Raw genomic sequence first — 64,878 nt, 5'->3', positions numbered from 1 at the left:
CTAAGGAAGATTTTCTTTATGGAATCAAGTGTAATTAATTAACAAAGGAATTTGTTTTTAAGTGTTTTCACAGTGTGGCAGGACTTAATTAGAAAACAATTGAACGGGTGAGTGTGTGGAAAGTGGGAGAATGGATGCCCTGACGGTACCATTCTAAGGATGGGTGGACCCGATCAGTCGGGTAGCTTTCTACTAGTCGTAACTTACGATACTTAGGGAATAGTAGAGTCACGAACAAGACTTGTTTTAGGGGACCGAGCCAGTGGCCGTGCCTCATGAAATACGGGGGAAAAAGGCGTTGGCTTCCTTGAACCAAGTGTGGGTCTTGTTCCATCTCCACGCACATTTCGTACTGGGGATTAGAATTTCCTTTAGGATGACTACGCTTCCCCTGCGAGATAGAGTTAGGTCCGTCCGTTTGCTCGTAACCTCGTATTTCTACGAGATCGAGGTGTCGTCAATCGAAAAATAACACGAGACTTGACCGCCTATCAAAAGGATTCCCTCGCCTTACGGGTCGGGGGTCTTACACGTGGTATCAGAGCAGGTTTAGACTTGGGAGATTTTATATTGTATTCTCTTGTTGCTCTAGGAATTCTTGTTAAACTAATCTAGTTACGGCTGGATGCAGGAGGACGAGATGGATCCCTATTCTCGCTTCCTAGTATTCCAATGCATGTTCATGACTGCCTGTCACTCTTCTGAATTTGAGTTCCGTGACACTATGATGCACATTGTAGACAAGCTAACCCTTCCTCTTTACACTCGCATCGAAAGGGAATGGAACAGAGCTGAGTATTGGCATCGTCGATCTACCTATTTTATCCTTTCGGTCTTGATCTTTTGGTAGACTAAGCACTGATGAACATGTCATAGTACATCTTTCTTAAGTCCGGCCAAAATAAACTCTCCTTTACAGCCATGAGATTTTTCACATAGCCGAGGTGTCCTGCTATATAGGTTATCATGAGCTTTATTTAGAATCCTTCTCTTAAGATCTCCTTTTTACTAACACCACATCCAACTATTGGATTACATGCATCCATCCTCTAACATGAATCCTTCAACGTTCTTCACTTCTTGGAATATCTTGCTTTTTGCTTAAGAAGGGCAATAACATGGGCGAAGAATTTATGTGATCCAATCTTCTCCTTAATCTCAACGAGGCGGGCATCTTAATGCTGGGCAAGATATTTGAAATTACAGTTGTATCGCAAATAACTCTTTATTTTGCAAATTGACCGAGGTTTGAATTATTGAGAACTGTTCTAGCCCTGATGTTCAATGGCCATGTGAGATCTGCCTCTTGGCTAGCTACTGTAATGGCATTAGATGTTGCTTATTGAGTTGAAACTTGTCTCCTTTGATTTATTTAGTCCTGAGGTGGGGGTCCATGATTGCACTGGACTGAAACCACATGTCTCTCGTAATGGGATCCTCGAGCAAAAGGATTTGGAACAGTAACATGTTAATCCAAACGTACAACCTTGCACACAAGAGAGGGAAAGAAGAAGAGAAGCAACCATGCAAGGGTTGAGTCGGAGATGTGCACTTAGCCAACCTTAATGAGGGTTAACTCCCCTTTGTGAGGCCGCTAGGGGCTCACTCCACCACCACTTGTGTCACGCAAGTGGAGATTCAAGAACTAGGTGAAGAGCAAGAAGGAGGGAGCTATGGAAAACTTAACCTTCACTCCATGCCCCACATGCATGCAAGAGGGACCTTGGTAGAGAGATAAGAGACGGGAGAGGAGAGGAGAAGCTAGATCATCACCATCCCTACAAGCATACAACCACAATCAAACATGCAAGCATAAAAAATACAAGCATGTATCCACAATCAAACATGCAAGCATAAAAAATACAAGCATGTATCCACAAGCTCGAGAGTGAGAGAGAGAGAGAGGCAAAACTCAAATGAGACTAATGGGATTGTCCCTTTTTATGTTCTATAAAATGTCTTATATACAAGAGTTCTCATTTTACAATGGCCAGCTGCCCATTTCTAATCGGGAGCCCAACACTAGCTTCCTAGCTCTATGTACATCTCTTTTCTATGACTCTCATTACACAAGTTGTAAGCTCGGTCATCCCATATCTCTTTTATCATTAAACGCTTTGTGTGGTTACAACAAGATAAGTTACAAGAAGTGTAGCCATGCTTGAAAAATAATGTTAACCGGAGTGATTAACATACCCCCTCCGTGATTCGGGTCCATCCTCGGAGCTGGCCGGATCTAGCGGTAGTAGATCGAATAGGTTCTGACAAAATCGCAGCGTGAGGTAGGAGTCGGGGGGGCTCGATGGAAGACTCGAGCTAGACCAGAAGGTAGTCTACATCTTGTCTTCAAAAGTTTGGAGGCGCCAGGCTGGCATCCACATGACACACTTATAGTAGCCAAAGATTTGCTTTAGTGTTGGCCCTTTGTTGATGTTGAAGGCCAATTCTTGCATGCCTTCATGGTAGTGGTTCCAGTCGGGGAATGCCTCCAGCAGTGTGATGATGAGGTTGAAAAAGCAAATAGTGGAAACCATCGCAGGATCGGGGACCTAATCATATCTTCAGATGCACTTGTGGAAGAGGTTCCAGGCTATTAAGAGACTAAGATTATGGTAAAAGGGGAGGAGAAGGGTGTGTGTGTGAAGGACTTAAGATCCACTAGCTCATTTATTTAAAGGTGAAGCTAGGAGGCATTTAGTATTGAGCAAGAAGCCTAGTTGTATTTTGAGCAACTTAATAAGCAAGATATTTTCTTGTATTTTGTGGCTCTCTCTCCTCCACATAATGATCTAGCATGAGCACCACAAAATTCTAACATGGTATCTAGAGCTTTAGTTGATTAGGCCTTTTTGTGGTGTAGAATATGTCAAATATATCACTTTTTCTTATGTGGAGCTCAACCTCCTACCAGTGGAGGAGCTCTAGCAGCTCGTGGAGGCAAAATCTTAGGGAGCTCTCAACTAAGAAAGTGAAGAGGACATCTGGGCGGACATTTTCGTACAGCTCATCAGCCGAATCGCCCTCTCCCCATCGCGACATTGCCGCCTGTGCATGCCGACGCAGTTTCTGGGCTGCCGTCGATGTTGTACATGAATTCGACGTCTGCAGCGCATAATAGGCTACGTGGGCTTAGGGCTTTTGAAGCCCATAGCCTCAGGACTATAGCTTCATTTTTAGCCCTAATGGCTGCTCCATGCTCTCACAATAAGAGAAAAACCAAGCGCCTACTATTTCACTTCTCCATGAAAGCTTGTTCAAGCTTGTTAATAGTGATCCTCTTTCACTAATCTCCTCTTCTTTGCTCTAATCACCTAAGTGCTCTTGTGAGGGCTTGTTGCTGATCCTATTTTTGAGTTTGAAGCAGTGGCCATACACCATGAGGTATTCATGAGCCTCATTCTCATCAAGCTCCATCATCAACATCATCTTCAAGTGCACAAAGCTTTTCAAAGTATGCTTATAAGCACTAATAGTGTTGATTAACGCTAATGAGGCTTCTAATCCAACAAAAGGGAGTCATTCCAAAGTGTTTTTAAACACTAAGAGTGTTCTTAAACACTAATGGTGAATCTAATCACCAATGCAAGTGTCATTATAGACGCTAGAAATGTGCTCTTAAGCACTAATCGTGTTTTTTAAACACTAATGGTGATCTTAATCACCAAACAAAGTGTTCATTAACACTAATGAAGCTCTCCCCATCAGAATTAGTAGTTGGGCACAAACCCTAAGTGCTAAACCATAAGCTTAACCATCTTAATCTCCTTTTTATGCAACATCCTTGGCTTGATTAAGGGTTGTTGCACTCTCATAAGCCTTTCTCTTTCTACTTAAGCCAAAATATCAAAAAAATTTGGTTTTTTTCCTCTTCATAAATCAGCCCATTACTCTCTAGTAATCTCCTTCAATACCCAATGTCAAAGAACAACACCCAAATTAAGAAGTTCTCAGGAGAGGGCTTCCACACTTGGCAAGTCCTTGTCAAGTACAAGATGATGTCCAAAGGCTTTTGGCCATTCATCTCCGGCACTAAGGTTATTGATCGAACTAAGGCTGAAGATATTGAAGATGATGAGAGGGCACAAGCCATCATCATGCTTCATCTTGATGAGGCTCTCATTCACCATGTGGACCAGCTTCCGACTGCAAAGGAGAAATGGGATGAGCTTGATAAGCTCTATGGAGCTCGTGGTAAGAATTCTAAGATCTCACTTAAAATTGAATTTTTCAGCTTGGAACTCAAAGAGGGAGACAGCATTGGAGCCTTCATCTCTCACTTGAAGGGCCTTATGGCTCAACTTGCATCAGTGAATGCGAGAATGGAAGAAGATGATGCAGTTGCTGTTTTGCTAAAAGCAGTCAAGAAGGTGTACCCTACCTTAGTCACCACCCTGAAGAACATACCTAATCCCACCCTTAAAGGAGTCATTCAATCTTGTCTTGATGAAGAAAAGAGGCCAAAGGAGGAGCTGAATCTTTAAGTGCAACAACTTCATCGAATATCGAACAAGCTTTGTCACATCAAGTGATCAAAGTAAGATGTGTCCATTGCAAAAAGGTGGGTCATTTGGCAAATAATTGTTGGATCAAATATCCCAACAAAATGAAATGTAACACGTGTAAACAAACGGGACATATCACTTCTAAATGTCCTAACAAAGAGTCAGAGGCTAACTTTGTATCAGCCTCTAACTCCACTGAGAAATTGTTTTAAATCTTAATGTAACCACACCTGTATTCCTAGCCTTGTACGCCTAATGTTATAAAGGCATCCTATGTCCAATACCACCTATTCTAATTTTTTTCATAGGTTGTATTGAGGGGGGGTATTAAGAGACTAAGGTTATGTAAAAGGGGAGGAGAAGGGTGTGTGTGTGTGAAGGGACTTTAGGTCCACTAGCTCATCTATTTAAAGGTGAAGCTAGGAGGCATTTAGTATAGAGCAAGAAGCCTAGTTATATTTTGAGCAACTTAATAAGCAAGATATTTTCTTGTATTTTGTGGCTCTCTCTCCTCCACATAATGATCTAGCATGAGCACCACGAAATTCTAACACAGGCCCACCTTTGTCTTATTGGCACCTAGGTACTCAGGGTTGATGTAAAGGGGGCGTGGCGCCTTGTAGTAGTTCTCCCAAATGTAGGGCTTCAGTAAGAATGGGCACCTCTAGGTTGGCTGCTCACCCATGAGATCAAACATAAAGTGGCGAGCAGAGCGGGCAGGTGGCCGATGGTAGCCTCTTGGCTGTCGGGGGGTGCTTGTAGGACATGAATGTCCATGCGATCTGTGACTCATGTGAGTGGTGATGCCTAGAGTTGTTGATTTATATTGCTTGCTTGAACTCCGTTCTGTGTCGAGGGGGTCATGCCAGTTGAGTAGAGGGTCGACTTCCTCATGCTCGAGTGGTGGCGGTGGTGGGATCTCGTCTTCTTCCAAGGGTGGGTGAGGGGATTTATGACGAGGTAACAGTGCAAGGTTGACATGAAGTAGGGGGGAGGCTTTGTCGATGTTGAAAGTAAATCAATAAGGGCGGTGTGCACACCTAAATTCAAGGTCAATGTGGGAGGTGTGGGGGGGGGGGTTGGTGAGGGAGGTGTAGTGGGAAAACGGATGGGAGTAGATGATTGGGAGGGGAAGAGGGGGAGTGTTGTGGTGCTAGGAGGAGGGGTGGGTGTGGTTGGGTGCTGGTGCTTGGGTGAGAGGGGCTGGGGGGTGGAGGTTGATGGGGGAGGCTGAGGGGGTTGTGCTCCTGGGGCTGCATCTTCATCGTCATGGCGGCGTGGTCGTGTCATTGTCTTCATTGTGAGAGTACTCTGGGCCATGTGTGCGGAAGAAAACCTTGGCCTCCGCAGCTTCCTCTGGGGTATGCTCCATCGGGAAACGCCACATGTGAGTCATCAAATTGCATGATGCTCGTGGCTTCCATACTTCCATTTGGATCTGGCATTGGCGGTAGTAAAGTATTAGCAGGCTAGCTACAGAAAAAGGTGGAAGCTCGTCGCCTTGGGGCGGAGGGAGCGGTAGGCAGCATTCACGATCTGCCAACCTGCAGAGATAGCGAAGGGCTTCTGCTGTCTTTGAGGAGGGGTATGGGTATGGACATAAGCCGTTCGGATGAAGAGATCAATGATGTCATTCGGGTCCTAGGGCATCCGGAAGTGGAGCAGATGCAACCAAATCATTAAGTTCTCATAGAGGGCGTGGGTAGGTCGAAGATGTGGGGGTGGGTGAAGGAGATGCCTTGGAAAAAGAAATTGGGGGAGGAGGGTGATGCTGTGGTGGGGGAGCTTGGTGAGGATGTATGTGTAAGTGGTACGAGAGATGGGTTCGTCAATGAAGATGTTATGTTGCAGTAGGTTGAGGCGTACCATCCAGTAGTGGAGGTCGATGTTGCATGGAGTTGGTTCTGGAGCATTGAAATGGTCAAGAGAGCATAAAACAAATGCTGCTCCTTCTCATCGAGATGACCATCTGGAGATGGAGGTTGTTCAGGTTAGAGCAGTTTGCCGCTCTTAAGCTTTTGCAAGCAATATTTTTTGTTGAGCCATTGCTGCAACCTCCTGCTGGCGGTAAATAAAATCTATCATCTATATGATGAGCTTACAGGCCATGTGAGAGGGGCAAAGTTTGGGACTTCTCCATGTGTTGCGCAGACACTCTTTGCGTATGCTTCATTAGATCTGAAGCTGCCTATCCTTGCCCAGCGGAGGGTCTTTAGAATGTTGAAATGGGAGGAGTGAGGAGAGGATGGGCTTGTATCTGAGTAATGAGGGCGGAGCTCACAAGATCCTTCAGGGGGCAGGGTTTCAAACAACTTCTACTCTAAAAAGCCTGTCGCACTATGCCTCATCCTCAACTGCCTTTCGTTTTGATTCTTTACCTTCCTACTACTCTTCTGGGGGGTAGGGCTATGGGGGAATGGGCTCATTGCCTTTGGGGTCGGGGTGGTGGTGCTTTGCTGGTGGTGATTGGGGAGAGGATTGGGGTGGAGGCAGAGAGATAGGGACTGCGACGGCCCACTGAGTAGTATAGCCCTCAGAAGCTCCTCCCACCCTGCAGCGTGGTAGAGGACTTTTGTGTGAGGAGGGTTGCGGCTGCGAGCTTCCCCTGAGGGTTTGAGAAGACGGCATGCAGCTCTTTGTGTAAAATACTTCACCCAATTCATAGGCGCCGTGCCCCCTTGGTGAACTCTGGCCAATGTGGACAGGTTGGCGGCTAAACTTGTCAATCCACCTGGTGGTCAATAAAAATCAAAGGGCTTGTGCCGGCATCACCAGCTCCTCCTGGGTGATGTTACTCCATTCCACGCCGTCTTTAGTGGTTGTGCCTTTGAAAGTGCCTTTCATCACCGTGGGGCATTGGTGAGCCTCACATATGGTTGGTCTAGTTGGGGGGAGATGGAGGGCATCTGTGATGGGGTCTACACTGAGGTGAACTATTTGCAGCTGCCCCTCATTGTCCAGCACGTGACCTGTGTGCTAGTTGGCATCATAAGTCTATGTAAAATATAAGAAGTTATGGAGGTCCGGTCCCCGGCTCCGTGGGCAGGCCTTTGAGTCCCAGCTACTCAAGGCGGGCTGCGATGGCAGGTTCAATTGCAAAGGCCCTGTAGCATGGTCCTATATATAGTACAACAGCTTATGTTCCACTTTATGGTTGTTCTTCATGAACGAGTGGACTCTATGTTCTCTGACCTACTTCATCAGCTGCTCCCCTAAGTGTGATAGTTAGGTTGGGTGGCGGCTGTACTCATCCACGCATCCCCCTACCATGCGCTTCTTCTTGAGGGGGGTGGGGTGTTTGAGGGTTTCGAGTGAGGAGTCCGAGGTGTTTGCCATGGTGAGGGAGGGTGGTTAGAAAGGGTAAGCTTGAGAAATTTTTTTGCAAGAGTTCGAGTAGGTTGAAGGTTGAAAGTGAGGAAATGAGAGGGTCGGGGACCCCATATATATAGGTTCCAGAAGGACATGGCCATGGCAAGAGGTTGCTCTACAGGTGTGGCATTCCCAAGAAATGGGGTACCATTTTAGTTGGATCATCGTTTGGTATGGGCGTGGCATGTGTTTGGAATGGCCATAGCATTTGGTTGGAACGGCCATGTCCTTTGAGTGGTGAGGTTGGAATGTGCATGGCATCTGGAGCAAAAGTTGGAGCGGGAGGGCTGAGATTGGAATGACCATGGCAGTTGAACTGGATGTTGGTACAACTGTGGCACTTGGATTTCTGAATGATATGACTGTGGCAAATTTGGTACGACCGTGGCAAATTTGAAGAGCTGAATGGTCCGGTTGTGGCAAAGGTAGAGGTGAATGGTATGGTCGTGGCACTTTTGATATGATTGTGGAAAATAGAGTTTCTTTTTTGAGGGCACCCTGAATCAGGTTTTGTGCCCTTGGGCTATGCTGCTAGCACCCCATTGCGGGTTCTTTACTAACTGCATGCCCAATTTGCCAAATGGAGTAGTCGGTTCCAATTAGGTGATGGCGAGGGTGGGACTTCCTTTGGGAGTTCGGAGGATGGTGACAAGGTAGTACCTGAGATAGAAGTGGTTAAGGGTTGATTGGGGGTACTCTGATGTAGCCTGATAATGACAGGTGGAGGAGCAGCCGATGTTGAGGGTATATCTTTAATATGGTCTGGTGGCTGCGGTTGGGGGGTCACAGTGTCGTCATGAAGCTTTTGCCTTCCTTTCTCTTGTGCAGTCGTTGTGGTGGAGGCCACTTTGGGTCTCCATTGAAGGGTGGGGGGTGACTACAGAGTGACAAGAGTTGGGAGTTGGTGCCTTGGTGATTTGGGGACCCAAATGTGGCGATTGCCCTTATAGAAATGTTGCTCCTATAGTAGAGGTTTTGGGATCCACCGGGAGGTTGTTTTTGGGCATGGTTGTGGGTGTGATTGAGGATAGTTGGGCCTTGGAGAGCATTTGGGCCGGTGTTTGTCCTAGCAATTGGTTTCCTGTGAGGGGGATGAGGAGCTCGAGGTGCCGGTGTATGGGAATCCACAAAGTAGAATTGCCCTCATAATATACCCTTGCACGTTTAGGAGCCTTTTAGGTACCCATTGTCGAGAAGGCGTGCCCTATGTGTGTTTGTTAGTGTCATTAGAAGTGTTAGTTTGGTTAGTTTTTTGTGGTGGGTCAACAGCTTGGGTGGATTTTGAGATGTGGGAGTGAGCTACTGCTGTGTGGGGTGGTGGAGAGGACATGAGAGGCAGTGGTGTGTTCGAAGTGATGAGTGCCCTCTTTTTGAGTGGTATGGATTTGTGTGTACCGGGGGGGGGGTTGGGATGATGTCAGTGAGTGGAGGGGTGATGTATTGGCATGGGGGAGTAGCGGGTATGGGTTCTTCGTCCGTCTCATGAGGAGAGTAACTTGGCCGGAGGACGCCTGTAGGGTAGCCGTCCTTGTATCCTAATCGATGTTGCACCTGTTGTGGCCCATCCAACCCTTTCCGGGGAGCATCTCTTCACGTATTGTTCTTGCAAGCATCACATAAAACTTCCCTTCCAAGGGATTATTTCCAATGTGGAACAAAAGTGTGACTGTGCCTAAGCAGTGAACTTCTTGAGATGCCACTGTTGTGACTGTGGTAGGAGTGTCTTTCAGTGGGGGTTCCCCGAGGGAAAGCCTTGTGTTGTGAGATATTAAATTGTAATTAGCCCTTGTATCTACAAGAGCTAATTTTTGGGCGAAGCTTGTCGAGGTGGTTATTCCTAACCATAACCAAGAAGGCTTCACCTCCCAATCTTCTTCTTCAAGGTCGACCACTTGTGCCATGTTGACCATGATATTTTTATTCCGAGCTTTGCTTGGCTCGCTTTAGCCTCTTGTTTGGTGGCTTGTTTCATTTCTACATGGTCTTTTTTTCTTTGTTTTTTGTTGTGAATGATCCTTAGGGTAGTTTCGATTAGTGGGCCATAGTAGCGTTTTAACTTGCTATTTCGTTGACATATCCCACCATTTCGACACCACCAAGTGTCTCTATGCGCACCGCGCCTTGCGGGGTTATCTCAGTGACTAGGAAAGGTCTTGAGCATCTGAGCTTAAGTTTCTTTTTGTGTGTTTTTGTCCTAAGTAGGAGGACCATGTCGTCCTCATTCATTTGCTTGTCTTTGAAGCCTTAGCTTTTCTACAATCTTGCTATATGTAGCTAGAAGGCATGTTTCGTCAAGCTTTCCAAGCTCAAAAAGGCAACAGCCTAAGACATTCTCGAGTTTCTCTTATACAGGAATGCGTAAGCTTGGGGCCAAGAACTCCATTGGCATAACCACTTCAGTACCATATGTCAAACTGAAGGGTGTGGCATTAGTAGCTGATTGCCTTGTAGGAGGTTCTATAGGCCTAGAGTGCTGCCCGAAACTTTTGTTCCCAATCGCCGGGCTGGCCTCAACAGTTTTGGTGAGAATGGTACACACAACTTTGTTAGTGCTTTTGGCTTAGCCATTAGCTTAAGGGTAATATGGGGAGGACTTTCTATGAGTGATAAGGAATTCTTGTAAGAGGAATTGAATCACCTCATTAATGAAGTGCGTTCCATTGTCGCTCACAAGCCCAAAGGGGCAACCGAAGCGTGTGATGATTGACTCATATAGGAATTTTGTAATTAATTGCGTATAAGCTTTACGGGTAGCCTGAGCTTTGACCCATTTGGTGCAATAGTCCATTGTTGCTGGCAGCGATTATATATCGGGCTTGAGTGTATCTGATTGTGGGACTAATGGGCCCAATGAAATCAATGTCCCACTTTTCAAATGGTTTGCAAGGACACGATAACGTTTAGGGGCATGCTTTCCTTAAAACGGGGGATTGCTGCTCGTTGGCATTCATTGCACCGCTTGACGTATTCTGCTGCATTAGCCATTAAGGTGGGCCACCATGACCCGGTTGTTGTAAGGACTTTGCGTGCAGTGATATCTACTGCAAAGTGCCCCCCCAACACACAGGCATAGTGAGCCGGTTCTAGAAGGAAGACATATTCATCTTCACGGACACATCGTCTAAGTATCTTGTCTTTCCCCTGCCTGTAGAGTTGGCCTGCAATGAGTTGGTAAGGGCCCGCTTGTTTAATGAGGCGACGAGCACGGTCCTTGTTTAGGAGGGGATCCATTGGTAAGCCATTGGCTAAAAAGTGTGCTACCTCCTCGCCCCACTCAAGAATTAAACATAATTAGAATAGGGCAGCATCAGGTAATCATCATCGACTCCCACTAGTGGCTCACCGTTGGGTATTCTTGACATGTAGCCTACCAAGACATGCTGTGAGCCATTCCGCACTATGACAGTGAAGTCGAACTCAAGCAAGATCAGCAACCACCTGGTGATCCTTCCTGTTGTACTACAGGGCTTATTTACCAGGTATAGAAGAGCTTGATGGTCTACAAAGAAGATAAATTTGATCGCCTGGTGAAACTTCTTAATGGTATAAACCATGCATGGCCAACTCTTCTCTTTCAGTGTCATGGTGTAATTTGTCTGGGCCTCGTTTAGTTGCAGTTGGCAAAGATGATGGAAAAATCCATCTTGTGTTCTCATTGGGTTGGGTCAGCACACATCCAACAACAAAAGCAGAGATGCCAATGTGGACATGAAAGATAATGTCTGAGTTGGGGGACCTTAGAATTGGAGCAAGAGTCCATAATGAGATCAAGCTATATTAGCATACATAAAAATGAAACACCGATAATAGCCAACATGTCCCATGAAATGCTGGAATCCCTAAAAATTGGTGGGGTGGGGGTAGCTCAAGGATGAGCCGCACCTTGCTATCATCCGTGGAGATTCCTTGTCGAGAGACAATGTGTCCCATGATGACTCCATGCCTAACCCAAAATTGGCATTTAAGTGGGCTCAATGAAATGCGATATAGCATACATCTTTCCAACACCTTACATAAGCAGTCAAGTTGTGCCTTCCATGAGGAATCAACAGAGAGGTCATCCATAAAGACCTCAAGGAATTTCCGAAGATATGCCTTATAGGCCGTGCACATTAGCCGTTGATTAGTCGTTTTGGAAGGTGCCGGGGGCACCGATCAGCCCAAAGGGCATGACGTGGTCTACATAAATTCCCCATTTTGTTGCAAAGGCTATTTTGTGGTGCCGATCCTTAGGGTCAATCAACACCTTATTATAGCCGGAGAATCCATCAAGGAAACTGTAGGCTTCCTTTTCTTTGCAACCCGTTTGAGCACATGTTCGTCGATGGAGGGTAAGGGAAGGATAATGATCTTGTATGGTGGCGGCATTGACCTTTTTGAGGTCTATACCAACTCTTACCTTCCCATTCTTTTTGGGCACTATCAAGATGGGTGATACCCATTCTGTGTGCTCTATTTCGTAGATGGATCCGGTGTCAATAACTCTATTGATTTCTTCCTAGAACATCTTGGAATACTTCGGGTTCATAGGATAAGCCCTTTGTTTTCATGGTCTTGCTCTATCGACCATTGGAATAGCGTGCTTGACTACTTTGTGAGGTACACTCTTTATATCCGTCTACTTCCATGCGAAGAAATCCTTGAATTCTATGAGTAGAGCGATGAGCTCGGTCTCTTCCTCTGTAGAGAGGTCATCTCCAATGTATACTGGCCTCGGGTCTTCGCCTGGGTCTACCAGGTTAAATTCTTTTACCTTGGCCAGACCATCATATGAGGTCCCTGGTTGTCTGTTGTGGGACCTTTGGGCCGAGTCATATTTGGGCACCTGTTTGGTCTCTTTTGTCGTAGCGCTTTCTTCTTTTATCAGCTTTTTGGCTTCTTTTTCTACCAGCACTAACTTCTTATTACGTGCTTTTGCACGCAGAGCGGCAAGCTTTTTCGGTTTGGGTTTGGGATCAATGGGCTCCATTGGCTTTGGGGTGGCCGTGTGGACTAAGAGTGACAAGGGCCCTCATGTGTGCCAACATCTGGCAATCCATCCACCAGTTGCTCTCGAAAAGCCTTCTGCAAGGCCTCCAAATGAAGAAGTCTAAATCTAGCATGCCAAATATCACTTGTGCACGCAAGTGTGTGAGAATAAAGGGCCATGAGTTTGTAGAGGCCATGGTCCTCAATGCCTTACCATGCTAATGGTTGGCTCCGATAAGAGAGCCGTAGTGTGTCGAATAGACTCTGTAGCATGATGGAACTGGTGACCAATCTGCAAACCTAGCTCATGTATCGTGGTAAATGGTAGCATCTCCAATCCACGAGGTGTCCGAAGTGCAGGTGGGAGATGCCTAGCCTGGTCACCGGGCCTCCTGTCCTAGTCTTGAAGCTGGCCCACATTATGGACAGCACCGGATCGACGATCATGATAGTCTACCTTGAGCCCCAACACGAACTCTACATATAACAATTGTGCCAGTAGATTAGAATCTCATGATGATGGGGCAAGGCACCATAATATGCCACATATCGCGGTAGAATATGGGTTGCCATAGCTGCATGGGTGCACCAAGCCACCTTAAGCGGCCCTGCAATCGCGACTCGCTCATTCTCACGGAGCAAATAGCTATAATGTCCTCTCTCTGAAAGAGGGTAGTTGGGCCTCGATGACCCAATCCACATCGTATTCGTCCACCCTATTATGTCTCTAGCCATGTTGTCAAAGACTCTATGTCATGGAGGGAACATAGAGTCTCCAACATGGCCTCCAATGATGCAACAAGATGCATGGTGGAGGGATGTGGATCTCTTTGTCTGCAAAGCTGACTGCATGAAGCCTCTAAGAGTGTGACCATCTCGTGGATGGTCTTTGGACGTGCCTCTCACGAGCCATGATAAAAATCGAAAGTCATCTCTCTCTCTCTCTCTCTCATTCTCAATAGTTTTGTGATGCAGCTACACTGATTTACCATAATTTTCATTCAAACGGAGAGGAGGGAATTTTTGTAATGAGCCTTTTCCTAATATGCCTTACATGTGCATCAAATGGATTAGAATTTGGACATACTAGCCAACATGTTAACTTGGGACAACCTAAGAGTAGCATTCAACAAGGTTACAACAATTATAAATATTTTAGGGCTAGCCAATTCTCCAACAACATGAATTGGAGAAAAGAGTAAGATTACATTATCAAGGTCCACAACCTCATTCAAAACTATTGGGATGGAGAGAGGCTAAGGTTTGTATAAATGAAGCTTATTAAGGCAATAATGATAGGATTCGACGAGTCAACAACGTGAATTGGAGCAAAGAAAGATAGGGTAAGAGAATACATTACCAAGGTCCACAACCTCAATCAAAACTATTGGGATGAAGAGAGGCTAAGGGTAAATGAAGCTTACTAAGGCAATAATGATAAGATTGAACCAATCAAGTGATGGGTCACGGACCAATCCTCACATAGAATGGAGTGCACTTACGAAATCTAAGCAAGATTAGAGCTACTTAAGAAAGTATAAGACACTTAAATTGAGCTAATGAGAAGCATACTTGTTGGTCCCATCATATTTCGTTTGTTGGCATGGTTTCACACATATAAAGTGGGAATGTCCTTTATAGATGGAGGAGCTTCACAAAGGTTTTCTCACTCACATAAAGGAAAGCCACACAAATGTTTTCTTACTCACACATAGGAAATAGAGGTCCTTTATTAATAGGGCATTACAAATGAGTTATCGTAAAGGTTTGAAACTTAGGTTCAAAGGTAGAAGGGTTCTCTCACTTTTTATGGAGAAGAAAAAGGGAGGAATTCCACCTTGAAATCATCATAAAAAAGGGATCTTTTCACCACCTTTGGACTTGCACCTTTTGGAGAAAAAAGGGAAATCGTGTTGCTGCCCTATGTTTGTACAAATGCGTAGGAAAAATTTACCCTTTAAACTAGAAAATAGAGCTCAATAGAAGGGCGTGCTAGCTCAACTTAGAGTTGTTACCTTAGCTCTATCTCTGTTGTGCTACAAGGAGAGCACAAAGTCTACTATATTTGCAGAGCTTGTGGCTATAGAACCTGAATTGTATCACCTTATTGATGTGCTCACAAAGAGCTGGTCATCATTGGCTCTTGCTCACAATGGTAGTTCATTGAGAGGAATAAGCTTACAGGAGCTTCTAGAATCACACCAAAATTAGTAGGCGTGGAGATTTTCATTGAGGATTGAGAGAGCTTAGAGTAGCAAGGCCTTAAGCATTGCCCAACTCAAGATAAGAGAAGTGGTTTCACTTCAGTGAAGTATCTCACAAAGGGTAGTATGAGCAACTGTGTATAGAGAGCAGCAAAGGAGCAAAATTCAGGTCAAATAGAAGTTAGTGTAGGTACAAATCACTTTTACTCCCTCTCTTTCTCTTTTAATTACAAATGCCCCTCTTTAATTGAATTGAATTGAAGCTTACATGCACTCTCTTCTCACTTTCTCTCTCACACTTAGAGTTTACAAAATAGAATACCATAGAATGCAAAACGTATCTCAATCTCTAATGTTGCCATTGAAGAGAATGCTTTTGATAAACAGGCTTACAAAGAATGGTAAATGCTCAGCCTCACTTGTGCCTCTCAAATGAGTTTATAGAACCATAAATTTCATATACCCCACAATGATTTCTTGTAACCCCACAAAGCTACCCACACTCACAAAGATAATGATTCACCCACACACAAAGATGCTCCTACTCAACCAATAAACAAGATGCACTTGCATGGAAGATACCACGATAAAAATGAAGCTTACTAAGCAATAATTAATCGCCAAGAGGTTACACATAAGCTAGGTGTACACACACATAAAGTGAGTGCATGGACCTCAGAATATAGGCCTTATAAAGATGGGTGCCTAGATCCACCATACTCTCCACCTCTCCTACATCTACTCCACCTCCCTTACATCAATGTGAGGCACATAGGATCAAGGGATTCCACCTAGAGTTTGATTGAACTCTCTCTAGTAAACCAAGGTTCTAATAACCTTAGACATACTATGAATCACACTTAAGGATACATGGATGCTAGATAACCCATATTTCTCAACAAAGGGGAAATAATCTTAAGAAATGTTCTATAGCAAATCTTAATAAGAAGATTTGGAGGGAATTGTAGATAATGGAAGAAGTGAAGCTTCCATCACATTTAATGTTTTTTTTGAAGAGCAATCACAATGGAAGATAGGCTTCACTATGATGATAGGGACATTGATGATGAACCCTCTTTATTGACATCAAATTAAGAAGCCTAATGGAAGGGAAACAATCTTGAAGATGTAAGGCAAAAAATGATAAAGGAGTTGGTGATGACAATGCAAGAAAAATTCAAGGTAAGTGGTCAAACTTCTTCCAAGCTTCAATCTCAACGTGAATACGTTTCTTGCTGAATACGTAATTGTAAGTAATCACACACCCAAACACATCAAATAAGTTTTCATGCTGAAGGGGAAGGAGAAATTATTGCTAAATCTACAACAAAGTGGGAAACCACAACACACAAATTGTTAACACACAAATTGTCTATATGGAGCTAGGAGGCAATCCATAGCTCTTTGCGCACGGTTGTATTGACCCAAGGTGCAATTTTAAGAACCCTTTATAAGGGCTATCCCTTTATAAAGGACTCACTAGCCCTTCATAAGGACTAGTGAGTCCTACCTAAGGTAATGTATGCTAACCCTCCTAGGGCACCCTTCATCTTGGTTTGAACAACTACACATCATATGATTTTTTGGAATATTCCCTACGTCAAATTTTAAAATTTATAATATTTAAGAAGGTGGTGATCAACAATTGGTGGTTGTGGAAAACCCCAAAGAGCCTTCCCGTAATCCTTATTGGTGGTTGCCTACACCTTTCATCTCTTTGTGGCCAGTGTATTGGTAGTAGTGTAGCTGTACTTGGGAATATAGCGCTACCACTTGTGAATATAGTATACACATATATACACACTTTTTTTTAGTAAAAAAAAAACCCACTGCTTCAGAAATGGCACATACGTTCACATACACAGAATATACATACACATACGTTCACATACACAGAATATACATACACATGGAGTGTGTATATGTGACCATGCATATCGAGTGTGTACAATACAACGCTTGCCGACTAACCTAACAAGGAGAAACACACGAGAGACCTGCTGCAGAGCAAGGTGCGGCCGTCTTGTTTGTGATTCTTAAGTAGTGCGATATGGATGCTGGTTTTTGAAGGTTGTGATCTCTGTGCTCCCTGTTAAAATTCCCATTCATATCCAGATGGTTTGCATCCGGCAAGCAACTGTGGATGACCTGCTCGCGATGCAGACATGCAATCTCATGTGCCTGCCGGAGAACTATCAGATGAAGTACTACTTCTACCACATCTTGTCGTGGCCGCAGCTGCTGTATGTGGCTGAGGATTACAACAAGAAGATCGTGGGATACGTGCTGGCGAAGATGGAAGAGGAGTCCACGGAGTGCCATGGCCACATTACATCCCTGGCTGTCCTGCGCACCCACCGCAAGCTGGGCCTGGCCACTAAGCTCATGAATGCTGCCCAGCAAGCTATGCAGGAGGTTTTCGGGGCAGAGTACGTCTCACTCCATGTCCGCAAGAGCAACAGAGCAGCCTTTCACCTTTACACCGAGACCCTAGGGTACAAGATCCACGATGTGGAGGCCAAGTACTATGCAGACGGGGAGGATGCATACGACATGCGGAAACTGCTCAAGCAGAAGCCAGAAAAGGGCAGCACTGGACATGAAGGGAAGGGTCATGCGTCCAAAGTCCCCCTTGAGCATACAGAGGGCTCTGGAGGCGTGGAAAAGAAGGCTAAGGATGACGACAAGAAGTCCAAGGATGTGGCGGGATGACACTAGCACACTGTAGATAAGTTGGATTCTCTATTTGTGTTTACTACGGTAAAGCAGCAATTGTGTTGGCTTTTGGAAGCCTTATGCAGATGTGTAGCTCTTTTCTAATCCTCAGTGATGTGTTGGGTTTTCATGGCAATGTAAGGGATATATGCTGTTGGTTTTATCTTTGTTTCTCCTTAGCAAGGTGTTGTCACCATTTTTCCGCCAAGGTGGTCTTCCCTTATTTTGTGCCAAGGTACAGGAGGCCAGGGAGCTTTGCGTTGCCCGTACTAAGGCCAGGACTCGTGTCACTTACAGGAAGCCAGGCCTCATGTCACCGGTAGTGTGGCCAGAAGGTGGAACCCACTACCAGGGATCCATGTTTAGGCTTCCATTGAGCTAGTTCGGGTTCGAGGAATGGGAGATGTATCCATTGCATAATGCATGTATCTCTGCTTGCTTGAAACTGATTTCGTGTGACTGCCTGCAATGTCCACATGCTACAAACCATGTCAAAATACAGGGCAGGTGGGTGTCCCCTGCCTGTGAACTGAATTGGTGGTAAGTATTCACTTAAACATTTGTTTATTCTTGTAAAGGTCTTATAACCTTCATTGTTCACACTTCATTAAAGCCGAGTACCGCCCATTGGCGAGGGCCCAAGGGCTAAGCTGTGGCCAGTTCACCAAGCTGTGGGCACCTCCCTAGGCCATTTAATAAGCCCTATGTGGCCCACTTTAATGAGGGGGGCATTTTATAAAGGTGAAGGTGGGCACTGCCATGTGCCCAAGGGGGGTTGGACCCCTTCCACCAACCTCTCCCACGACTGCATCTCTCTCTCTCTCTCTCTCATGTTTTTGTGAAGCACATCACTCCCAACTTCTCCATCTGCAAATGAACACACACAGAGGTGCTCCCCTTGCTGCAGTACAGCTACTACACTGCCGTACATCTGTCGTACAGCTCCCCACTGACAACCTGTATCATCTGTATTTGTCTGTACTGCTTTCTGTTGCCTAGCTGCACTCAGCCGTTCAACTGTATTATCTGTACCTGCACATCTGATGTTCCGTATCTAACTGTACAGACTACTGTACCTATAGTTGCACATCTTTACGAGGCCATACAGTATCTTTGTTGCTTCTTGTACTTTCTACACCAATCACACTTACTGTACTGTTGCTGTCCTGGTTGTACCAGTTGTACTTGCTGGAAACTCTACTACACCTGCAGTACCTGTTGAAACCCTATTGTACCTGCAATATTTGCTAGAAACCCTATTGTATCTCCAATATCTGTTAGAAACCCTATTGTACCTGCAGTACTTGCTGGAAACCCTATTGTACCTGCAGTACTTGCTGGAAACCCTATTATACTTGCAACATCTGTTGGAAACTCTACTGTACAGCCTTCTGTCCCTATTGTACTTGCTGGAAATCCTATTGTACCTGCTATAGCCTACAGTATTGGCTGCTCTTGCTGAAAACCCTTCTGTACCTATTGTGCTTACAATAGTACCTGCTGCACCAGATGTACTTGTTGTGGATTGGCTCGTGTACTTGTTTGAGTATCTGCTGTTGGAAACCGCATACTGTTACTTGTTTGTGTACTTTTACTTGTTCGTGTGCATGAACCTGTTCGTGTACTTGCACCAGGGAGGCTTGTGTCTCGGTCTCTGCGAGGATGTGAGCCGGGCTCTAGTACGAGAGCGCCTGTTTATGCGTAGTCTCGGAACGATAGTTTCGCATTCATTCCCCTCCAAGTGTATGAGGCTCGGTCTTTGCGAGAATGTGAGCCAGGCTCTAGTACGAGAGCGCCTGTTTGTGCGTGGTCTCGTAACGATAGTTTCGCGTGCACTCCCCTCCAAGTGTACGAGACTCATGGCTAGGCTACTTTGACTCGTTCGACGAGTCTGGCATCGACAAGTGACTCCGACACACACATATTTGCATTACATTGGATGATATGGCTGGCAAGCCCTTGGAACTTTGTACATATTAAAGTACTTTAGTACATATTAAAATACTCCAATAATATACTTTAGTTTTTTTTTTTTTGGGGGGGGGGGGGGGGGGAGGACCATTCGTGGCCCTAGTGGTGGTGTACGGTGCAGTGCTTATCTTTTGCAGATTTTCTTGTGCATTGAGGTATCTTTTGGTTGTTTTGTGCATTGTGGCTATTTTTTTACAGTATTGATGCGCATATTATTCACGAGATTGTGTCCAAGGACGTTCACCCTAAAACAGATTCACTAGTTGAGAGTTTGTGCGCTCTCTCTCATCTCCCCCCATCCAGCTTGTTTCTTGCGCCCCACCCCCTTGCGTTAATTTGCGCACCGCCCCTAACCTATCTCCCGCCCCCCTACGCCCGCCCTCCCTTACGCCCGCCCTCCCCCCTCGCCTGCCTAGCCCCATTGCACCTGCTCCCGTGCCTTGTCTGCCTCCCCCCCTCGCCTGCCCAGCTCATCTGCACCCCCCCTGCCCCCCCCCCCTCTTGCTGCTGCGCCACGGTCTTGCCTCCCCCCCTCTTCTGCCCCTGCCCTGCCCTCCTTCCCTTTCCCGTTTGCTACCCATGCCCCCTCTCTTCTCTGCGCCGCCCCCCCCCCCAGTTTCCTCTTTTCCGCCTCCTGCCCCCCTTTCTCCCCCCTTTTTTCTCTCTTCTTTCTTGCTTGCAGCCCCCCCCCCCCGGTCCCCCTTTTTCTTTCCGGTTCCCCGTCTCCCTCCTCCGTGCGTGCTTCGCGTTTCTCCTTCCTCTCCCTCTTCCCGCAAGAAGTTTTTTCAGGTTCTTCGGGAAGTTTTCATTTTGGCAAGCCTCGGCATTTTCTAGTCTTTTCCCTTAGGAGGACCCCATGGAAGCCACTCTGACAACCCCGACCAAGGCTGCCGTTGTGTGCGTATTTTTTTCCGAAGCGGACCTTTAGATCCTCGCCCCCATGACTGTTGCAGCATTAGAGGCCTCCATCCTGGTTTGCAAAATTGTTGGTAGCCTCCCTACGCGCAGACAACTCAGAGATCTCGTACAGGCGAGCCTCATTGGTGAGCCTGCGAAGATCACAGACATTCACCCTTTGGTCCATGGCTACTACCAGGTGGAGTTCGACTCGCCAGCGGCGTTAGACCGAGTCATGCAGCTGAGCCTCCTTGCATTGTGTATAGCGCATGCCTTCTTTGCATGGCGGCGGCACGGTTTTGACCCTGCGTCTGGCCCTCTGGCTGGTGTATCGGGCTTCCCAGTGACTCAACTGATTACGATTATAAGAAGACAATTGTTCTTGAACTTCGCACTCTTCAGTTTCAGCCTTGTAGCATCTTACCTGACACCTCAAGGTCTCTACATCCAAGTGCATGATGTCTCCCGACAATGTTGCATCTCCTCTATTGCGATGCTCATGCTTAGGAGTGTGTGGTTGGTCATGTTGCTCAAATCAAGCTATAGGTTAGGATAGCTGCTCATGCTCAAGAGTGTTCTCTACAGTGCATGAACCACGTGGGTGGTCGTGTTGCTCAAATCAAGCTACATGTTAGGATTGTAAGCCCCAAAGCATATTGCTCTGATACCAATGTAAGTGGGGAGACGTTTCTCGGAATCAAATAAACAAGTTTGTAGGCACTTAAACATGACATAAGCACAACCACAAAGATAATATGCACAATATATTACACTAGGGGCCGAAGATGGCCTCCCCCCCTTCTGTGCCCCCTCTTTTTCTTTAAAAGTCTTCACAGGCCCCCCGCCCTGGTTTTCAGCCTGTGATTACACCTGCCAGGAGTGTTCACTTCTAGTTGACTCCTCCGTGACTTCTCTGGCAACACCAGATGTACCATGGACACTTAAAATGCTCCTAAAAGGTCACAAACCAGTGCTGTCCAATCTATAAACAACTTGACCAGTGCAACTTAGCATACTTTCGGCGACAGATTTCCACACGTGGATTCTAGGTTTTCAGCCTGTGATTACACCCGCCAGGTGTATTCATGCCTAGTTGACTCCTCAGTGAGTTCTCTGGCAATACCAGATGTCCTGCGGACACTTAAAATGCTCTCAAAAGGTCATGAACCATTGCTGTCCAATCTGTAAACAACTTGACCGGTCCAACTGAGCATACTTCTTGTTACGACCCTGTGTTTTTCTCTGGACAGTATGCAGGTGTGCACGGGGACATGGTGGACAGTGTGAATGGCATCAGGTTGGAGTGAAAAAGGAAGCCCATGTGTGGACAACCCCAAGTGTGAAGGGGGCCAAGTGATTAAAGTCTTCTCTCATATCTCATGGGGACAAAGGGGTTTGGAGGGGACAAAGGTTTAAAAGCCCTTAAAAATAAAAGAACCCCTTTTAGGGGATAATCGTGGCCTTATGCTTTTCTTAGAGGGAGTCGAGCTGCAGTTTTCCAGTTGTATGTGCTTTTTGGGAGAAAATAGGGCTGGTCGCTTGAAGATACATGGGCTGGTTTTTTGGTTGGAAAGCAGGCTGCTTGGCTGGGCGCACAGAACTGCACGCTGAACTCTCTCTCATGCTCGTGTGAAGGGCGGGGCAGGAGATACAGAGGCTACAGGTGACTGGCTGGTTCTCTTCTTGGATACACAGTTAGGCTGCAGCATCTGTGAGCAGGTACAGCTGCAGGAGAAGGAGGCGGACTGGTCAGCAGGGACTTTCCCTTGCAGGCGGCTGCAGGACAGCAGGCGCACAGAGCTGGGCGTGCTCTCTCTCTTTCCCTTGCCAACAGGTGGGCTGGACTGCAGGCTTTTCCCATGCTTCTCTCTCTGTTTCTCTTTCTCGTGGAAGACAGTGGACAGCAGGCGGAGCAAGTGGTAGGCGGTGGACTGTTACTGTGTAGAGACAGCCGGCTACTGTTTATTTTCTCTTCTCTTTGTCTCTCTTTTCACTGGCTTGTGACTGTCTCGGAGTTGTTTCTCTGGCCCTTTGTGAGAGGAAGGGTTTGGCAGTTTGGAGGGTGGAAACAAGGCAAGGTTTTGGACTGTTTTGAAACTGTTTATGGGCTGTTTTTGTTTGGCTGCAAATTCAGCTATGTACTTGGGTTTTCGGCTGCAAGTACAAGGTCACTTGAAAGTGTTTCTTGGCATGGGAGTGATGCTGTGCTCATGGAGCAGATTGTTTTCTTCCTGCTAGAAAGGAACAGAGGGACCTACAGTTATGGGCATCTCTGTGTTTCGAGATGTTTCATGAGGGAACAGGTAACTAGATGTTGTTGGCACTGTTGTTGAATGGTGCCATGAATGGTTCTGTATGGAAACAGGACAGAAGTTTCAAAGGGAAACAGGCCTAAGGGTTTCATGTGGAAACAGGTCGTAGGTTTCTCGAGGAAACATGTTTTTGGGTTTCTCCAGGAGATGGGTCACATATAGGCAGAAGGTACAGGAATGGACACATGTTTGGTACAGCCTTGCTACTGATTGGGCAGGGGACAAGGAATCCATGACAGAGATGGATAGTACCCTTGGAAGGTAGAGAGGGTTGGTACAAGTATGTCGACTGTATGGTATGCTGTGCTGTGATACGAGTTCTCTTTTGAGAGACAGTTTGGGAGTCTGTGTTGTGATGCAGAAGCACTGGATGTGTCAGGGTGTGATGCTGTTCATAGTGCGAGAGGCTATGGATGGTTGTGGCAGCCCTGATCATGGGAGAAAGCTTCTGTATGCAGACTCAATGTGAGAGAGTCTTTCGATGTGAACAATGGCTGAACTTGTTTGTGGATGCCGAGTGGACAAGAAGCTATGATGCAGGTTCTTTGCAGGCTTCAGGAGTTCTACTGTGACGGCTGAGTTCCCAGCCTTATATTGTAATCAAAGCTCTTATAATCAATTAAAGAAATACCGCAAGGGGCGCCACTGCGATTTGGGGCCAATCGGTGTCCGAGTACTGTTTGTAGGAGCACTCTAGCTCCCCCTGTTTGTTTTCTTTTTCTAGGTCTTCAATGGCGTTCAAGTGTTTTATGTGCGAGTGTTTGTTTCACTGCCCGTCAGGCGAGTTTCACTTCTAGCGATAGATTTCCACACGTGGATTCCAGTTGTCCTATAGGAGACCTTGGAGCTGTATGGCCAGGTCAAAACAGCCAACATGCACCTATTTCTAGCCCAAGACATGTACGTGTAAACCAATATTTCCAGCCTTGCAAGGAAGTAGATCAGACCTATAAAAGAGCTTGGATGTAGTCCACCTGTGCCCGCTTCATTCAACCCTTTCTATTGCTGATGTTGCTAATGCTAATGCTAATGCTACTTCTACTGTCATGTGCACACCTTAATCCAATGCCACGTAGACATGATTATTCCTTACAGCTGCCTTAAGGGCAAAGTTAGAGGTCATATATGGGCAGTTTGGAGGCATTTTGGTGGCCCTATAGGTGCCTAGAGGTGCCTGAGACGTACACCAATGGTTGGGACATTATGGGCACAATATGAACACATTTTATGACATTTTTGATGACTTTTATGGCCTGAAAAGTTACAACTGACCCGATTACAACTTGCTATCACTTCCCTATATAAATGCAAGTCATGGGTCATTCTTAGCATTCAAAGATAGAGATTGCAGAGCCAAGACGAAGAACATGCCGTCTAACAGCTTGGATCAGCCTGGTATATCTCCAAATTAGTGTTTTCCATTAAGGCACATAGAAGGATAGTAAGCATTAGTTCAACATAGCATTCATAGTCTAGATCTACATTGTATGACAATCATTGTAATTACTCATTCATTCAATAATATATTGTAGGATTAGGTTAGGTAAAGAGTGTCTCTCTTCTCCTCTTCTCTACTACTCTATGTCATGAGCATGTCATCAGTGGTAATCTTTGTTGATTTGCATTAATCATCATTAAGCAGGCTTCCGCACAGTAGTCATGTTACATTGGTATCAGAGCATGTCTAGGTTGCTCCTAGGAAAAGATTTGCATTAGTGCTAAGGTTTGCATGTAAATAAATAAATTAGGGTTTGCAACTAGGTTGACGTACCGACCAATCTCTACCTCGTGACGTCCCATACCGCCACGAAGCTACCCTCGCGGGCCTCGAGATTGCTGCCGGCCTCGGTTGCGTAAAGCAGGTGCATGTCTGCACTAGATCCAGGCTCCAGACCATAGAGCTCTCACAAATCACGCGAGACTCTATATGACTAATGACTAACCTTGGCCACCCTTTTATAGGCTCTTGGCCGGTCATCGGGCATCCACACTTGGGTGTCCGCCCGTCCATACTTGGGTGCCTGCCCGTTAGTCTATCCCTAATTCAGCGCTCCAATCAGCCTGCCTAGCTCCAAGCTTCCCCAAACCTCAAAGCTAGTCTTGTGTGCGTGTAGCACACGGTAGATACACACTGTGTACATGACATACTCCCCTTCCTCTAAGAGCTCACTCCTGAGCTCACTAAAAAGCGAGGGTAATCTCTCTAAAGAGTAGTCAATGTCTCCCATGTAGCGTCCTCCTCAACACGATCCTTCCACTTGATCTTGTTTTCCGTGATAAGCGTATTACGCGATCTTCTTTCACGAAATCCAAGAATCTTTTCAGGTTCGTGTGGAACAAATGTCATGTCCTCGATATCTATGATTTCGTGAGGAGTAACTAACTGGTCTGTTCCACCCAGTACTTCCTTAAGTCTACTGACATGAAATACGGGATGAACTTTCACATGAGAAGGCAAATCCAATTCATATGCAACTGAACCAATCCTTCGTGTAATACGAAATGATCCATAGTATCTAGGGGATAATTTCGGAGATCGACCTGTCCGTAAAGTCTCGAAATCTTTCGGAACTCGCAAATACACCATCGTTCCTTCAGAGAACTCTCTGGGTGAACGATGTCTATTAGAATAAAATCTATCTCGGTGTTGAGCACTTCTAATAGATTCCTTCGCAACTTGTAACATTTCTTGCATATCTTGCAAAAAATTACGTGCTGCATCATGCTGAAGTCCTGAGAATCCTACTGTAACAAGTGATCTAGGTTGAAAACCATACATAAGCATGAAAGGACTAAAACTTGTACTCGTATGCTTAGTACTGCTATATGCAAATTCTAACATAGGAAGATAATCCTCCCATGAACTCTGTCTTTTGGATACATATGCATGAAGCGTATCCTCCAAAATCTGATTCACTCTTTCTATCTGGCCATGAGATTGAGGATGATTTGAGGAACTCAAATTCAAAGTTGTTTCCAACTTCTCAAAAACAAGTTTCCAAAAATCACTCGTAAACTTAGAGTCCCTATCATTGACTATGTCCTGCGGTAACCCGTACAGTCTAAACAATTGCTCGATAAAATGCCGTGCTAATTGCGTAGCTGTAATGGTCTTCCGGATTGGTAAAAATCTAGCCATTTTTGTCAAGCGATCTACCACAACCCAAATAGAATCGTGGCCTTGATGGGTTCTTGGCAATCCGATAATAAAATCCGTGGAAATACTTTCCCATTTATTACGTGGGATTTGCAAAGGATGTAACAACCCAGCCTGTCTAAAGCGTTCAGCTTTATTTGCTTGACAAACTTCCATACCTAGTCCGAAAGGCAGTTCTTTCGACATGCCTTTCATGAATACGTATCTGATGATAGCCAGTACGTAAATCTATCTTCGTGAAATATTTCGCTCCTGCTAACCGGTCAATCAGGTCATCTGATCTAGGGAGAGGATAACGGTTCTTAATTGTTAGCTTGTTCAATCTCTTGTAATCTATACACATTCTCCAGGTGTTGTCCTTCTTTCTCCTAAGCAACACAGGTGCACCCCAAGGTGAGTTTCTTGGACGGATCTGGCCCATCCTCAAATAATCTTCGAGTTGTTTAGCCAATTCATCTTCCTCAGCTTGGCTCATCCTGTAAGGTGGAATACTGACAGGATGAGCACCAGGGATCAAGTCAATACGACGATCTACTGCCCTTTCAGGTGGTAAACCCGATGGCAGTTCCTTAGAAAATACATCTTGAAACGAACAAGTATCTTCTGTAATTCTTTGCTTTCAAATACACTTAATTCGTTGACATCCATGGAAGGTATGAGAAATGAAGAAATGGAATCAATACACAATGGAAAGCGGTATACAAAGAAGAATCCATTATATTTTCAAAATCAACCGTATTTACAAGAGGTCCCTGAGAGGGATGTATACAATCACCTAAGATACTATACTGGGTGTTCTTATGTTCAAAAGAAAAAATATGATTAGACCAATCTATCTGGACTTGAAGAGTCTTAAACCACTCAATCCCTAATTAACAAGTCTACATGTTCTAGGTGCATAATATAGCATTCCAGAGTATCTTTGTAGTCTTGAATCTGGATTGGTAGCATCTCCACCTTTCGATTCCATACTTGCCGACCCGCAGGTAGGCGTACCTCATAGGTATGATCGCTGGGTGTCGTATCAAGACCCAATTTCTGCACAAGTTTATAGTTAACAAAGTTGTGTGAACTGCCAGGGTCTAGAAGAATGTGGATTCTATGGCCATTCACTTCTTCATAAACTCAGAGAAGATCATGCAAGCCAAAAACTTTAGAGTTGAACGAACAATCAGAACATGTACTAGGGCGAGAAAGTACAGTAACTGACGTACCTGTCAAAGACAACTGCCTTTGGCTTGGGTCCTGCGTTGGTCTTTGCACCCTTTTGGTTCGGGCACTCGTTACGCATGTGTCCTTTTTCTTCACAGATAAAACAACGTCTCTCCTTCTTGACCCTCAAAGCCTTAAGGAGTCGTTTCTTCTTAGCTGGAGTCGAACTTGGATTCTTCGAAGGTTGGTCCGAAGACTTTCCTTCAGTTGTGCTAGCCATAGGTGCGGAGAACTTTCTTTTATGCTTGTTCCCCTGCTCGGTAACAGGTTTAGACTTGGAAGAGACCATTGTATCGTCATAGATACGAGCTGAATGAATGGTCTCGTCCAATGTTTTGCATTTGTTATTTTTAACCTGTAAACGGTATGAGTCTGATAAACCAGCTACGAAGAACCCCTAAAGAGTAGTGGGATCCATCTTTGTAGCTTTCATCCGCAAGTCCCTAAACTTTTGGAGGTAGACCTCATAAGTGAGGTGCTGCGAGGTCATGGTCAAAGCGGTAAACCGGGTAACAACATCATAATCATCCTCTTTCTTGAGGAATTCCTTCTTGAAGACGTCTTCAAATTGTGCCCAAGTTGTTGGCTTAGGGTTGAGTTCCTTCCACCAAAGCAAAGCTTTGTCTGAGAGGAAACCTGCTGCTAACTGGATCTTTTTTCCATCATCATATGGATGAAATTGAAAATAGACCTGCCACTTATGTAGCCAAGTATCCACGATCTCCTTGGTATGTTGCTTTTGCTCACCCCCGAACTGTTCCGGAGTAATATTGGGGCCTAAAGCAGAGGCCAAGGTATCCATACCCGAAAGAGTAGATAGGGTAGTGGTCAAGAGAGAGATGGAGTTCTGCAAAGCTTGCATCTGGGCGGCGATTTGTGCCTGACGTTACGAAGAAGAAGCTTCGAGAGCTACTTTGAACTCTTGGAAATCAGATTTTGACACAATCGTCAAAAAGATCGGCATCGGTATCTTCTGTAGCCGGCAAGCCTTCCCGTTCAACAAGGGGCTCCAACTCCGATTCTTGGGTCGACATCGTGAAGAGGGCAAGTGGAGAGAAAATTCGATCTTGCACAAGAAAAGTGCTAGAGAACTTGAGAGCTTGAGAGCTTGAAAACTTGAGAGATGTGTGGTAAGAAGCCCACTTAAGGGGGTTATATAACCTTCCCCAAAAGCAACTTGAGCTTTTGCTTTTGTGTTTAAAATATACACACACACACACACACACACACACACACACACACACACACACACACACACACACACACACACACACACACACACACACACACACACACACACACACACATATCTATATATATATATACACATATATCTATATATGTATATATCTATATATATATATATATATATATATATATATATATATATATATATATATATATATATATATTTGGTAGAAACAAGCCACTTGCTGGGAAGTAGTCATAGCTGGGGTATACTTTCAAAGAGTGATAAATTTTGAATAGTAGTCCTCAAGAGTTAAGCTGCACTGCCTAAGACTAAAAAACTCATTCATCTTTATGGATTCATGGGATGGGGGAAGATATCTTTCCTTCACGGCCTGCTTGATGTCTTTCCACGTTTGTCCACTAGAGTTTAGCATCTCCGATGAGGCGAAACCGTGCAAATGAACCAAAATGGATTTTTTGGCCTATTTCGTCATTGTTAATGGTCTGGTCATGAGAGGAATTGATAGTCTTTGCAAAATAAAATCATTTCATCTCAAAAATATGAACAAAAAGGGCTTTTTTGCATGTTTCCTCATGACCCGTGGTCTATTTGTAGTCTCGAGCAAAGTGTCACTTGACTTATGAGTCATGGTTGTAAGTTATACTACGTTTATATATATATATATATATATATATTTGTATATATATATATATATATATATATATATATATATATATATATATATATATATATATATATATTCTGTTTTCTTAAAAAAAACACCTTTAAACCTTAGGTGTCTCTAAACTCTTTTATAAAAAAAAGTTTAATCTAGAAAAAAAAAGCACCCAAATCGGCGAATGCTTTTTCTGTTCCCCACCCCCCTTTGGATTTAGTGTCGCCGCTGGTATGCTGCCGTTGCCTGCGCTGCTGCCGGGTGTGTTTCTGTCGGCGCTTGCATTCGCTCAGGTGGCCTGCGCTGGTTTGTGCCAGCTTACGCCTGGGCTTGGCCGCTTGCGCAAGCGTGGCCGCGTGGCTGCCTAGGCCTAGGCGCGTGGCTACGTAGGCCTAGGCGCCTGCCAGCAGGGCCGCCTAGGTAGGCCTGGCCGGCTGCCAGTCTGGTCGCCTGCATAGGCTTGGCTGCTTACACGCCTGCCTGCCTACAGCTTCCGGTAGCGCACGTCCAGTACGCCAACGCCCGCCAGCGTTCACACCTCTCGCTCGCTCTCTCTCGCGTTCAACAAAAAGCAAACATGCTTTTTTTTCTATTTTCTCACTCGACTTGTTCATGCAACTGCACAAGCATCTTCAGCCTTCTTCTTGCAAAGCAAAACAACCGTACAATTTGACTACACCCTCATCACGGGTTTCTTTGTGAAAAAGCACATACTATCTAAAAAACAGTAGCATGCGTAAATAAAACAGCAAGCTTCTTGAACACATACCTTTCTTCGACCTCATCTTCTCTACCTACCGACTTGCTTGTTCTCACGAGGCACGCTCTGATACCACTGTCAAAACCCCACCGGATCTCCTCGTAGAACGCTCTTGGTTCGAGACTCGAAACCTGCAAACAAACAAATAAACAAGAAGGGGGTGCATGCCTGACTCACCTCCCAACCATGACAGCCGTGGGCAAGCCCACAGACTTGGCTGTCCCCACCGAGCCACAAGCTGAGCTAACTAGGTTGACGTACCGGACCAATCTCTACCTCGCGACGTCCCATAGCGCCACGAAGCTACCCTCGCGGGCCTGGAGATTGCTGCCGGCCTCGGCTGCGTAAAGCAGGTGCACGTCTGCACTAGATCCTGGCTCCTGACCATAGAGCTTTCACAAATCATGCGAGACTCTATATGACTAATGACTAACCTTGGCCACCCTTTTATAGGCTCTTGGCCGGTCATCGGGCATCCACACTTGGGCGCCCGCCCGTCCATACTTGGGTGCCTGCTTGTTAGTCTATCCCTAACTCAGCTCGCCAATCAGCCTGCCTAGCTCCAAGCTTCCCCAATCCTCAAAGCTAGTCTTGTGTGCGACACGGTAGATACACACTGTGCACATGACACTCAAGATCATCATAGCCATTGAGGAGGTGAGTTTGCTAGGTTCTCACAATTATTGCTTGTTGTTCATGAGGAGATAGTGGCAGAGACACCATATGGGAGATCTAGTCTGCAGTTGAATTGACACCATGGAGCAAAGATGCATCATGTGCACCCCAGCTCCAAGTTTAGAAAGAGGGGATGTCACTTGCAAACCTTAATCTAGTGCCACATAGACATGATTATTCCTTACAGCCGCCGTAAGGGAAAACTTAGAGGTCATATATGGGCAGGTTGGAGTCATTTGGTGGCCCTATAGGTGCTGAGAGGCGTCCGATACATACACCAATGGTTGGGACATATTATGGGTACAATATAAACACATTTTAAGACATTTTTGATGACTTTTTATGGCGTGAAAAGTGACAACCGACCTGATTACGACTTGATATCACTTTCCTTTATAAAGGCAAGTCATGGGTCATTCTTAGCATTCAAAGACAGAGATTGCAGAGCCAAGACCAAGGACATGCAGTCTAGCACTTTGGATGAGCCAAGTATGTCTCCAAATGAATGTTTTCCATTAACGCACAGAGGAGGACAGTAAGCATTAGTTCAGGCTTAGCATTCATAGTCTAGATCTACATTGCATCTATGACAATTATTGTAATTACTCATTCATTCCGTAATATATAGTAGGAGTAGGTTAGGTAAAGAGCCTCTCTCTTCTCCTCCTCTCTACTTCTCTATGTCATGAGCATGTGATTAGCGTTAATCTTTATTGATTTGTATTAGTCATCAGTAAGCATACCCAAGTTCCCTATTACCTCATCTTCCAGCATCTCTCCCATCAGCTCCATATTTCCTTGGTTGAACCACTTCTCTTTGCGATGTTTCTTGTTGAGTCTCACCATCCATACCCATGGACCTCCTAGGTCAGCAACCACATTCAAGAAGTTCTTTGGCAATAATTTCCCAGCATGGCAGAGAAAAGTCAGACTCTTGCGCATGAGAGATGGAGTCTAGAGTGCTATCAATGACATAGAAGAGAAGCTTGAAGTTGCAACTATAGCACCTGTAGTGAGAGCCTGGTCAGAGAAGAATGATCGAGCACTAGCGCACATCAGTCTAGGGTTTGTTGACGACCTCATTCATCATGTCTACTTTGACAAGACTGCCAAACAGGTATGAGACAAGACTAGGCATAAAAGAATGACCGAGCACTAGCACACATAAGTCTAGTAGGGCTTGCCGATAGCCTCATTCATTATGTCGACTTTGACAAGACTGCCAAACAGATATCAGTCAATCTTGAAAATCTGTTCGAGTACAAGATTAACAATTCAAAGGTGTTTCTAAAGAGAGTGTTATGGCTTAAAAATGGAAGAATATCACATATTTCAAGAGCACCTTAGCACCATAGTTTCCCTCCTTCAACAACTAGGTGCTGTAAGGGCCAACATTGATGAGGATTGCAAGAAACCAATACTCTTTTTGAGCTTGAGCATATAACACGCGGCCACCATCAAATATAAGTCAACATCATAACATGTCAAGTCGGCCAGCAATAATAGCATGAAATGCTAACTTCAGAAAGTCATGGGACATTTAAACCTGGCCGACAACATCATATGTGAGCCGACCAACAACAAATATTCATATATAAGTAGCCTATAGCCCATTGCATAAATCACTTCATTCATTCAGAATTCAACAAAGTAGTTCAAGAGAACATGTGTGCTTGCGATCCCCGGGGTTCTTGGAGCATACAAACAACCTCAAGTACTCCGTGCTTTAGTCCAAGGCAGCATAGAAGATCCTCTCATCTTCAGCTAGTATATCGAGAAGTCCACATCAGTTCTAAATTTGCATAACTAGCTTCATAGAGTCTTCATCATTCATTATCACTATACAAAGTTCTCCAAAGTATAAGCAAATACTCGTGCTTACAGAGGGGAGCCTTCAGTGGATAATTGGGACCCAATCACGTGTCGACTCTGTTCTTCTCTCTCTACTCTTCTCTCTTAAAGTAAAGTGGATTGCGTAAACTCATAGGTTTAAAGAAGGCTTTGTTGTACATGTTACAACGATCAACCTATTGCATGCTATACCAACAAACCCCCCCTTTACAGAAAAGATGAAGATGTATCAAGATAGACCTTTAATAGGCATGGTGATTTGGGCTCACTGGCACCACGTGATGTTACAGTGGCCATACCTAATGTGATACAACAGATCACAGTCAAGCTTGCCAATGGAGCGTGACCACACATGATTTTAACTTACATTAGTCTACTCAAAGATCAACCCCCCTTGATCTAAATAGGGATAGACTGCGATGTGGAGCCTTTTATAACATAAGGCGCTACAAACATATAACAAAAACGAGAAAAAAAAACACAAGATACAATCAAATTTCAAGGGACTACTCGAGCAAAGAACCCATTATTGACTCCACACACATGGAAATTATTTATCTAAAAATCCCAATCAATATCTATCTCAAAACGAGATAGATTAGCCATTGCAATGTAGGCTTTTTTTGGTACAAGTTTCCAGCTTCTCTAGTGCATCTTCAAGATCTTCTTTTTATTCTGCCACTAGGTTGGTGTGATTGTGCTCTTGTTCTCTTGCCACATCTTTCTTTAGTTTGTTCCAGCTTCTTGCAGAATGTGCACTTGATTGCTTTTCCCTTGGGTTTACCTTTCATTTTGGAAAAGTAGCGCCTCTCTATGCCATGAGTCATAGGTGTGTGCTCTCGAAGTCGCAATCCTCATCAATGAGGATAGGCATCTCTTTAGACACCCGAAGTAAAGTTATCACCTCTTTGTACTTTTCCATCTCTTCCTGTTTTGGGGGTGTATAGTATGTGAACACCATACACAAAGCATCCCCCAATGTGGGGAGCTTTATGGGCTGACCTATGCCCTAGATGATGCTTACATAATTTCTATATGCTTCTATATGACTAGTCACTATTCTAATGCTAGGCTGACTTCTATATGCTTCTACATGATGAATTCTCTAAGTGGATAAGAGGACCGACATATGTAGACTCTCTAAGGCTTGGAAGATTGACCTATGTAGTTCGTGCTTGATATGTCTCAGATTTGGGGTTACAATGGAGCCATGACATATGACAGATAATCCTAAAAAGGATTAATAATGTATGATGTTTCATATAATGTTGAGCCAGTGTGTAACATAGCACCATATTGCAGGGTGCATGTGACATTTTCTCTTGCTTAGCTTGGCAGGTTCATGGCTTCCACATGGCTTCCAAGTAGTCCAACAATATCGGTGGGTACTCTTGGAAGAATTCTTCATCTAGCCATACGACTTCATGAGTGCCTTGGTCCTTGAACTTCATATAGAATTGTTTTTGTTTGTGATCAGAACCATGCTTCCATCTGTGGGAGGATAATCTGCACGCTATGACTTCACCATTGCAGGTTATGGCTCCTCGGTGACCACTTGTAATGCTGGTCCAACATAGGGCTTCAACCAAGAAACATGGAAGACATTATGCATAGTCCAACTGTTTGGTAGCTTTAGTTTCATGGAGACATGAGCGAGATTTTGGATGATTAGAAAAGGGCCAAAGCTTCGAAACAAATGTTTCATGATCCGGCAATCGCCTTCTTTATAATTGACATCTCTTTGAGACTTGTTGGCTTGCCTAGTATATGCTTCTTGTGCTTTATTGATTCAATGATTTATGAAAATGTTTCTATGGTCTTGTTGGCCTCCAAGAAAGGCCACCCCATCCTTATAAGAAGTGATGAGAAACGGCGGCCACATGTTGCCTCATAAGGAGTTCGACCAATATTGGATGAGTGAGTATCGTTCAAGATTGACTGTACCAAAGGAAGACAATGTTCCCACTTAGATTGTTGATCATGGCAATACGACTTTAGAACGTCAAATGCTAGCTGATTAAATATTTCTATATGACCATTTGTCTGAAGATGGAATGTGCTGGAGAACTATAACTTGGTTCCAAAGTTGTTGAATAATGCTCTCCAAAAATGTGAAGTAAACTCTCTATCAAAAGTAATTGTCCTTGGTAAACCACATATGGGATACCAAAGACAAAGAAACAAGCGGGCGCTGTCTTTTGCTGTGGCCGTTTCCTTGCGTAGAATGAGCATGCAAACCTTACTGGATCGGTCAACAATCATTAGCATTGTGTGTTCTTGGATCCAAAGGTTGGTCGAAGGGGTCCCACAAAGACCATGTTGATGTCCCGGAAAGGACCTTCTGGAATTGGCAAAGACTATAGAAACCTTGCATGTTTCCTATGAGGAACCTTCACCTTTTGGCAAATTTGAAATGATTGGACATGTTGTTAGACATCCCTTGTCATTTTTGGCCAATAAAATGAACGCTCTAACTTCTCCAATGTACTATTGATGCTGCAATGACCTTCGTGAAGAAAGTCATGGCCATCGTGAGAAGTGTCTGTTTCCCTTCGTATGCATAGTTGGTTCTTGTAAAACAACAAACCGTCTTGGACGGTACAAGGACCTAGTTTTGAGTGAAGGGCCAATTGATACTGAGTCTTGAATTCCAAAGAATCCTCATACTCTGCCTTCATACTGTCTAAATCTTTCCCTATATTTCAAGCACAGTGGACTTCTACAAAGTTTAAATGGTATCTTTGCGATAGAGAGCATTGACAACAGGGTGCCAGGAAAGTATTCAATCATACCTCCAAACAGTTGGAAGATCTCACTCCATCTGGCTTTTTTGTCACGCCAGTGGGCACTAGGCATGGTTTGCAGCCATTAAAGTGCCTGATGATATGTCTTAACTGTGAACCCTCTTCGGTAAAGGAAAGGTTTTCAATGCTTAAGAGCCGTCATTCCAATAACTCTTTGCCATACATTGTATAATTCTTCTCTGCGTCATTTAATTTTCGGCTATAATAAGCCATTGGGCACCCCTCTTGGTGGAGGATAGCTCTTATGGCTAAATTGATGGCATCGATACTCACATCAAAAGGATTATCCCATGGATCCAGCTTGAGAATTGGAGACTCGGAGGAAACTTTTTGATGGCATCGATACTCACATCAAAAGGATTATCCCATGGATCCAGCTTGAGAATTAGAGACTCGGAGGATTCCTTGAGCAAGTCTGGAAGAGGTGCTCCAAGGTTTGAAAATTTGTCCATGTGAGAACTGTATACTTGACAAAAACCTACAAAAGAGTGGATTTTGAGTATTTTTGGAAACATCCTAGTCAAGAATTGCTCTTATCTTTTCAAGGTCAAGGTTAATCTCGTCTGCATTGATGACATATCCTAGATAGTGGATTTTCTCTACTCCAAATTCGTTCTTTTTTACATAAATATAGAGCTCATTGTCTCACAATAGTTGCAAGACCTTTTCAATATCCCACTCATGCTGCTCTGCACTAGCAAAAAACATGAGTATATCATCTAAAAAGATTCCTATGAGCTCCACGAAAACCCGAGACATCATCTTGTTTAACGTCGCCGATGCATTGGTGAGTCTGAATGGCATATCACCACAAACTTGTAGTGGTGTTCACTTCTAAAGGTTGTTTTTGGAATATCAGGCATAAACATCCAAACTTGATGATAGCCACTTTTGAGATCTATCTTCGAAAAGAACTTCGCACCATTAAGTCACTCAAGAATATACTCAAACCTATCCATGGGATGCTCTCACTTTTGGGTAGCTAAGTTGGGTCATAACCTGTAGCTATGATACCAATGTAGCATACAATATGTTGACCATCACAACACGCTACAAATCTTTCTTTAAACCTATGAGTTTATGTAATCCACTTTACTTAAAGAGAGAAGAGTAGATAGATAGAAGATGAGAGTCGAGACCAGATTGGGTCCCAATTACCCAAGCCTCCTCCCCGCAAGCAAGAGTATTTGCGGGTTTGGAGAACTTTGTACAATGATAATGAATGATGACTGAGGACTGCCCAACGCAAGGATGAGAAAGACCGAATGCAGGCTGAACTATATGCTGAACCAATAGCATTGTAGAAGACTCTATGAAGCCACTTATGCAAATCCACACTGATGAGGATATGCACATACACTGGCTGAAGATGAGAGGATCTTCTATGCTTCCTTGGACTGAAGCACGAAGTGCTTGAGACTGTTTATATGCTCCAAGAACTTGGGCAATCTTAAGCACACATGTTCTCTTGAATTGCTTTGCTGAAATTTGAATGAATGAAGTGATTTATGCGATGGGCTGTGGGCTACTTATTTATGAACATTTTTTGCTTGTCGGTCCACATACGATGCTGTTGGCCAGGTTTAAATGCCCCACAACTTGCTGAGAATACCATGTAATGCTATTATTGCTGGTCGAGTTGACATGCTATGCGACTGACTTATATTTGATGATGGCCACCTATTATATACTAGCTAACTGACTGTTTTGGGAACTATCGTCTATAAACATCATACACAAGGTGTCTCCCCAATGTGGGGAGCCTTATGGATTGGTCCATGCCCTAGATGACGCTTACACGCTCACACGCTTTCTATATGCTTCTATGTTGTTGACCTAATGCTAGGTTGACTTCTACATATTTCTACATGAGGAATTCTCCAAGTGGGTAAGAGGACTGGCATATGTAGACTCTCTATGGTGTGGAAGACTGATCTACGTAGCTTGTACTTGACATGTCTCGGACTCATGCCCACAATGGGGCCACGACATATGACAAATAATCCTAAAAAGGTATTAATATTGTATGATGTTTCATATAATGCTAAGCTAGTGTGTCACGTAGCATATTGCAGGGTGCATGTGACAGTTGGGATTCGGAGTTGTATGTGTGCATGTCCATCTCCTGTGTCCACCCTATGTAGTATGAACACGCACTTATGTGAGTAAGTGAGTTAGTACATGTGAATCACGCCTTCTATCCATCGAAGTGTTTGAGTGTGTAATATAGTCACAAGAAACGCTTCGAGGTTTTTGAGGTTTTGTTTCGAAAGGTTTTGTCCCTTAGCCTTAATATTTTGAGGGTTCAAAAAATCAATACTTTTATTAATTATAAATATTAAAAAAACATATAAAAGCCACCTAAAAACCTAGTATGATGAAAGAAACTGGAGGTTTTGAGGTTTTTTAGACAAAGGAGGAGTTGCACATGGACATGATTTTCCCTTGCAGCCGTGTGTTTGCAAGTTAGAGGGGCATGTTTGGACCAAGAGGGCAACATTTTGTGCATCGGGATAGTGGACAACTAGGCACCCCCATGGTCCAGAGAGGTGTGGTCAGTTTGGGCACATCCTTTTATGGTCATGTTCATTTGGCCTAGTTGGTAGTTGGTTGACTAGTCCTATAGACATCTTTATAAGGGCAGGTTTGAAGGTCATTCTAGGCATGGTCCATACGCAAGAATATGCAAAACTAGAATCCAGTGCAACGAAGGGCAAGTTGTGGGTCATTATAGATGATTTGTAGTAGAACTTTACTCCAAATCCATGCTAAAAACTTGATTTGCCAATGCTTTTGTAATCTTTACAAATCTGCATCAGGATTCTTCAAAGCTCCAAAGAGTACATAATATTTGCTCCAATCTGAATTCTACTTTGAAATCTTCACAATTTGTAATATAAACTTGTTTAAATATGTAACAGAACTATAAATCTGCACACTGGCACTGTAATAATCTGCACAGAATTGTAATCTGAGCAATAACTCTGCACTGATCTTGGATTTTGCACTCAAACCGGCAAGAAAATTACAATCTCTACAATAGATGTTCAATCTGACTATTGAAAACTGCACCAAAATTTATAATATTTGCAATCTGTCTCCAATTTCTTTGATAATCAGTATCTTTCTTGACGAATCTTTCACACAAAAAAATTGCATAGTAACGAAGAATCTACCCAAGAATGCAAAGAACTCAAAGGATCTTGCAAATAGCAAGAAACTAGGGTTTGTGTAAAGATTTCATGTAATTTTTTTTTAAAATTTGAGAAAATTAAGAAGATTTTCAAGAACATCAAGAAATGCAAGAAATTGCATTTTGAAAACTATGAAAATTTCTTATCCGAGAATAATTAACATTAATTATGATCAAGATAATATTAAAAAAATAATAAATTATCAGTAATTCAAAAATGATTAGGAGGCTCCAAGAGTAATATCAAAAGATGTCAAAAAGATATCAAAAGGTACAATAGTAGTTCATAAGTCCTCTTTTATACTTGAGCCCATGACCAAGGTCCTAAATCTAATCAGAAGTTTTTGCTTCATTATAATTAAACGCAAGAAGATAGAGCTTGAATCAAAGGAATGAAAGAGAATCCTTACACACATAACTTGAGCTTGAAGATTTTCTCCATGCAAGAAGAATAAAGAGCTTGAATCAAAGGAAATGGAAGAGGATCTTTACTTACACACATGCAACTTGAGCTTGAAGGGTTGCTTCATGTTGCATTGCACCAAGGTAATCAATTAAACAATAAAACATACGTTAAGCAATACCAACCGACTAATTTGCATTCCAACCTAGCTATGTTAATACTCCAATTGCAAAGTATAGCGAGGGAGTCCTAAGCTAGGGTGGTGCTTATTTCCTTTGAGAGCACTGCCAAAGATGTTCATTGATTTGGGATTACTTGAGCCTTGTGTATGAGAGAGAAGAAGAAGAAGATTGCATGGGTCTTGCCGGCTTGTACCTCTAGCCACTCTTAGAGTAACCCTCTCTTATGGAGTGTTACGAGTCCTCAACCTTGCCTTCCTCATTGTTACCACAAGAAATACTTGCAGATGGGTGGGGAGCATAGAGGGAGAGAGATTTGGAAAGCTCAAACTCTACCTCAATGTCTTAGGTGAGTGAGAGCATGGGGGAGAAGGGGAGAGAAGGAGAGAGAGACATGAGAGCTAGCATCGTCACACTCACTCACACACAATTCCTTGGGTGAGTGAGAGCATGAGAGAGAAGGTGAGAGAAGGAGAGAGGGAGAGGAGAGCTAGCGTCATTACACTATCACCACTCACACACACAATTCTCAAGTAAGCATGCATGAAAGAGAATAGAGAACACAAGTAAGCATCAATCACAAGAGCAAGAAAGACTCAAACTCAATTGTGAGAATGTATTTTCTCATTAGTCAAAATGTATTATGTACAAGACTTATATTTACAATGCTCTCTCAACCAACCAAGTAATGTGTTGTGGCCCGAAAGCTTGGAGGGTTGCTTCATGCTCCATTACACTAAGGTAATCTGGTGGATTTGCATTTCGACCTAGCTCTGTCAATACTCCAATTGCAAAGTATAGCAAGGGAGTCCTAAGCCAGGGTTCTTTTTGCTTCCTTTAACAGCTGCGCCAAAGATGTTCACCGACTCACGAACACTTGAGCCTTAAAAAAGAGAGAGAAGAAGAAGAAGAAGAATGCAAGGGTCTTGCCGACTTGAACCTCTAGCCACCCTAGAGCAACCCTCTCTTGTGGAGGTATAGGGTCCCCAACCTTGCCTTCCTCGTTATTACCACAAGGAATTCTTGCAAATGGATGGGGAGCACAGAGGGAGAGGGCTATGGAAAGCTCAACATCTACCTCAATGCCTTAGGTGAGTGAGAGCATGAGAGAGAAGGAGAGAGGGAGAGGAGAGCAAGCATCATCACACTATCACTCACACACACAATGCCTTGCGTGAGTGAGAGCATGGGGGAGAAGTGGAGAGAAGGAGAGAGGGAGAGAAGAGCTAGTATCATCACACTATCACTCACACACATAATCCTCAAGTAAGTATGTATCAAAGAGAATGCACACAAGCAAGCATCAATCACAAGAGCAAGAAAGACTCAAACTCAATTGTGAGAATGTATTTTCTCTCATTAGTCAAAATATCTTATATACAAGACTTATATTTATAATGCTCGACCACCCAAGTAATGTCTTTGGGCCCAAAAGCTAGTCTAGGCTAATTTTCTAGTCTAAGTCTATACTACTGGCATTGCACAAGTTGTAAGCTCGATTTTGACTATCTTCTAGCATTATATAAGTTGTAAGCTCACAGATTTTCCATAGTCATTTACATAAAGCACTTTGCACAGTATAAAAAGTATGGCTCAAAAGTGTTGTCATGCATTCTGAGTAATGTTCGCCAATGTGGTTAACACTCAACAGACAACTCTAAACACAAAGTAAAGCATTAAGCTTGAAAACAACAAAATAACACATTCAAAAGTGTAATATTGTATGTCTTTGGAGCACAAGATCCTATTTGACATTAGGAAATATTGGGCGATCTCTTAATAGCTTGAAATAGATCAGATTGGAGGTTAAGACCTAAGGCTGGTCCTTGGCACTGGTGCCATATACGTTCAATTTAAGCGCCTACCTAACCTTTGAGATGTGGTGCACTAGCTGGCTCGTCTGAATCTTCATTTTATTGTCATGTTGGAGAGCTCTATAGCCTTGAGATAGAGGCAAGAAGAAGGAGTCTTACACTTTGGATCCCAATCACAAGAGGTGGTAAGAGAGCCTCAAAAGAAACTTACGAAAGAGAGAGCCTATTATTATTACCATTTCTATCTAAGCATGCATTCATCAAGTAATATAAGGATGCAAAAGAACATGAGCAAGAAAGGAGAGAAAAGAAGGGGGAGAGAGAGCCTACAAGTATTCTCTATTTACAAGGAAAATGATAATGTATTGCATAATGTGAAAATAGTCAAAGTAAAAAGTTTCTTACCTATCATGTAGACTCCATGGAGCCAAAGTAGAGACAAAAGTGAAAGGCTTCTCAAATTTAGTACTTAAATTTGCTTGAGGGGACAACAAGTGTTTAACACACCCTTGCTATTCACTCTCCTATTTCACTCTCCTATTCGGAAAAAATCATAGCTCCACAGAGACAAGGCCGATCAAAATTTTGTCACCACAGATATTTTTTAAATATACCAAAGAAAATTCCTATGGAGTTAGAATTTTCACCACTGGGCAGGCGCAGTTAAGAAGCCGCGGCACCCCTGTAGCGGAGCGAAAATTACATCTCGATATATGTTGGGTTTTGCGGAGCCATGCGGCTCGTCAGGCTCACGCTCGCTTAATTTTGACAGCAGCACTAGTTGTGCGATGGAATCGGAGGCGTCCTCTCAGGAAAACGGAGGCACTAGTAATACTAACTAGTCGTAGGCAAGACTAGTAATTGGGAGGCCTGCTGCTAGCGCATTATAAAAGCAAGCAGCGCTGCGCCCCTCTAATACAGCACAGCCAGCCATATCATAATTAAGCCACCCCCTTGGGCTGATCTACACACAGCGAGCGCAGTACTGTCCCAAATTATAGTAGCCTCTGCCTGCTCTGCTCGTCTCGTCTCCTGCGCTAGCTAGCTCGCTGCCGCCATGCCGATCTCCACCACCAATGGCGCGGCATGCAAAGCCAAATTAGCCAAAGCCCAAGCTTGGGGGACGTTACGCGTTACGCGGCTCGCTTGGTAGGAGCATGCAGAGGAAGATCATGCCTCTATTTAAGTGGGCGTTAATTTAAGTGGCCGCCAAGTTCGGACTCCATTCCACGTAGCCTTTTGCATGTCTTTTTTTGTGGCGGTCGTCGTCGTCGCTCTTCTCGGAGGCAAGTGCTGATGTTTGTCGTTGTTGGTCGATGGTCGTCCTGCAGAGGCGCATGCTCATACTTCTCGTTGCCGGTCGATGGTGTTCCAGCAGCTGCTTCTCGTTGTTGGTCGATGGTGGTCCATCATCTGCTCGGCTCCTCCAGATGCTTCTGATCATTTTCGTTGGAGCTTTCTGCGATGCTTTGTGCTGCTTGTCGCCTTCTCCCAATTTGTTCTCCGCTTCTGGATGGCACCCACTTTTCGAGGAGACGGCCTCCCCGTCCTCCCCTTTGTTCTTCCCTTGCTTTTCGTGGCGCCTGGCTAGCTTCTGGTAGACATGCACCTTCTACAATTGCCCATCTTTTGTTCTCCATGCAGCGTGGCCTCCGGATCGATGTTTCTTTTCTTCTCGGCTTTTCCGTGCTGTTAGTGGCTTCTAACAAACTTATTGAGGCCTCGATCACGATAGGCATTGGGAATGGTGACATTGACGTCTCGAATTAGGACCCGTTCTTGCAAAGATCAGCGAATAGGGGCACACAATGAGCGAGTAGAGAGAGAGAGGGGGAGAGGAAGGGGTGGCGATAGCGGTTGAGAGGGGGAGAGAGAGGGGTGGCAATAACGGTTGCCAAAAAGTTACGGTTGGAGAAAAACCTTAATTAATAAGGTTACTAAAAAATTTAATACTTAAGATTTTTTGAACCTTAGGTTTTTAGATTCCACTAATTAATGAATTTTATTTATCGCTCATTGTGTGCCCCTATTGGGTTTACAACTTCATAGAATGTCAAATGACCTAGATGTACCTAACTTCATACTTAGGTATCTTAGAATTAGTGCGTATATGGGTAGAAAAATCTTACGATGTAAACCTAAACTAAATTTCAACCAGGTTTAAAATCAAGAGTTTATCATACATTACGTAAAATTTTGAGCGCTCCGGTCGGTTGTTGCATGAGCGAGCTGATGCTCCAACAGTTAAAGAGCTGATGTTGAACAGCACAAAATAGCTACCGGCAGTTGTTGCGGGCAACGTCACGTTGTTTTGATCTTTCAAAATATGGACCTATATTATGGGAACAAAAGGCTCATCTATCAATATGTCTCTCCTCAGCATACGAAGACGATACAGACCTCGGGGACACTAACAAATTAAAGAGGCAATAGATAGATTGTGGCTGATGTAAATTTTTAAAAGAAAAAAGCCCTAAAAAAAGCAGTGAAGAAGCGCTGAGGAGGAAGATTGACAAAGAAGACGACTATCTAACCACCGCCCCAACAATTAATTACAAGCCAACGTTGCACTTAGGAAACAATGGAAACCCCAACCGCATAGATTCCAAAGCCTGGTACCACCACAACCTCATCCTCGACCTGGTGCCTATATGCATAGTTTTCCCAAAAATAGCATTTAGCTCTTGACTATCGCGGAAGATTTTCTCAAAATATCTGGCAGAATCCATTATTTATTTTGATTAGATAGATTGTATCAAAATTCTCTCAAGGCTGGGAGAGATGCCCGCCTCATTCAAGTGTAGACTGATAACAACAAGATCTTCTCGAATCCATTATTCCGATTAGATTTTGTACCAGGAGTTTCTCTTATAGGAGAAAGACGCTCGCATCCTTCGAGGATACAACACTGAGATCATCTCGTCAAAATAAGCAGATGGCAGAGAAGCTGTCGAACAGCATTGGTCGAGTAGCATGCGAGCAATACAAGGAGCGTAATCAAGAAGCTAAATGCGCAGAGGCTACGGGAGGATGCGGCAGCGGTGGAAGTGGACCAAGGCAAAGGAAACAGAGCTTAGCACTGTCTTTGTGCAGAGGGTTACCGCGGTACCCAATATGTCTCTGAAAAGATCAGAAGAGTAACACTGCTGCCACCATGAAAGGGAGAAGAGAAGAGACGTTTCTGAGTAATCAAAGAAGAAAGGATATTAACATTTTCTCTTTTAACCATTTTTCACCCCTTTTCACACTTTGGCTTTTACACTCTCAACCCTAATTATTTGGTCTTGCCCATCCATATTTTGACTAACCTTTTCTCTTCACACATATTGGACCTTAGGGAGATTTACATGCTTTTAGATTGGTTTGGGCTTGTTCACATGTTGTTACATATTGCGGGTCTTTTTTACACAATTATGCTTTGATGAGTTTGTTTACGTGGATTGACGTACTATTTGGGATTATTCACACGCCTTGATTTCCTTGATGTTTTTTTTTCACTTGTGCGAGGTGTGACACATGTGTTGATGCATTATTTGGGCTTGTTCATGTGCAATGTGAATTTTATGCATTGTTAGCATTCTTGGTATTACTAGCATTTTCTCACACTATTTGTGCTTTTATAGCCTTGATCACACATGTTAGCACATTTGGGGAGTTTGTGAGTTTGTTTACTCACCTTAGGCTTTATTAGTGGTTGTTCACATGCAACCATGGATTGTTCTTATTACTTTTATCCTTTATTTGATCATCATGGTGTGGATTCACATCATCATCGACATCATTTTGACAACATTTCTGATTGTGATGGTGGTAGGAGAGTCGCCGCTCATGCACTATCATCATGGCTCTACGATTGCTATTATGATTTGCTTTCTCGTGTCATGTATTGCATATCTTTTGCCGCATTTGCTAATGCCTTTAGCATTTCAAGGCTTAGACCTCTATATCTTCACTCATCGACTTCTTGCTATCATGAGACAACATATTCATACCAATATTGGATGTTCGAGCTTCACAGTTTGATGCCTAGTAATTTTAAAATTTGTTTGATGAGGAGGAGATATGTGCCAGATAGTCTAGGTGGTCTACACACACACACACACACGATGATTTCATCACTTTATTGCTTGGTTACATCGGCACGGATGGTTCAGTCTTGTTCGCATGGGATGATTCTTCTTTTGGTGACTTGATTGAGTTTCCCACACTCTTGCTTCATCATGATTATGTTTCTGATGAGGACGTGGACTACACACTGACACGAATACTTATGACTACATTGACACGAATACTTCTGAGGATGATGATGATGTTTGTGATGTGGCCACCATAGATAATTGATTATATGGGTGATGATGATCATGGTGATCATTCATGGGATATATTTGGTGAGTTATGGCATGACAAGATTGGATCCTTGGAGGACGCGCATCGAGTATGCTTACACTTTGGCCACTATCGTAGTTGTGTTCGCATGGGCGTTGATAGCTTCTATGACTCACCCACAATATTGACTAGCCAACCATCATCTCATTGATTCACATTTACTTAGACCAACTCATTCATTTTATTATGATGGGGGGGATGATGAGGATGATGTTGTATTGTACACACACACACATAATGACATTGACATATCACACACACATGTACATGATCATAGTGATATACGTGCACATGATGCCATTGACACATATGCACATGATGATGATATATGCGGGCAGATCATGTGGGATTGATCTCCAAGGTAGAGATGGTAGCGAGCATACCAAGTATCGACACTTGTATGCCTACCATCTTTCCTATGGATCATGTGGACACTCTAGTTGATCATGGTGACATTTTAGAGGATAGTGTGCATTTGATTAGTGATGTATCTATTAGCACACTTGAGGTTTGTGATACTCCTCATATGGGTGATAGAGACACCTATGAGCATAGACACGAGTTTCTAGTGTTAGATGCATCATGCTATTTTTCTAGGATTTCTTTTTGTGTGGAGATATCACTGATACAACCAGTACTTTTAGTATTCATAGCATTCCTGGTAGCGTTCTTGTGGATAGAGTTCTTGTATTTGAGCAGTCAAGGATAGCGCATGAGAGACACTATTTTTTCTCAAGTTAGACCTCGTAGGAGATGTAGGATTGTGCATATAGATCTCGAGAGCTTTATATTTGATTTTGACATTTTCTTAGATCCAATATTGATGGAGATAGACAGGCTATGAGGATGACCTTAGTGATATTGGAGATTATGCGGATAGTGATTTTATGGAGGATACCACTTATCTTTCATGTGTAGATACTTTGTCAGTGTTGAGTAATGATAATGCTTATGGTGATCCTGGATGTATTTGCTAGGAGGCCCTCATCCTTTCCATTTGACCCTGGGGGTTATACTCCTCATGTTATGGTATTTGGGTCTTCCATGACAGTGACTTGGTCATGATTTTTGACTTTCATATATAGCCTTTTGTATATGTTTGATTTTTGCATGACCACCTTTTGATTTTGAGGATGAAATCATTATTGGAGGGGATGGTTTGTAATGAAGCAACAATTTTAGATTAGTTATAGCACCTTGGTCATGGGCTCATGTATAAAAGGGAGCTCATGACCATTATTGCACCTTTTTGACATCTTTTGATATTGGTCATCTTGACTCTTGGAGCCTCGTGGCTTTCATACCGTGACTTGTGGAAGGCTATTTCCATCCTCTTGGTGGGAGGTTAACTCACTTAGATATCATGGCTATTTTATGAGATTATCTCTTTATCTTGTATTAATCCATGGTGATTGTTCCTTATCTCAGCTTTATGATCACTCAATTCTAGGAGAGGCCAAGCCTATACATAAACACCTAGGAAGTCAAAAAAAAGAGAAGCTACCAAAGAAACCAAGAGTGCAAGTGACCTGAAAGAGACAAAACCACATAAGAGCTAGCTAAAACCAAGCTCAAAATTAAAAATCTATAAGGCTTGTATACACAATAGTAGAGATAGACTCTAGGCACCCACTTATTTTGGGTGGTTAAGCAAAGCCCCATGTATATATATATAATCTTTGATATTAATGTGAATGGGGAACAACTTTCACTTATTCAAAGCTTTCTTCTTCTTCTCTTCTGCTCTTATCCTCTTACTTTTCTTGTGTTTTTTTAATGCTTGTGTGAGTGCCTATGGTGTGTTAAGTGTGCATGCTAGATAACCTAAGTGAGAGAGTGATTGCGTTAGAGTAAACCAGAGAGTGGTTCAAGCTTGCTAACTTAATCATTGCCATTAGAAGAGTTGCCATGGAGGATTGAGAGTAGATGAAGGGTTCAAACAAGAGACATTAACACACCTCTTTTACCTCTCCTTTTGGGACTTCCACAATCCAAAATAAGTGGTTTTCCACTATCCTACGATTGCTTGCATGAGGGCAAGAAGGTTTTTTAACATATGTGTCCATCTCATCAAGAGACTATGATGCTAAGGATAATGGGGGGATGGTGGGATGAGGAGCTCATTTACATAGGCCAAGGTGGGAAGAGTTTCATGGAGCCCAATGAAGATCCAAATCTAGAAAGAGAAAACCTAGCTATGGAAGGGATTATGAAACACCAAGTGCCAGTTATAATTATTCAAAGTGTCAAAGATATAATAAGATCCTTACGAAAAACTTATACCTATGATGGGATCTACAACGTGGACAAGCTTAGATAAGGTGATGGTTTCTTGGATAAGGCGGCTAGGATAAAGTTCCAAGGGTCTTATCACTACAAGGTTGGGGACTCTTAGAGTGAAGGTGGAACAAGTGACATGTTAGGCCCTATTGTGGCATGCCCTAGTGATTATCAATGGATCTTTTGAAGATATTAATATAACTCTCTCTCTCTCTCTCTCTCTCTCTCTCTCTCTCTCTCTCTCTCTCCCCTAATGTAAAGGTCTATGAGACCAAAATGATATATACATAGTGTCCATGAAATCTTGTCATGAATGAAAAAGAAAAAGCAATAGTAAACTAAAACAGAAAGCTAAAAGCTAAGATCTCAGGCTCTGAGATTATAAAAGATGAAAAATAGATTCTACTATGCCAAGAATAGGGTACAATAAGTGATGGGATAGGAGAGATTGAATAAAGACAACCAGTCAACTATGTATGCCAAGCAAGGTTCCATCTAGGATATCCATGGGTGATACAAGAAGGCTAGAAATGTTGATAGTTTACTGAAATGGAGAATCACTTATGCAAAACTTGAAAGCTAAGATATGGGAAATTCACCATGAAAGCTTGCATGTAGTTAAGATGGTAATCACATACAAGACCATGATGCCTAAGTGATTTAGCCTCTCACCACCAATAAGAAGATGGAAATAGCCTTTCATAATCTTGATGTATGTAACATAAAGGCTCCAATATTGTCCAATAGATAAAATGTCCAAAGGTAGCAATAATGAGCCCACTTTTATACTGGAGGCCATGATCATAATCCTTAAACCTAACTAATGAAGTTGCTATTTTATTATAAATCATCCCTTCCCAAATATTTTATCCTCAAAATCTATCATGTGTATAATTATACATCAATGAGAAGTGAAGGTCTTATCATATCCATAAGACCATAAGAACAAATGGAAAGATCTCCAAAAGTAGCCATGTCAATAACATAATCGATGTAGAACTAGATCCTGCAACAAGTATGATAAAAGAAATCCCCTTGATCTTCCATATATTTCCATGAATAAAGCCTCCAAAGAAATAATTGAGTGAGCCTTGAATCAAGCCTAGAAAACGTCAGTCCATAAGCTTTGACTATCCAATGTATGATATCAATGATGTCATAGTTGAAAGACCTTGTTATTCCTTCATGAAAACACCTTGAAATGGGATGCAAATAGTTATACACAATGTCAAAACATCCCTAAATCATAAGTCTTCATCAAAATAGCCATTAGATTCCATTAAGATAGAGAAAAGTCCCCCAAATATGCCTGTGCAAAATCTATCTAGAAAATTACAAAATGTATATCTCCCATAAGAGGCAAAAAGTCCATGGAAATCATGCCACATGGAAAAAAAACATCCTCCATGGATTGACATTGTCGTTTTCCACATAGGAAAGTGGTTTCCATGTAGCTTAGTCCAAGGATAAATGCTTCCATTTGATGAGAAACTCCTCCATAGATCAGCATTGTTGTTGCACACAGGAAAGTGGTTTCCATGCAGCTTCATCCAAGGGTAAGTGCTTCCATTTGATGAGGAAATCTTCCATAGATAGAAATTTGTTGTTGCACATAGGAAAGTGGTTTCCATGTAGCTTCATCCAAGGGTAAATGCTTCCATGAGATGAGGAACTTCTCTATGCTTCTATTCCTCAACTCTCTTGTCCTTGTTCCCACAATCCTCTCTGGCTCATAAATGATTTCTCCCTCTTCATCCATAGGTGGAAGCTCTTCCACTTCTTGAGGTATAGAACCCACATAATGCTTAAGATTAGATGCATGTAATACATTATAAATTCTTGTTAGAAGAAGGGAGGTCAAGCTTGTAGACCAAATCACTAACCCTTCTTAGTACTAGGTATCGACCATAGTATCTATGAGAAAAGGATTAGTGGAACCTTGAGAGTGTTGTGGTGGTGGCTCTTTGGTAGCTTCAAGAGTACATAATCTCCTTGAAAATTCACATCATTCCTATGCTCGTCTGCATTAGCCTTCATAACCTCTTGGGCTTGCTTCATATTGTCCTTACCTAGTTGAAGAAGTTGTCGCATTATCTCTAACTTTTCTTAAGCCAATAGGTTAACCACCTTGTCTTCTTGGAAGGCACATGCACTTGATACCCATAAAGACCCTAAAAGGGAGACATCCCAATGCTTAAATGCTTGCTATGATTATGGACAAATTTAGCAAGATGTAGCCATTCATCCCATGAAGAGTCATGACAATAATGCCTCAAATATACCTCAAGCCACTCGTTGTGGTACACTTCATTTTCCCATCTATTTGAGGATGATAGGTTGTAGATGAAGTGTGCCAAATTTCTTGTATAAAGATCTCTAAAAATTTCCTATGAATTCTATCTCACACTATGTTAAGTGGCAATGCATGTATCCTCTTGAATGCATGCTCCATAAATTGTTTGGCAATTTGAGATGCTCCATGTGTGACTTTAGAGGCAATGAAGTGGGATGATTAAGTCTATCAACCACCACAAATATTTGATCCCATACATGCTTACCCGTAATGAGATCCATAGAGATGTGGGTCCACTTGTCATCCAGAATGGGCAAAGGATAAAGTAGACCACTAGGGGGTAGTTGATGACTATCCTTGTTCCTTTGATATGAAGAACATTCCATGACAAACTTCTTGGCATACCTCCACATGCTTTCCAAAATAAACTTTTGCTCCCTTTAGCACACCAAGATGACCTGCACATGGATAAGAATGCATCTCATGAAGTACCTTAGGTATATAAGATGAAGTGGAAACAAGATACACTCTATCAGTGTACCATAAGACATAATTGTGATGAGTCATATCTTCATGATCACCTTGCTATAATTTCCTGTAAATATGGGCAACACCCTCATCCAACTCATGTAAAGTTGAACCATCACCCTTAAACTAGGAGAGAGAAACCTTGTCCTTGACATCCTTTGAAGTATTAGAAGATGAAGTCCCATGATCGGTAGAGGGTTTGTAATTTTTCATTTGCATGTAAGAATTGATGAATTGGGTAAAGTTCTTGTACTCCTTTTTGATGAAATAAGGCAACTTCATCCATCTATCATGTACGTCTCTTTGTCTTTATGTTGTACTCCTTTTTGATGAAATAAGGCAACTTCATCCATCTATCATGTACGTCTCTTTGTCTTTATGTAAAAGACATGTGTTCCCAATCATGCATGTCTAGACTCTTGTTCATCCCAATACATCTCTTCATCTACCATCATGGGCGGATTTTCCTTTGGATGAGTGGGTAGCCTCTTGGCATCCCCAAAGTATAAATCCATTGGCTTGAGTGAAGCTTTTACTGCTTTCCATTCAAATGATATGGATCAGATTAAAATGAAAATGGCCTTAGATTCTTTATTAAGAGGTCTCCTAGCATCCATCATGAATCCAAATGAAGAAGTCTTCATAGGAGCCACCTGTATAGTCTTCATAGGAGTCTTTTGCATAGTTTGCTTGCCTTCTCTATAACCCTCATAAGAAGCTTGATGTACAGCTTGTTTTCCATTATAAACACCACCAATTCTTCCTTCAATGGAATCTTCATGGTGTTGATTCATGAGTTGAGCCAATTTATCCTCCATAGCTCCCATCCTTACAGTCATTGATTCAAATCTTGAGTTCAAGGTATTGTTAATAGTATCCAACCTCTCCATATAAGGGGTTTGAAATTAATTATTTCCACAAGTAATTGTAGAAGAGTGTCATTGGATATTGCTTGTAAACCTTGAGGAGTATGCTTATAATCACTTTCCACATTCACTTCATCTTCAATCCCACTTGAAGCTTGACCCAAGGATTGAGAAGTATGCTTGAGGTACTTCCCACATTCATTTTATCTTCAATCTTCTCCATAGTATCCATAGTTCCATGCTTGTTCAAATATTTTCCTTTCATATCCTCATTGACCTTCCTTAGCCTTCTTCTTGGCTTTACCACAGCCATAATAGGGCAACTTTTGAAAGAATGAGGTAAGTTAGGAGTGTCGGAATTGGACTTGAAGAGGATAAGATATGGGAAATCACCATCAAAGCTTGCATATAGTTAACACTAGTTTGGTACCAAAACAGGACACTTGAGTGTCCTTTTTTGGGGGTTGCGAAAAAAAATCAAACTCCTATAGGCTTTAAAAACCAAAATGCTTCATTGGGCATGTAGAACATAACCCTATGCTTATGTAAAAAATGCTAAACATATAAAATGCCTTTTTATTTGGAAGTACATAAGCAACAAAGTAGCATATGTCTTGAAAATGAACATTTTTCAGGATTTTTCAGGATTTTTCCAAATATGCAAGCATCATTCTCTCAAAAAAAAAAATCCAATGATATCAGTAGCATTTTTCCCAAGATATTTTGATAGCATACATCAGTCTAAGGAGGTAGAAGGTCACCAAAAAAATCATTTTCCTTTCCTAGAATTTTTTCCAAAAAAGTTGTATAAAATCAGCAAAAGTAACGCGTATTATCAAAACTCAATCACGCCACTAAAAAAAATTGTAGCCCTATCAATGAGAATGTTGATTATTGGTTTTCATGCTTGAGATGAGATAAATAAGCCATAATTTGATGTGTATGACACTAACTTAGCCTCCACTTAAGTAGGTTCTTATCGCCTAGTTCTAAAAAAACTGTAAAAAATAAAAGTACAAAATTTGATCATCTTTTTTCAAAAACTAATCATAACTATGCTTGCACAAGTAGTATACACCTATAGTTACAACAAATAATGCACTTACACAGCTTTCCCCTTTGATGAAAATCAAAATTAGGCTCATAATTAGACATTTTACGTATTAAAAACAGGTTGCGCAAAAGGCCATGTATGAGAAGAGGCCCAAAAAGTGGCTCTAAAGTTTTGGAAAATTCAAAACAAAGTAGTATTTACCCTATATAACATGGATGCACCTCAAGTTTTACATTATTAGCTTGCATATGGAAGGAGAAAAATTCATGCTCCACCTGTATAAAAAACATCATTTCAATATTAGCGAGTCAAAAATTTATCCAATAATTATCGTTTGATGATTCCAAGATTTAGTTTACATCATGGGCTTTCCATCAAGCCAAGTTTCATGATCAAACTATGTCCCTTCTAAAAGTTATGTACAAATTACTACTATTTTGAAAACAGCAAAAATCATGCGTTTTATCAGCATGCGTCTAAGAAAATTAAAATATTGCCTTGCAAAAGCTAAGAAAAGTGCAATTTAAAAAATCTCAAATTTTTTTTTTGGGTCTTGAGGAACATCTGTGGATGTTAAGCATTTCAAAACTCTTAATAGATTGCCCACAAAAATTCAAGAAAAATGCTAACTTTCAGGACACTTTAGTGTCCAATTACAGAACTAGTGTTAAGATGGTGTAATTTCATACAAGACCATGATGTCAAAGTGAATAAGCCCAATGTATGTAAGGTAGAGGCTCTAAGATTTTTCAAAAGATAAAATGTCCAAATATAGCAATAATGGCCCATGATTCCCCTTTTTATACTCGATCCCATGACCATAATCCCTAAACCTAACCAATGAAGTTGCTACTTCATTACATCGACTGTGAGGATGAGGGTGATGTAGGCCAAGATCTAAATCTGGGGCTGATGAGCTGGGGGTGGTTGGGGTCCAATAGGACGAGAGTATCTAGCTTTCTGGAGTCAATGTTTGATGTGACTCCCATGGGCCTTCTTTAAGGAGGCACTATGATGTAGGCTCTCGTGAGATGTAATTTTATTGCCCCTTATCCATTACGTATGTGTGTGTGTGTGTGTGTGTATGATATATATATATATATATATATATATATATATATATATATATAAAATTTTATTGCTTTTCTTTTATATGTTTAGGAACTAGATTATATAGAGGTAGCCTCAAGAGACCCTCATCATGGACCATATATTTCATAGCTACCATGAGAATATGCCAATATAATAAGAGATAGGGATCCCATCCAATATGAAAATCTAAAATAAGAGAGAGCGTATACCACTCTGATCATTGGCAAATATGATAACAGTGATTAACCAAATTATAGGAGATTGCATAAACAGATCAACGAGAATCTGATGACACTTGGGAATAATGCAACAATTAATATGGTGTATAATATATGTATGGCAATTAACATGTAAAATATATGTATGACTTAGATGGACCCACAATGAGAAAAAAGAAAGGGAGGCCAATCTTGACATAATCACCACTATAGCACCACTCAAACAATCAAAGGTATGATCTGCTGCATCAATGTGTGTGTGGACATAATCCAAAATATGCACAAAATCCTCATGTACAATCCCTCTATGTGTGTGTGATTCTCCAAGGTGAAATCATGATCGACAAGATTATCATAAGCGTCTCGTGTCCTGAAGACTGACAATGTATCCACACATGAGAGATAAGTAGAATCATCCCCACAAAGTCACTAGTCTTAGAATCTCCAAGGTAATCCTCATAGGTAGTCTATCTCTATCAATACTGGATCTAAAAAAATGTCTAAGTCGAATGTAAAACTCTCTAGATCCATATGTTTAATCATGTGTCTCCTATGATATCCCACCTCAGTAAAGTCATCACTACCCTCACACTTAATTCTTGACTACTTAAATATATGCACTATACCCACATAATAAACACTACTAGGTAAACTATGAGAACTAGGAGTAGTGGAATTGTGAATGTCTCCACATATGTGAAAGCCCTAGAAGAATAGCATGATATATCTAGTACAAGAAACTCAAGCCTATGTTCATGTGTATCCCATGACTCCATATGCAAAGTATCACTAACCTCGTTTGTGGTAATGGATGCCTACTAATTGAATACTAACCCACGAGATCATCTGATGCCAAACTATGTTCCCTAGAAATGTAGGTAGTCCTAGGTGTATCAACACTCGTAATGCTTGATGCCATCTCTGCCCTAGAGATCATGCCCACATGATCTAGCTCACACATCACTATCACATACGTCATCATCATGTGATACATCAATATCATCATATGTGTGTGATACATCATCATGTGTATGAGTATAGAATACATTATCATCATCGTCCAACTATGTGTTGGTGTCATCTACATCCTTAGGGTGGGACATAGTCATGATGGCTCAAGATGAGTTTTTCATGATCGCAGAATGATGGCAATACAATTGTTACTTCTTGTAATTTATCTCAGGCCTTTATAGGCTAGATACATGGTATAATTGCTACTTCTTGTAATTTATCTTATAGGCTAGATACATGGTATAATTGCTACTTCTTGTAATTTATCTTAGGCCTTTAACAGCCACACTGATGGCACTGTTGCATGGGATGCAAAGAGTATACATGCCCTAGAATCATGGCACTCCAAGAGCAATGCAGGGTATGATGAAACCCTATGGGTATGGCTTAATAACAAGTGTGCCCTATAGAGATAACGACTCATAGCCAGTGTGATAGGTTTCTTTGTTTGGCAAATCAAGGACTTCTCAACACTCATGTGCACCGCACCGCCCAAGAGCAGGAGGGACTTCTCAACACTTATGTGTCATGCCATTGCTCAATGTTCAAGCTTGCAGGCTTGTAGCCTAGTCATTTAAGGAATTCTTTCTATGAGGAGGATATATATACCAGATGGTCTAGATGGTCCTCGGGCACACGATGGTGACTTCATCGACTCATTTTTTGGTTTCCTCGACACATATGGTTCAGCATTGTACACATAGGATGACTCTTCCTTTGGTGACTTGTATGAGTGTCTGAATCAATGCACCTGCGAGAACTAGCTTTCTTCGTTGATGGCCTCATTTGCAGCATTCGAACAGACGCTAGCTGCTCCTTGTTCGCTAGTCTTGTGTTGATTATAGCTAAACATTAGGCTGGTGTTGCTCCTTAAATACGAGCTCGTTGAGCTGCTATTAAGGAGGTGGCAGATCACAATTTCTAAAGATTTGGAGATTCTTTTGAGAGATTATGGTAGCTAAATCTTTGCTGCTAGTTATTTGCTAGTGGTGCTTTGTTGCATTCATTAGCCTGGTCAGGTTTTCAATTCTCTGGGGAGAGACCATGGATCTTGCATGTTCAAGTTGTCGTACATATAAATCATATTTGGTCACTCTGAAATGTTTGATCTTCTGAAATGCTTTTGAACCACTTTTGCTATCTGTGGTGTCTATTACATGCTCAATCTCTGATATGAATGACTCATCTTTAGTCACCTTGCCTTTCGTAACCTTCTAGAGCACTTCAGAAGAACTATGTGCTAGGTATGATTCAGTTTTAGTCACTCTGAATTCTGTACTTCTGAAGCACTTTAGAAGCATCATTCTTGTCAACTTTGTTATCTATTGCAGGTTCAGTCTCTGATATGTATGATTCATTTGTGGTCACTCTTAACTTTGCATTCTTTACAAGCGCTTTAGGAGTATCATCATCGTTAGTGCTAGAGACAATGTTCTCTGCATTGTTTGACATGGTTGTCCCCCTATAATTGCTCCTCTCTTGGCATGCTTGCTAAGCCCCCACAAGGCCATTATGCTTTGCACCAAGCTGAGCCTTGAATGATCAATGTTTTGAAGCCTTACCCTGAAACTCTAGTTTGTAGATTTTGCCCTATTGCATTCAATGGTGCTTTGCACTATGTCTAAGAGCTGCTAAAGCTCAATGAAGAAATTGTGTGAGCTTGTTGTAAATCCTTGAAGAAAACTAGAAACTTGAGGCTTAATGATGCCAAAATCCAAACTCCAAACTATTTGCTTTCTCAATCAAACTCTACACTATTTCTTGGAGATCTTCACACTCAAAGAAACCTTGTATATGCAAGCTCACGATTCCTCTTGACATTCCTCTTGAATTAGGGGACCTCTTCTTGATTAACATGGAGGGACTCATGCCCTTCTCTGGACACTGTCCATATTAAAATCTTTATCATAGTCTCTCGCCATAATTATGGCTTCTAAAATGGAGGGTGATTTTTCATTCTTGACTAGATTATTCAAAGGTAGATTAAGCTTTTGAATGAATTAATGGAGAAGAGTTACCTCATCCACATCTGGAGAAAATCGGAGACGTTTAGAAAAAGTTTTGGTGGTATTCTTCTAAGGTCTTCCCTTCTTGGGATAGCTCCAAAAAATCATTCATTTTATCTTCTTGAAATCCTAGAGGAAAAAATCTTTCACGAAGGTGTACTTTCTGTTGCCATATATATAGGTAGTGATGTGTGTGAACACACTTAGGACCACCGGGGCACTTTTTCCCTCTTTAGGAGGTTTTTTTTCCCTGGCTTGTATATACGCCCATCATTCTAGGGCTAACTTATCTTTGTACATTGACACAATCCAATACACTGTGTGTTGTGTGCATTCTTGCTTCTTCTTCTCCAAGCTTTGTGTGCTTTCCTACAACCCTAATTCCAACAATTGGTATCAGAGCAGGCATCGGCTCCCAGGGCTACGCCGCTAGCACCCTCTGACACTCACGTTCTCCGATTGAGAAATTTTGACAGTGCAATTTTCTACAAAACAGGCATACGTATTCTATTGTGGACCGTGCTACATAGCACGAGTTTTTTCTGTTCAATCTATGCTTCATTATAGGTAGCTTTTGCATCAGTTTCAGTCAGTGGCCATGGCTGATAACAGCAATGATATATTTCGCATGTTGTCTGCTGATGACAAATTGGATGGAGACAGCAACTACCCACTTTGGGCATACATGATGCAGCATGTTTTGGTTTTGCAAAAGGAGTGTGGAACATTGTGCAGGGTATGGATGTACATCCAGGTTCTATGGATGTAGGATCTATTGATGAGGATGTTGAAGGTTCTAGCATCTCTACTGTTTTGCTACTATTTTACCCACTGCTAAACAAGCTCGTTTTGGGATGGTAAAGATGCACAGGCTCATGCCTTGATTGCACTTTCTGTCAAACGTAACATCACTCCACATATTCGTTCAGTTAAAATAGCAAAACAGGCTTGGGATATTCTAGCTGGTTTGTATGGCGGCAGGTCGTAAACGAGGTAAAAATCTCTTACCTGCATAAAGAGTTAGAATCAAAGATTATGCAGGAAGATGATGACATGAATGTTTTTCTTGCTCAGATTAAAGATCTCAAGGAACAGTTGATTTCTGCAGGTGCGATTATTTCTAATCATTCTCTTGTGCAGACTGTTCTTGATGCTTTACCTGAGTCATACCAGACTTTTGCTTCCACGTGGAGACTTGTTACTGAGGATAGACCTGATGTTGTCAAGTGGAGACTTGTTACTGAGGACAGACCTGATGTTGTCAAGTGGAGACTTGTTACTGAGGACAAACCTGAGTCATATCAGACTTTTGCTTCCACGTGAAGACTTGTTACTGAGGATAGACCTGATGTTGTCAAGTATTATACTTTAGTCTCAACAAGCTCTTGTAAGAAGCGCAGTCCAGGCAAAACAGGGCTAGGCAGCATGCAGTTGATCAGGCATTTGTTGCTGCTGTCCAGCAGAGAAGAAGTGGTAAGGCAGCCCCTTCCACTGTTTCTTCTCCTATTAGTAGGTCTGCAACTTCTTCTCCTTCCACAGGTAGCAACAATAGGTCTGAGAAGGCTCTTGATAAAGGCAAGAAAAAGATCAGGTGCAACTATTGTAAGGCAACTTATCATGTCATTAAGAATTGCCCTAAGCTAAAGGCTAAAGAGGCAAAGAAGAACGAGTCAAATGCAGTCACAATAATGCTTCTACAAATGCAGATTTTGCAAATGTTGTGCAGAGGATACAGAATGGACGTTTAGCGTGTATTGCCAGTATGACCCATCTGTACATGATGCATGTTTGGCAGTTTCTGTTGACTCTGATGTATGGTATTTTGACAGTGGTGCTACAAAGCAGATTACCTTGCATTGTGATATGTTCACTTGTCTTGAGGCTGTCTCTAATGGGAATACTGTCATATGTGCCAATAATGCTTCTTACCCAGTGAAGGGCGTTGGTAAAATTATGCTTAAGCTGCAAATGGCAGCGCTTTCACACTTTTAGATGCTTTGTATGTGCCAGGGATAAAGAAGAATCTATTGTCTATCTCTGCACTTACTAGACTTGGACTTGTAGTCAAATTTGTGGATGACAGATGTACTGTTCATGATTTGACTTTTGGTGATACGATTATTGCATTTGGCACCTTGTTTCGTGGGTTGTATAGGCTCAATTATTATGACAAGTGTGTGGAAGATTCAGCAAATGTAGTTTCTGATGAAAAGGCAGTTTCAAATGCAAAACTATGGCATGCTCGTTTTGGTCATCTGAACTTTGCTAGTTTGCTGCGTTTGTAGAAATTTAATATGGTTGCTTGCCCCCTCTTGAGGCACCATTGAAACATGTTTGTGAAGGCTGTATTTTGGGCAAAATACAGCGTTCTCTGCGTTTCCAAAGGATGGTTCTGTGCGGGCCACTCGCAAATTGCAACTTGTACATAGTGATGTATGTGGGCCTACTATGCAAACTCCGTCATTTGGTAAACACTTGTACTTCGTGACTTTCATTGATGATTACTCAAGGCATGCATGGGTATATCCACTGAAGGCAAAGTCCGAAGTGTTTTTGTGCTTCAAACAATTTTTGCTTGTGTGGCTGAAAATGTATCCAATTGTACTGTGGGCACCCTCCATTCTGATCGAGGGGAGGAGTACATGTCTAAAGAGTTTGATGCATTTCTGGCTAGTCGTGGGATAAAACACCAATGTACAGTGCCGTATACCCCTCAGCAAAATGGTGTTGCCGAGAGGAAAAAGAGGTCACTTATGGAGATGGCACGATGTATGGTCAAGAGCCAAGCTTTGCCACATGCGTTTTGGCTTGAGGCTGTCATGTGTGCTGCATATGTACTCAACAGGTGTCCCACTAAGGCCTTGTAGTCTATTACTCCATACGAAGCTTGGCATGGCAGGAAGCCTTCTATTGGTCACTTGCGTGTCTTTGATTGCTTGGCCTATGCTTTAGTGCCTGTGCAACAACATAGAAAATTGGATGATAAGGCTGTCAAATGCATTTTTGTTGGTTACAGTGCTGAGAGCAAGGGTTACAGATTGTATCATCCGCAGTCAAAGCGTATCTTGATTAGTCGAGATGATGTTTTTTTGGAAGATGCTGTGCAGCCTTTGTTATCATGTACCAAAGAGACAGGTGTGAGCTCACGGGATGTATTTGATACGTTGTTGCTTCTGTTTACAGGTGGGAATTCAAATGTAAGTCCTAATGAGGTAAATATTCAGCCTATGCAGATTTCAAACATCATAGATCAGCCTATTTTTGATGCAAATTTACAAGATGTAATTTATGAGGATAGGGCTGAAAATGAGCAGGCTAGAGGTATGCCTAAATGGCTGGTGCAAACCTTGCGTGATAGTAAAATTGATACACCTATTTCTAGTTGTATTCGTTCAGATTTTCAGCATGCCTCTTATGCATCAGATTGTTATGCTTTGGCTATGTCTAGTATGTGTGAAGAGAAAGAACCTCTTTCATTTGATGAGGCACAAAAATCAAAAAATTGGTTGGCTGCAATGCAAAGTGAATATGATGCTATAATGAAGAATGATACATGGTCTTTGTGTGATTTGCCTATTGGTAAAAAGGTCATTAGATGTAAGTGGGTTTTTAAGTTGAAACGAAAGCCAGATGACAATGTTGATCGCTATAAAGCTAGACTTGCTGCAAAGGATAATGCTCAAGAAAAGGGCATTGATTTTGATGAGACCTTTGCTCCCACTTATTGTATGACTACCATTCGTAGCATTTGTGCATTGGTAGCTCATAATGGTTGGAATAATGTACATCAGTTGGACATAAAGACTGCGTTCTTGAATGGAGATTTGCATGAGGAGGTGTATGTATAGCCTCATGGTTTTGTTCAAAGAGGGCAGGAAAACAAAGTATGTAGGTTGAAAAAGGCTTTGTATGGTTTAAAGCAAGCTCCACAAGCTTGGTATGAAAAGATACATGCATATTTGATTGCACATGGTTTTCAGAATAGTCCAACAGAAAGCACTTTGTATGTTAAACGTGTGGATGATGTACATCTAATCATTGCTCTCCATGTCGATGACATGCTGCTCACAGGACCAAATGAGAGTCATATTGCTGATTTTAAGGCTGATTTGAATGCCTCTTTTGAGATGTCAGATTTTGGGCATTTGCATCATTATTTGGGGATACAATTTAAGCAGTGTGATGGAGGTATTGCTTTGTGCCAGACAAAGTATATTGAGACATTGTTGCGGAGATTGGGCCTTGAAGACTGCAAGCCTATTGCTACTCCAATGGAGACAGGTTTGAAGTTGAGTCTTCATGTGATGTTGGAGATCACTTTGATGTCACACTCTATTAGACGGTTGTTGGTTGCCTCATTTATGTATGCATTACGAGGCCGTACATTCAGTTTGCAGTCTCACAGGTGAGCAAGTTTATGCATAGCCCAGGGTCTCAGCATTGGAAGGTAGTTAAACGCATCTTTCGCTACTTGACTGGCACCATACATCTTGGGTTGTTTTATCCCAAGGGGGGATCGTTGCCGCCAAATTTACATACTTTTTCGGACTCAAATTGGGCTGGTTGCTATGACACAAGAGTGTCCACAAGTGGTTTTTGTTTCATGCTCGGTAGCTCATGCATATCTTGGTTGAGCAAGAAGCAACCTACTGTGGCCACTTCTAGTTGTGAAACTGAGTACAAGAGGGCAGCTTTCATAGCTACGGTTGAGTGTGTGTGGCTCAGAGGGCTTATGGCTGACTTGGGTGTTAGACAGGAGTCTGCCACCTCTATCTACACTGACAGTCAGAGTGCATTGGCAGTTGCGAGAAACCCAATTTTTCATGCTCGCATAAACCACATTGAGGTGCATTATCACTATGTCAGGGAGAGACTCTCAACAGGAGAGATCAGCTTGGCATATGTGCCAACACAGGACAACCTCGCCGATCTTTTCCTCACAAAGGCGCTTCCTCGTGAGAAGTTTGAAGCTTTCCGCAAAGCTTTGGGCTTGCTCCCCTTTGTGGACTGATCTACTTCGGGCATGGCACTTCCCTATACATGAGTGCCAGCTCTCATTCACACCATCACTCCCAGGGGGGATTTGTTGCCATATATATAGGCAGTGATGTGTGTGAACACACTTAGGACTGTCGAGGAACTTTTTCCCTCTTTAGGAGGTTTTTTCTCCCGGCTTATATATACGCCTATCATTCTAGGGCTAGCTTATCTTTGTACATTGACACAATCTAATATACTGTGTGTTGTGTGCATTCTTGCTTCTTCTCCAAGCTTTGTGTGCTTTCCTGCAACCCTAATTCTAACACTTTCATGGCATCCCATGACAACCGATTCTGGTTCCAGTGGTAGGATTGACAATAGCTCTTCCAACTAATCTGGACATTTCTCGTGATTTTTAAATGAGCGAGGGCAAACTTACTTCTTTTATTATATTTAGCTATATCAAAATACTCGTCCATGGACTCTATCCAAGCCTATACTTCGTCTCCCAAATTCTTTCCTTCACCTTTGAATGGTTCCAGTTGGGCTCCATGAAGGACTTCTTTAATGTCATTATCCAAGCTTTCTTTTGGTGAGACACTTTCTCTTGCCTAAAAAATATCCAAGAAGTCTCTCAGACTCAAACTTTGTTTCTTAAGAAAAGGTCTTTACTTAGTTGGTCTATATAAATGTCATGATATTTCCTATATGATATAATAAGTACAACACTTAACATGGTTAACTGCTAGAACACTCTCCATTCATTGATAATTCTATTTATTTAAATCGACTCCTCCATAAAATTAGAATTCATATATTATAGGAAGGATAATACTCTCCTTAGATTACTCTAATAGTCTCAAGCAATAATTATTTTTGTTACTGTCATGATAGTTGACTAACTTTACTTATATCCTTAGTCATGAGCTTCTTAATCTAGAATTTCCATCACAATAAAATCATGAAAGGGTAAACTTTCAAGTTTCCCTTAGTAATACTCGAGATTTTCACACCTTCCATTTAAGAAACAACCTTCTTAGAAATTTGACCCTTCTATTGTTGTCAGATAATAAGGATTTTAAAAAAATCATACAAACTTCAAAAAAGACTAATTGTTGTCATCAAGAAAACAATGAAAAATTTTATCTTCCCTTACCATCTACCATAAAACTATGATCCATGAAAAGTTTAAAACTATGAAATACTTATCATAGCACCACATTTGAAGGCACTTAGGATTAATACACTTGAGATTTTCATTTTTTAGGAATTACACATCTAGAGTTAGGATGGGGTTAAGATCCCGGACAACTATCCTAGTGTGAATCATCCAGTGGTGATGGCATTCACATGTCAACTATTTGAACATGTATTGGTACCTTACACTGGTCTCTCCTTAATGGAGCTATAATATTAATAATTTACAATATACAAAAATTAATGAGATATATCCTACAAATTTCTCTTGACAAAGTTTTGGTCTATCCTTCTTCTAGTCATTCAATCACACTGGTTTCTTAATTAGATCACCCTATGTTTTTCCTCAAAAGGTTTCCTCCCCAATCTTATTTCTCAAATTTATTATACAAATATCTTGCATGTGCATCCCCAAGATACAAGCACAATTTTATAGGATGATTGTCTCAATATGTGAGGATATTCAAACCACTTCTATGACCAGTATAGATGGTTGATTCATCCTCATATGATAAACAATCACTTGTTTTAATCCCTTGATAGTTCACCTTTGAATAACAAATCCTAGGAACTAAGATCAGCTCTAATATCAATAGTAAGGTCCCCCCTAGCTGGGTCAAGGGGATCCTTTTGATAGGTAGCTAAGTCCCCTTGTCTTCGACCGACGATACCTCGATCGCTTGGAAATACGAGAATACAAGCAAATGGAGAGACCTAAGTATCTCACAGGGGAAACACAATTATTCTAATAGAAATCTATTCCTCCGATGAAACGGCACTCAATGGGGATGATCAAGGATGAAAAAATTTTGCACTTGGTTCATGGAAGCCAACGCCTTTTTCCTCTTGTATTTATGAGGCACGGCCACTGCGTATTCTCCTAAAAAAAGGAACTTGTTTGGGTGCTATTCTATTACGGATCGTAAATAATAATCATGTTGGAAATTTACCCGATTCATCGGGTCCATCCCTCCATATCCTATGGACCCACGCACCCATCCATGCACCCACACACCTAATCATTTTGATATATAATTAGTTCCTACACACTATGAAACATAAAAAAACACATTCTTTAATTAAAGACGTTCCACAATGTTCCTTAAAATAGCTTTGAGAACAATATTTACATCAAACAGTTCTTACATCAAAATATTCACAAAAGAGACCCTGAAACTAGGTAAATATCCAAATTGAAGCTTCCATATCCATGTCCATAGACATCAAACAGTTCTTACATCAAAATATCACAAAAGAGACCCTGAAACTAGGTAAATATCCAAATCGAGGCTTCCATATCCATGTCCATAGACATATCCAAACCAATACCAAACCACCGACAATCTAGAACTTGGTCTTCTAGCCTAAACCAGCTAGGCATACCTCATGGACCATACTCCCTCCTCGTCGACCAGTCAACGAGGGCCAAGCCAGCTTATCACCCCCCCGTAGGTCCTACCGCTTATACCAAATCCTCCCATTCCTCAAAGGGGACATCTACTTATTATGAGGTGGGCTAATTCACCACACTAGCCTGGGCCCAAACAACTAGGCAGCATCATAATCACGTGTCCACCCTCGTGGGGTTAACATCCAATTCCCAGTGGCATAGCAGGGGATTACCTTGAGCTGACTCCCAGCCTTGCTTTTTCCTGTCGATTGTGCAAGCCTAGAACAGAGTTAGCAAAACAGGCAAGAAGATGTACCTATAGATTAGCAATGAAACCCACAAACACATGCTTAGAAATTAGAAAAAAAAAGTTCTTTTCTTTTCAATAATTCATTATACTATTTCTATCATAATTTTTATCTTAATTAAGTTTTGACTAGTAAATCAATCAAATAGATCACTATTAACAATTAATAGAGAAAGGGGGGCCATACTTCAACCTCCAAGAATGATGTATAATTGAAAAACTAAAAATATATACCTTATAGAAATTATGTAGAAATCTATCATTTATCATTGTCTTTGCTCGTTTAACAAGAGCTTTAGAACTTGAAATATGAGAACGGAGAGTATTCTGTTACCTTCTCATAGAATTGGAATCATTCAACCATCCCCGATCTCTTAATCTCCTCTTACTCGTACTCTAACGCTTCTCTCTTTCTT

At 42.3% G+C, this 64,878-nt stretch overlaps 2 protein-coding genes and 1 pseudogene across 3 annotated transcripts; 2 read left to right on the top strand and 1 right to left on the bottom strand.

Moving 5' to 3' along the window:
• Window positions 1–10,742: 10,742 nt before the first annotated feature.
• LOC147640562 (uncharacterized) lies at window positions 10,743–11,102 on the bottom strand. The gene has a single exon (XM_086808116.1). It carries the CDS (start codon window positions 11,100–11,102, stop codon window positions 10,743–10,745), a length of 360 nt encoding a protein of 119 aa, XP_086664242.1.
• Window positions 11,103–16,766: 5,664 nt separating this feature from the next.
• LOC147640561 (N-terminal acetyltransferase A complex catalytic subunit NAA10 pseudogene) lies at window positions 16,767–17,937 on the top strand (annotated as a pseudogene). Its single transcript, XR_015267993.1, has 2 exons — window positions 16,767–17,055; window positions 17,159–17,937. The product of XR_015267993.1 is annotated as an N-terminal acetyltransferase A complex catalytic subunit NAA10 pseudogene (transcript).
• A 2,537-nt stretch (window positions 17,938–20,474) lies between these two features.
• Window positions 20,475–22,786, top strand: LOC147640560 (uncharacterized). The gene is made up of 2 exons (XM_086808394.1): window positions 20,475–22,460; window positions 22,550–22,786. Exon 1 carries the CDS (start codon window positions 20,670–20,672, stop codon window positions 21,180–21,182), a length of 513 nt encoding a protein of 170 aa, XP_086664520.1. The 5' UTR covers window positions 20,475–20,669; the 3' UTR covers window positions 21,183–22,460; window positions 22,550–22,786.
• The last annotated feature ends 42,092 nt before the right edge of the window (window positions 22,787–64,878 follow it).

The sequence above is a fragment of the Cibotium barometz genome, chromosome 2 (genome assembly GCF_041138505.1).
Source record: "Cibotium barometz isolate CiBa-2024 chromosome 2, ASM4113850v1, whole genome shotgun sequence".
Classification (NCBI taxonomy): domain Eukaryota; kingdom Viridiplantae; phylum Streptophyta; class Polypodiopsida; order Cyatheales; family Cibotiaceae; genus Cibotium; species Cibotium barometz.
The sequence above is the reverse complement of the archived record's forward strand: the minus strand, read 5'-3'. Positions and strand labels throughout refer to the sequence as shown.

What these genes read in the sequence shown, in the direction of transcription:
- LOC147640562 (XM_086808116.1), bottom strand. Translation starts at nt 11,102, where the DNA reads ATGGATCCCCTCCTAAACAAGGACCGTGCTCGTCGCCTCATTAAACAA.
- LOC147640560 (XM_086808394.1), top strand. Translation starts at nt 20,670, where the DNA reads ATGACTGTTGCAGCATTAGAGGCCTCCATCCTGGTTTGCAAAATTGTT.